The sequence below is a fragment of the Bacillus rossius genome, chromosome 1 (assembly GCF_032445375.1).
Source record: "Bacillus rossius redtenbacheri isolate Brsri chromosome 1, Brsri_v3, whole genome shotgun sequence".
Classification (NCBI taxonomy): Eukaryota; Metazoa; Arthropoda; class Insecta; order Phasmatodea; family Bacillidae; genus Bacillus; species Bacillus rossius.
The window spans coordinates 55,039,151-55,093,965 of record NC_086330.1 but is presented as its reverse complement, the minus strand read 5'-3'; the positions used below and the strand labels follow the sequence as shown (position 1 = coordinate 55,093,965).

The 54,815-nt window shown below is 35.5% G+C and overlaps 1 protein-coding gene across 1 annotated transcript; it reads right to left on the bottom strand.

The window, feature by feature from the left end:
- Positions 1-21,720: 21,720 nt before the first annotated feature.
- On the bottom strand, positions 21,721-48,855 carry LOC134536286 (protein obstructor-E-like). The gene is made up of 5 exons (XM_063376036.1): positions 48,506-48,855; positions 32,428-32,634; positions 30,961-31,167; positions 27,134-27,347; positions 21,721-22,131 (listed from the first exon to the last, which is right to left on the bottom strand). The coding sequence occupies exons 1-5, from the start codon at positions 48,567-48,569 to the stop codon at positions 22,092-22,094; spliced, it is 732 nt and encodes a 243-aa protein (XP_063232106.1). The 5' UTR covers positions 48,570-48,855; the 3' UTR covers positions 21,721-22,091.
- Positions 48,856-54,815: the final 5,960 nt, after the last annotated feature.

Here is a 54,815-nt window from a genome sequence, read left to right as displayed (position 1 = left end):
AATTTGAGTCCATCCTGATTTTAAATGCTAATGTGGTTAAACTTTGTTGCATGTCATCTTTCCGTCAAGACCAGGTCAACTATAGTCTTCATTCTGTCTCTGACAATTCCATAATGAACATGGCTGCTTTTGAGGAAATGCGCGATTGCATTGAATATGCGCTTCATGCTTGCATCGGCATGAATATAGATGCGATAGTACACCATCTAGAGGTCTCCGCGATCAATTTGTTCGCTGCATTTCCAGAGGAATACGAGTTTCTAACATACCTTTACAACGGTATTATAGCATGCTTTGAAGCTGTAATGGAGGCTCAAGAGCAAGTGGAGCCAGATGATGGAGTGGACAGCGGCTTGGGAGAGAGTGACGGTGAAGCATAATGCTTGCGCCCTTGTTAAACATGGAAAATAGGCCTCTCGGGGAAACTCGCCATGTATAAAAAAAAGGATTTAACGCATCTAATGCTGTACCTCCTGAGACATAGTCTCTAAGGTGATGTGGAAAGCAGCATACCACTATAAATTCAAACACAAGTTTTTATTTATTTATTTTTTTTTTCAGCTTACACTCCAGAGAATCTTCCGCCACGTCGAGATGAAGAGAATGAGACTACACATCATAGTTATAAATTCACTATCACTAAATAATAATAATGAGCTTACACTATTATTAAATGCATTACAGGAAAGCTAACACTAAAGTATGCCTACAAGAAAAAATTTCTTATGCCTGCTTCTTATGCATATAAAGGAACACATATCATGATCATTCAATATGGTGCACTCTGTGCATGTAAGGGAACAATCTTTTCGGTGCACTCTGTGCATGTATTGGAACGAGTCCTTGGGTGTATCATGTGCTTCCAAAATGGTGGGGCTGTTGAATCCAAGATGGCGGAGAATTGTTTAAAGGTTTTAAATTTTTTAAATTTAAATATCGCGCCCTCTGGTAGCAACACTTGTTACTAAATTTATCGATTAGCATTCGACCTATCGAATGGTGCTGCGCCCTGGCAGCTGAAATATGAAATAAAAGTAAATATATCGATTAGCATTCGATCTATCGAATGGTGCTGTGCCCTGGCAGATGAAATATGAAATAAAAGTAAATATATCGATTAGCATTCGACCTATCGAATGGTGCTGTGCCCTGGCAGCTGAAATATGAAATAAAGATGGCGATGGTGGCACACTCTGGTAGCCAACTTGAGAATCAAGATGGCGGCGCCTCTGGCAACTAATTTTTGAATTTGCCGCGCGATACTAGTGACATCTACCAGCCAACTTGAGAACCAAGATGGCGGCGCCTCTGACAACTAATTTTTGAATTTGGCGCGCGATACTAGCGACATCTACCAGCCAACTTGAGAACCAAGATGGCGGCGCCTCTGGCAACTAATTTTTGAATTTGGTGCCATCTGGTAGTCTGTGCTGGAATTAAAGATGGCGGCTGTATAATGATTTTTAATTTCAAATGTGGCGCCTTAGGTATGCATTAAGGAAGGCAAAAATACCCTCCCCCTTTTATCATAAACTTGACATCAGTACATAGCATATATAGATTATTTATTCCACCATATTCCAATTGGTCTCGTGGTCTAGTGGTCAAGGCGTCCGCCTCGTAACCATGACATCCTGGACGTTTTCACGTCCCATGGATCGAATCCCAGCCTCGGCACTGAAAATATTTTAGTTAAAATAAAATAATACCTGCTGCTACCTGGTAGCGACCAACAGAACTATATGACGTCACACAAGATGGCGGCCTCCAGCAGCCGAAACAAGATGGCGACCAGGAAAAATCAAGATGGCGGCCTCCAGCAGACGAAACAAGATGGCGGCCAGAAGAAATCAAGGTGGCAGCCTCCAGCAGACGAAACAAGATGGCGACCAGGAAAAATCAAGATGGCGGCCTCCAGCAGACGACACAAAATCATGACGTCACGATTCGAAGTTGGTGGAAATTTCTAGAAATATAAAATGGCGGATTTGCGGATTTGCGATTTGCGGATTTGCGGATTTGTGAATTTGCGGATTTGCGGATCTCCGGATTAGCAGATTTGCGAATTTACGGATTTGCGGATTTGCAGATTTGCGGATTTGCGAATTAGCCACTGGATTAGCGGATTAGCCACTGGATTAGCGCATAAAAAACTGGATTTGCACATAAAAAACCATAAAAAATGCGTAAAAAACCATAAAAAATGGGATAATCCCCGGATTACCCCGCTCCCCCCTCGCCTATGTTCCAGAGTCGGCACGCTCTCCCTACTACAGGATTTTGCATTGTTCATGCCTTCTGCGGCTCCATGGCAACGGGTATCGCGCGGCAGTGGCGTACCCACAAGGAGGGGCATGTATAATGAGCGGTGCAAGAGTGATCTGCCTGTAGACTGCCGTAGCGAAGTAAGGGTACATCAGTTGTACGTTGCGTGCACGAGTCGGGAAACCATCGGTGCTATTAATTTTCTCTCCGGTACATTATACAGCATTGTAATAAATTTTCACTGAATTTTTTTTTAATTTACCATTACTGTAAATGGGAGATGTGGCTTAATTTTTTTCCATTAGTATAGCCGTGTGAAGCCGGGTCGGGCAGCTAGTCTTTTCATACAATTGTAGCTATAACTTTTGTATTCTTATCTAAATGCCTTGTTTTCTTTTGGGTGTTTCAATATGATAAAGTCACAGGTGTGTAAAACAAAGTCTCTTTTAAGGTGATGCAGTTATTATTTCATTGACTTTAACATTAATATTTTAATTCTGTCATTTAAATTTATATATAGGCCTACCTATAAACGTGAAAATTTATTGCGTAACAATCTATGGGCATACGAATCCACAAATATTATTTTTAATTTTTCTTATATTTAATATAAATGCTGTTAAATAAAATTATAAATGAATATCTTGGAAAATAAATATACACTAAATAACTAATTATTTTATTTAAAAAAGAAATAATAATAATAAATCAATATTTTACTACCGGTGTTAAGTTTTGTAGAATTAATTATTATTCTTAATCTAAAGGGAACGTATTGTTATTATTGTATGTCTAACCAAGTATCTTCTGTGTCTACCATTACTAGTTTGGAGCTCTAATCATGTAGTAGATGAGACATGCGTTATTCTTTAACGCTGAAAATTGATCTATTACGCATAATTTTCATAATAATATAATACTTTATAGAAATGTAAACCTTACTGAAAAATGCTAAGCCAGAAACGAAATATATGCCTTATGAGTAGCTCAATGGGTTTCCCGTAACACCCATAGAAAATTTGTTTTTGAAATGTCAGCTTCATGCTGAACTTTAAGCTTGAGAACCTGCTCTCAACGAAATGTCAGTTGTTTTCTGCGCGTGCGGTGCTACATTTGAGTGGGGCCTGTTTGAGAGGTTAATTGGCATGGCGCGAATGAAACTGGTGGATTTAGTTCTTACTCCAGCGTTTATGTCTCTTTAGAGCAGCCGCGTTTTGCAACATATATCGATACCACCTTTGAAAAAATACATATTCTAGATAACTGACTGTTGTAAAATTTATTTTATACGTTTCTCAAATAAATTATCAAAAATGCTTCTCTGCCGATTTTCAGGGCATTAGTTTAGATAGGAATTAGTTGAAACGTTTAAGAAGATTTATTTTATATAAATTTCATGTTTTAAATGGTTTTGTTTAAAGCAGTGTTGGTACTATCATATACCTACTAATAACATTAAGCGTTAGGTACAAACTAAAAAAATTGATTTCAATTTGTTATTATTTATGATGTAATATATATTAATAGGTACAGAATTGTATATTGTTACTTTATTAAACGTATACTTTGTCACCCAACATCAACAGCTTTCATAAAATTTTGTTATATTGCGTTCAATTATTTGTCGCAGATTGCAAAGTGTTAAATGTGCGTTTAAAAATTAAAAGTTTATTTATTTCCTAAATGGTATAAATAGTTATTTCTAACTAAAAGAGAAAAATTAAAATAATTGTGATATAAAATAAGATGTTTTTAATTTTGTTACAGACTTACTTTAATAAATGATGTTTGTTTTAATTTGGCCATGGTAATTCAGTAATTAAAAAATAAAATTTACTTTATACATTTAAATGAAGATTTTGTTTTGCAATATAACTATTTTTTTCTAGTATGCTTAGGCTAAATGTTTGTATATTACAGCATAATTTTATGCTAATGTATAAAATAATGTGCTGCTTATAGTCGACGCTAAAATCATTATTCATGCCATGCCCGGGATTTTAAACGAGAATTCCTTTTACCGAATATCAGCTAAAACTTTGTTCCAGAACTGCTATTTTATTTTCTATGAAAAACTATATTTTATATCGTTTTCAACAACAGTTTTTTTTACACCGGTGTATGTATTTCACAGCTTTGTATGCACTCTAGAAAACCATTAGTAACCATAATCTTTTCATTTCAGAAAAAAAATTAAACTATTTGGGTAGTTGTCAATTTACCACTTATTATTATAAACCATTATTTAAGAACTTACTTGAAACCTACGAAAAGTTATTAAAATATTGATGGTAGTTTCTCCTTAACTCTAATATATAGCATGCACTATTCCAAAATATAATTAAAAATTATACTTATTAGCGTTCGTAAATAAAGCATAGACTATTAATAACGTTCTTAATTTTCAGTGCATGGATATTTTATGCGGGGCAATTTCAATAGTCACCTTTTATCAAAACATGGCTGATATCAGATTCATCGGGAAAACAAACGATAGTTCGCATAGGATTACAGTTTAGAAACCTATAAGCATACAAGTAAAAGAGAAACTGATCTACCATTTAAAAGAACGAAAGAAAATCCAACGAAGAAGGATAAGAAATCTTATGTAACTTCTGACAATACAGAAAAAACTTTCTAAGCTGTGTAAAGAAAAAAGTCTGGAAATATTTAGAAAGCCTCTGTTTAGTAGGCCTACAGTAGATATAAATAGTAAGTTCAGTAAAATGTTACGAACCTATCTTTTTTTTGCGTTTGAAAAAAAAAATCAATAAGTACTAAAAGATAACAGAAAAAAACCTTGAACCATTTAAAAAATAGTTTTTAATTTTCTTTTATTTACACTATCATAGTTTATGATAGTCATATTTATAAATAGCCTTTGTTGTAACTATTCGTTTACGATACGTACTTGAAACTGTTCACACAATAGGGGGCGTCCATTAATTACGTGAGGCAATTTTTCCTATTTTTTGAATCCCCCCTCCCCCCTTGGTGTGATGTCGAGAGATTTGGCTTGACTTCCTCCCCCCTTAATCAAACGTGATATTTTTTCAAAATTCGTATTTTTAGTGTAAATACATTTATCTATGCTTGTTTGCGTTGGATTTACTAAAAATAAAACATCATTTGCTTCATTTTTTTTGACTAACTAAGACTAGTATTTAAGACAGAACGTAGTCTTTAATCACAGTGAGAAAAGCGAACAATAAAATACTTAAATAGGTACAACAAAAATTCGCAAAAGAATATTCATTCTGATTCAGTCCACGAGGACTCATGTGTGGTCTAAAGAATGACTACTGGAACCAACATGTCCATGAGTTTTTCAGTAAAATCATCTGCTCCTTTAACCTCGCTCTTATTTAGCCACTCTAAACCGTTGTCGCTTGCACACACAAGCTCAGTAGCTCGACGTGTGACAATCCGTGAGGGTCGCACTTTGCGCGCTGCTGCAGCTGGTGCACTGTGGACCGCACGCCGGTGCAACTGGTGCACTGTGGACCGCACGCAGGTGCAACTGGTGCATTGTGGACCGCAAGCTGGCGCTCTGCATCTCTTGAGATGAATGAAAAGTAGATACCGTATGGTACATAACATCACTTTTACTAGTGCGGTATACAAAATCGGTCTAAAAAAAAATACGCTAATACGTTATAGCTGTGTTTTCACCATATCTCAATCAAGAATTTCACCGCTGCGTTTTATTTTTGCTTATGCCGATTGATTTAAAAAATTATATTTATAAAAAAAAGACACATCTAAATAACTGGCTTGAGTATTCCCCCTCCATGTTGCGATATCAAGATGTATTGTGTATAAAATAGAAAGAAAAGTGTTTAACCTATCTTATTAAGGAATGCCAGAGTAATCAGGGCCTTTCTCTCCGCCGCTTCTCTGAGGAGCTGTTCGACCTCATGCTGAACGAGTAGCACCAAGTATTCCTTTTTCCGGAAAACTCTGCTTCGCTGCTTTCCATAACTTTGTCACATCCTTTGCCACACGTTTAAAAAAAATTATGAATTGAAAAAAAAAACGGAAATATAAATAAATGTTTCATTTTTTTAGTTTCTTACTTGTACAAATATATTCGACAGTATGTACATTTCCTTTTTAAACCATACTTGCCGCTATAAACCCCATAGGGGCTTAAATGTTATGATTGTGGCTGACAGTTTTGGGATTTTTTTAACGTCCAATATATTTTCTTAAGCTTGATTAAATTTGGGCATATTATTAATTATCTTAAAACTATCTTTGCCTCTTTTTCACCCTCTTAGGAGTGTTTACGACCTTATTAATAAAATAAGTTTAATCAAAACCCATCCATTATTTATCTATTGATGCTGGAACAAATATATACATAAACAAAAATTTTTAAAACATTGTTTTGAGTTTTAAGTAATGTTACTAGTCATTTTCAATAGTTTTTTTTTTCCATAATTTCATACAATGTGAATACTTTTTACCTCAAACAGTTTAATCATTAGTAAACGTTATTTTTGATTATATAATTAAAACAACCAATAAGAATTCAGTGTTGTGTGTAAATCTTAGCTTCACATTCCATTTTATATTTAAAACTAGGCATTACTTTAAATGTGTCTGATTTCGTACGTCTCATTTCACGTACTTACAATTGATACATGATTGTAATTATGGAAGTCAAAGATACTGAAGGCACTGTTTAAAATAAATATATATATTTTTTAAATGCCTCACTTAGTTCACAATTCACTTTTTATGTTGTTATTACGGTTTTGTGAACAATAAAATATAACTTTTTTTCCGTCAGATATTGATAAATTTCTAAATCGTTTTAACTTATTTTCAGAATGGGAAAGAATAATTTGGCTGTTAGAAAAATTTAAATGTTAGATAATCATTTTCAATTTTATATGGTGTGTGATACATCTAAATTTGTTGGTAGTCCAATGAAACCCACTTAAATATAGGACGTCTTACTCTGTTGCTTTCAATATTGGGCCACTTAGCCATTGCAAGCAGAGAACCACTCCACAAGCACGAATGTGTCTGGGTTGCTTGGCGGGGAGAAGGGAGGCACTTTCCAGCCTCCAAGGTCGACAGGGTAACAACTGTATCAAGCTGGTTTCCTTATTTATACACCGGTTCTAACGGGATCGCAGGAAGTTCTGTGATTCTGGCAACTCTACAATATTCTTCGCGGTATTTTAGCAAAGAGATAGGTTCACGTTCATTTGTTCAATTTGAGTTTACTTAATGTAAAATTAAGTATAGGTATAGGTATAATAGGTATAATGAACTATTTTAGTATTTCAAAGTAATCTCTCGATCATATTTAAATTTGCTAGAAATCGCCAGATGACATTCTCTACTGCAATCGTGTGGTTCAAGCTTTCTAGGAAATTAACAAAATATTTAATTTGAGTTAATTTTTTTACACGTCTTACAACATAGGCTAAGGCAAAATAAACATTTACAAAAGTTATCACGGTATTATTCTCACATAATTACATGGCTGCACTCACGAGGCCTTGTTGCAACTTAAATAATGAATTTTACATGTTATCAACGCACAAGCTATAATTATTTCAATCTGAAGCTTTTTTAAGATTTTCCACACTTACGAATTACCAAACAAAAAGTTCTTATTAAGTTATATGTACCCTACAACTTAATATTTATTAATCTTAGTAACAACTATTTCCTTTGAGAATTAAGTATATGCCAACACTTCGTCTACCAAAACTTATTTGCGTATATAAAACAAAGGTATTATGAGAAACCAGTATCTTGATACTCTTAGCCATATAAGAAGGTAGCAATGTAAAAGGAAAATATTTGTAATTGTTACAAGAAAAACCCCTGGAAACTCAGTTGCCAAGGATGTCACTTGCAAAACTGCAAGGCAGAACTTTGTGAAATCGCAGACGGTATAAAGCTCTGAATTGCAATCATACAAGTGATGGTCGTTGGTAACTAGATTTTCAAGAACTATCCTTGTAAAAGTACTAAAAAAAAATTTAACAGTGAATATTTGATACACAATACTTGAATCTGAGATCAATTTAGCGAGCTTAAGGTGAAATATTCGTTGAACAATCCGTGAACTTACTGCAATACCTAACAGTGATTCGCCCTTCTTGACACGAGAGCATCTGGAAGAGCCCTGTGGGGCCGTGATCACTCGCACGCCGCGCTCGAATCATCAGGTTCATGGGCTCGAACCCAACCCCCTTCCCCCCCGCCTTCGAGCGACTCAAATTCACGATTACCGAGTTTGTTCGGAGCTCGCTATAATACTGGATGTCCTTTTGCCTTAAAAATTGGTCTCACACACTACACAGAAAAATAAATTATGTACTTTAAAAAATATATTCCTTTGGAAACCAGTTGCCAATAAATAGTTTTTTAATACGATAAGAAATATATGGTAACTTTGCACAACATATGGCTATGGTTATTTTTGAATATATGAAGTACCTGTTTAGAGTATTTCTTAATAAAATTATTTAATATTTAATTAATGGCTCATTTAAGCATATTTTTAAACTACGGAAAAATATAGTCAAATATTCAATCATTGAACATTATTTTGTTTTATCATGACTATTAATTTGCGCAGTTAATACTGGAAAGCTATTCAGGGCATGGTTTACTCATAAATTTATTTATTGGAGGTACTGGGATAAAACAAATCATAAATTCCCGGGTAAGAATCCAAACCCAGTGTTACTGCGAACACGTTTTTTTAGTGACACAATTATTTTCATGTAAGTATACAAATTTACATATATATGACATTTTTAATTAATATTTCTGTTCCATTTACAAAAAAATATATCAATGCATGTTGGCCATTTCTTGCGTTTGTTGTTGAGTTAAAAACATTGAAATTAGATATTTGCCTAAAATTTATTTTCAAGCTGTAACTGGTAAAGAAAATGTGCATTATTATGAACTAGCTACCCCACCCCGTCTGTGCAAGTATGCGGTCTATAAATGTGGCTCATTTAGATTTAATAAGTTAGGAAATGTAAGCATCAAGCGTCGTTTTTCGTCTTGATTACAAAATACCGACATTTCTCTACATTTTTTTTAATTGAGTATGAATGTATTATACACATAAACCTTCTGTAAGAAGTACTCAAAAGATTGTTAAAACAGCATCTAAATCCAATGTGCAGTTAAGAAGAAGTAAGCGAATAAACAGACAAATGGAAATAGCGACTTTGTTTGAAACTAGTTATACTTTATAGATGAAAATCGTAATGCATTGCAGAATTCAAATTATTTGTCCACAAATTAATGTCCGTCTGAGATCTATATCTATACATATCACGACTAAGACATACTTCGCGTTCAATGGAGGATTCTGTTGCTCTCTGTGACCTATGTCTATCTTGGTCAAAACTAAGACGTAACTCAGGTTCAACAGACGTTTCTCTATTTCTTCTCATATAATTACATTCTCTTCTATTAGGACAACCTGATTACCTTTTCTTCTTAGGTTTCATCATTAAAACGTAAACGTTTCCTGCTTGCACTTCTGGTAATACGACCTCGAAGCAGAGGGAAATGTTTCCCGATTGGCTGCAGCTGTCCAATCAGAGTCTTCCTTTCTCATGGTTGGCCTGTTGGCTTGGCCATTCGGAGATGGGCTTCTGTGATTGTCTGTGAGTGCCAGCCAATCGATGGCCTATTCTCTTCTGTTTGGCTGGGCTGTTTGGCCAACCAGAGGCGATCTGTCTGTTGTTGGATGCAGAGCTAGCTTGACGTGTCCCGGCAACAGCGTCGGGTGATGGAGTGACGTGAGGTGGGGCGAAAGGCCCTCTGGTAGGCTGGCAGCTGCTCCTTGACTCACAGATATTGGCACTATCCTGCCCTTTTGCTGGGCCAGGGGTAGAGAAGGAGTGTGGTCAGGTACAGTGCGAGGAAGGGGCGGTAGTTGGTGCCTTAGAGCGAGCACCCGAAGGCCGCTCCAGGGGAGGGGATCTAGAGCGAGCACCCAAGGGCCGCTCCAGAGGAAGGAAGAGGAGAGGTGAGCAGCAAGCAATAACTCAATTTCCAACTATCAGCTTTATTTCCCCCAGATTTCTCTGGGATAGGGATCTCTGGCTAGGCACCTTTCGACCTAGCTTAAATACAGCTCCTTCAGACATTGGTCACTGACAAAGCGACAATCTTTCCCCAATACAGAAAAAACAGGCCATCCTGTGCCCTCCCCAGTAATTCACACACTAGGATATTATTTACTTATAACATATATAGCACTGACACACATTTTATATTATACAGTCATTAATAAATCTATATGCACTGCTATAACCGTTCAAAAGATGCGTGCTGCCATCTATGATATGTTCGCGGCACCACTCGTAGCCTATATCCCACGGCTGGTGTAGAGAAGCCTGTTGGGATACGGCTTTCTTGGCGCAGCGGCCATGTTGGTTGCAGAGAGAGGCCGAGGACAAATATAGGACACAACAAGCTTTTGAGAATATCTGAAGAGTTGGTCCTATAATTAGCATAAATTTTTATCCATTCTCTCCATTTATGTTTGATGTTTGTTTTAATATTTAAACAGATTCTTGAATTTATCTTTTATTGTATTGTGTAATGTTGGCTATGGTGTGGAACTGGTCCAACTCAATGCTCTGCCTGGTTTCCAAATAGTGTTCTGCTATAGCTGATCGTAGGTTTACATGCTCATAGTCGCTGATATGTTCTTTAACCCTTGTGATTATTTGCCTGTCAGTTTGTCCTATATATATTCTTTCCTACGTGAACATGTAGTCTTGTACACTCCATGACAACATAGTGTTTGATATCGAGACACATAAGCCTCCGCGCATAGACGTGAGACGTGAAAACATTTCGAACAAACAAAACTAAAAATCCGCGCGTTTGGCAGCGATCTTGGGCGAAGGACATCCACGAAACCAGTTTCTCAGTTAAGGTGGCCTCCTGGCTGGGAAAACGTGCTCTAAAAGCCGCACGCGCCTTACAGCCTCTACGCACCAGGCACAGAACTGGCGCGCAGTCTTCTCATCGGGAACGCGCCTCTATGGGACTATAAGGGGTGACCCTATATTTTATGCTGGAATCTATCTATATAAACAACAATTTAAAAGCTCTTTCGTTCATTCAAAATCTTGAATCTCTGAAAGTTCTTCACCAATTGATTTGAAATTTTGACACAACGTTGCATTCGAATACGCGCGTGTTTTTTAATATACATATGTCACACCTGTGACAGGTAAAAGATAGACAAAGTACAAATAGTTAAAATATATATTATAATATTTTCTTTGGTGTAGAGTGACATACAGAGATATATATTTAGTTATAAAGACGAGAGATATAGAGGGAGATATAGATATAGAGACAGATACATGTAGAGAGATAGATAGAGGTATATATATATATATATATATATGTGTGTGTGTGTGTAAATATCGATATGGAGAGGTAGGGAATTATAAAGAGAGATAAAGAGATACTTCGTTAATGTGTTACTACTTCGAAAAAAATAAAAATAAAAATTTTTGAGTCATTGCAACCATGTCGGGCGTTAGCTAATATAAAATATAAAGTGTCCCTGCACTTCACTATAATTTTAACAATACTGTGTCTAGAATGTGTCTAGAATTGTTCATACCAAAAAAAAGGCCGTGAAAATCCACGTTTAAGCTGTTATCACTGTCCAAAATGGCCTCGTTATAGTCGAAACCACGAAACAAAACTTGCATAGCCGTTTGGCGACCCACGATATTATAAATCACAGAAAATGCTCGGAATTTTCGACGAAGAATTCCTCTGGAGTAAGCGAATAGTTATTCGTAATCTCAGATAACTGTAGAATAAACTATTCCCTGGTTCAAGTTCAGAGTTCTGCTTTTTTACGTTGCAAACAACATAAACGTGCACGCAGAAAGGAAAAAAATGAAAGTTTTTGTTGTAATTTAGAATTTTTTTTTTAAATGTTTTGTTAAAATAATGAGATTATTATTGTTGATTCGTGTTCAAAATAAGTGAACCAAACTCCCGGAAGATAGCGGTAAAGTTTTTTGGTATATCCCGCGATAGTTTTGTAACCAGCGTTCTTCTTGCATCGGAGGTTGAATGTTTCCAAGAGCGCAGCCAGAAACACGACCCGGGGAGGCGGCACAGCCGCGGGCCCGTCGCGGCCTGGATCTGGCGCGGCGGGCCCGGCCGAGCCAGGCGCGCGGGCGAAGCCCGGGGAGCGGACTGTGTGTGTGGCAACCTGAGGCGGCAACTTTCACTTTCCGGTCCTGTGTTCGAAACTGGAGCAGCGCCGCGCGGGACCTCGTTCGACTCGCGCAGCCACACTGCGTCCTTTTGAACGAACCCTTGCGATGAGGGAAGCTTGCCTCAACGTGACAAGTGGTGTTTCCATTGACTTTCTTTTGCTTTCTTTTTTAGATACACGCCGTTGCTAGTTTCACTGTATTTCGTGGATAAACATTGACATACAGTGTTACGAACAATTGCGTACGTCAAAAAAAATATATATTTTAATAAATCTTCTCCATTGCAAAAACAATTAAAATAACGTAGCAAAAGTGTAAACAGCTCAGAACTGGGGGAATGGGAGGAGTAAATTGTTCGGAATTCAACCACTTCCATGGAGAAGGATAATTCATAGTGCCTAAAGTTTTAGTTTTATGACATCTCACAGATGTTGCAGTGTCTCTATTTCGTAATTACTTTCTTACAAATTTCAGCAATTTGATTATATATATATGTAATTTGTTTTAATATTTCGGAAGGGGAGCTGACCTTTCCGTGCCCTCTCCTGAATACACCCATATAAATTTTTGTGTTTCGCATAAGCCACTACTGGATTACGCTGAATATCACCAAAAAAGACCAGGAATGGAGAACAAAGATGAATACATAAGCGCATGGAAAACCCAACAATGCTAGTTGTTTTAAGCTATGATTAAGGATTTTTTGGCTTAATCTGCTGCTGGTACTGAAATTTGACGTCTACTACTTTGTAATTTATAGTGAATGGGAAAATTCGTTCATTCAGTGATATCTAGGATTGACTCGATGATCCTTTAAATACTCAGGCATATGTCGACTGCTTATTTGCTGCTCACTTGAGAGGCGTATCAACTGCATTGGACGTGATGGCTGGGGAGATTTCTAATTGGCACAGAGTCTTCTTCATTAATTGTAGACTGAACGCACAATTCACAAAACGGTAAACAGATTTAGAATTTTGGAGTATCCCGAAATAATATCAAAAATATTTTTTGGTATCTACCTGGCACAGAACCAACATTTCCGGTTTCCTTACTCTGCTAATTAGCTCAGTGTTTTAGAGAAAAATTTTAAATCAAGAAACCTGCAAATTTTCCACCACACAGAATTCAATACAAAGGCTCGTCTATTACGGACGTCTATAAAGAACGAGGCACGTGCAACACATTAAACGCTTGTAATATGTGACTGATTTTTCTTCACAGACCTAAAAATACTCTGGCAAATGTCGTCAATAGTTTATTAGTTGCTAACTTGGGAGGCGTCTAAGCTTTGGTCTCTCGTTGACTAAGAGACGTCTTTATTAACTGTGGGTCAATAGCATTAGCAACAAAATGTTAGAAGGAAAGGTTTTTAACTTAAATCTGACGAAAATAATATTCCTTTCTTTTTTCTACCAGAATTAAATTTGTAAATTCGTATCTAATTTTTAAAAAAAAAATCCCTTTCGGCACAGCGTACAGGCGTAGGTAGATTTGGAAGAACCTATTTTTTGGAAATATTTTATACACTTCTATAAACTCCTGGGACATTTAAGGAACTTATTTTAGCCGTCATAAAATCCTATATGTTCTTTAATATTCATAAAAGATCCATATAACATTTTCTCATATTCCATGCAGAGAAAATATATTAAACTAGCTGCCCGACCCGGCTTCGCACGGCTATACTAATGGAAAAAAATTAAGCCACATTTCCCATTTACAGTAATGGTAAATAAAAAAAATTCAGTGAAAATTTATTACAATGCTGTATAATGTACCGGAGAGAAAATGAATAGCACCGATGGTTTCCCAACTCGTGCACGCAACGTACAACTGATGTACCCGTACTTCTCTACGGCAGTCTACAGGCAGATCACTCTTGCGCCGCTCATTATACATGCCCCTCCTTGTGGGTACGCCACTGCCGCGCGATGCCCGTTGCCATGGAGACGCAGAAGGCATGAACAATGCAAAATCCTGTTCTCATGCAGACAAAGTACCCACTGTTGCCTGGTTTTAACCACCCATGGGATATAATTTTCGGAAAATGTCATCCTGCGTAACATAAGGAACATTACTGTGAAGTTTCAAGTCTGTAAAATATATATACTTGAAAAAAGGGCAATAAAAACAAATTAAAACAGAGAGAGGAAAAAAACAATAGTTTAGGTTTGCGATTTAAAGTGATAAAAAGTATTTCAATACTAATTGAACTCTTATGAGGGTACTGATTGCTTCGTTGTTAATATCACACGGGTGTTTTTTACTTGTAAGGGAAAATTAAGAATGATAAGGCATCTAGTGCGTGGCAACAATGTTAATTGGCAATAGGAAATAAACTTCTAGCGCCTGCGGCATTGTCAACACACACTTCGTACGTGTACTGCATGTTGTATCTAACCCCCTCCAACGCATTTGATTCTAAATTGGACTTTTAGTAAGGATCCCTAATGTTATTGATAATATAATACAGCCTATAGCCTTCCTAGATAAAAGTACTATCCAACACTGAAAGAATTTTTCAAATCGGACCAGTGGTTCCTGAGATTAGCGCGTTCAAACAAACAAACAAACTCTTCAGCTTTATAATATTAGTATAGATAATATTTTTTTAACTTATTACATCCATTATTGAATGCCTTAAAGATTTTCATAATATGCCTAGTAAGGTAGTCATGCAATTATTTTTGATCTTCAAACACTATTTTTCATCCCTTGCACTAATTCGTAGTCGTATAATATTTTTTGGACAACGTTTTAAGGTAATGTTAAGGTAGTTATTAGTAAATTCCAACGAATTCGGTAATACAAATTTTAATTTTTAATTTCAACTCCTGTATTTGCGGTAATAGTTCGTTTCTTTAAAAATTGTTCTAGCCAAAGGTTTCAGATAAAGTTTAACGTTTTACAACAAATTATAATGGAATTGAAAGTAAAATTTATTTTTTAAAAAAGTAATGGCATTTTGTTTTTCTACCCTTGTTTTTTCCACCCCATGCAGTAAATGGTTTCTTTTATAAAATCTTGTTTCAGACAAAAGTTTTATGTCCAAATTATAAAATTTACAAACAATTTGAACGAGTTAGATAGTGTACATACAAAGGGAGCTATGCATTTTTTTAAATATTCCAACCCACATTTTTTAACACATTTGCAGCAATAGTTCGTCTAATCAAAAGATTTTTCAGACAAAATTTTTAGATAAAAATTATAAGATTAATAAACAATTTTTACTAGTCTATGTTGTACCTACAAAGGGGGTTATGATTTTTTTTGTTCACAAACCCTTGTTTTTTCAACCCTTTGCAGTTATGGTTGTTCGTATTAAAAACTTATTTAAAAAAATATTTTGGCATTACTCCTATGAGTTATAATACTTCCAAACGGATGTGATATTTTCCATATTATGGGAGTTATAACATTTTTTCTGTATTTTTAAAAATCCTTCCCCATTTCTACCAGTTTGGTCGGATATTGCCTATTAACGAACTCGACCGAGATTTTCTAATATTAGATTTTATGTAACAGTTTTAAAGTGATTAGAGAAAAATTGTGACAGTTAACGTGTCCACAAAATTTATATATATATATATATAAACTTTTGAGTTGAGGATGGTTTTGGGATCTATGGACCATAAAACGAGAAACTATATAAGATTTTCCCTAAGTCACTCTATGGTAACTGCTACAATAGGTAGTATTTCTTTGAAATCTACCTAAAAAGTATCGACTTGAGTGTGTGACTACGGAGTCCAACGAAGAGGTGACTGAACTTGCGATTTTTTCATGGCCAGATCTTCACGAGCACCTCGGCACATAGTTGGCTCGGTCTGGCTACACAGAAAAATTATTTCTGTACTTTTAAAATCTATTTCTTTGGAAACTAGTTACCATCAAATATTTTGCAATAACTGCTGCAAAAAAGACATTGTATTTTCGTACAAGAAATGGATATGGTTATTTTAGCATATATGAACTACATTTTTCGGGATAATACTGAGCATTTCTCACGAAAATTCGCGCATAATATTATATTTCAATTTGTTTTTTCGATCCTTTTTTTAATCATGGAAAATTTAATTTAATATATACATTTGATTTAATTTTGTTCTATCATGCTTGTTATGTGCTTATCTATTTACAAATAAATTTAACTATTAAAGGTACTGGAACAATACAAAGCATAAATGCCGGGTAATAATCTGAATCCATCATTACTGCGAACAATATTTTGTTGTGCTACAGTTGTTCTCACGTAACTATAAAAAGTTACAAATATCTGTAATTTTACATAAATATTTCTGTTCCACTAACAAAAAAAATACTGTTTAGTGCACTCGGAATTAAGGATTGAATCATGGCTTCAAAACTGGTATAGTAAACTTAAGATAAGTTCTTTCTCTATAATGGCACCCCAGCGGATAATAGATTCACAGCATAAACGCCATGTTTATTAATTTTTTAATAATTTCACCAGTTTATAAATAAATATATTTAATATGGCAAAATATATTCACTTGTTTGTATTATTATATTTAGAAAATATAGTAAAACGTATGTTAAGTCTAAACAAACTAATTTTATCATTCAAAATATTTTCACTCAGTACCTCCATGATGTTTGGCAAATAGCAGCACAACGTTTGATGTCAAAATTTGCAAAAAATTACTGTATATAAAAAATTTATGTTCCAGTTATAAATTTAAAAAATATCAACTGTAAGCATGGTAGAGTGTTGGTTCAAGGTCGCAATTGAAGAGTAACCCAAACGGTTTTAGAAAAAGCGCATGCGCTGCTGTGTTGTCTTATCGCTTGCCGCGTCTCCTAGAATATTAGAATAAATAAAGGGATCATTGTACATAATTTTTTATGATACTTCTGACATTTATGAAATTTTCTATATATTTCCAGGATGATCCACAGTAACAATTTGGCACGGTATTGATTTTAAACATTATTTAATAACAAGCTATATATATTTTATAAAATAATCTATAAAGTCGAGTAACTTGAGAAAATATATAATACCAAAGTAAAAATCAGGAATTCAAACTCAAGCCATTTATATTTGATATATTTTAATTATCGAATATGTTATGGAATATACACGTAAACATATTAGTAACAATAGGTTATATACAATTATGGTTCCGAGAAGTGAGTATCGAATGCGATGAGCTCTCTTGATTGGAAGTTATCGGGTGTGTAGGCAGCGGCCTTAGTTATAATCTGGACTCTCAAAGATCCATCGCGTCTGTCCGTCACTCGTCCGTCCACTAAACGTCCGTACGTCACAAGCCAAGTATGTCCATCATATTTTTTTTTTTTTACTTGGTTGCTGCCAACAACTATTGATGCTTATATTTTTGAGGAAATTTCTCTTCTATAGGTTTACCAGTTTGACTAAGCACTTAAAAACTATTAAAAAATATCTCAAATATTTAATTAAATATAGTTTCACGTTAAAGTTCATTATTAATTTATTTTGTGTCATAGACAAGGTTATTTCAAATATAAAACTCAAACGTATTCATAGGCAATTAAAAAAATAATACGTATGCAGCTTAGCAAATAAAAATCTAAATAAAAAACAACTTTTGATATAATGACAATGCCTTTCAGATATTTTTGAGGTTATAATTTCATCATCCTTAAGTTAGACCTTGGCAAGGTTTTGACGGACGGACGTTTGGAACTTATCGAGCAACCTTATTGGCTGTATGTCACATGCTCGACGGACGAACGGGTGACGTCCGGATGAGAAGGATCATGGTGAGTTCAACTATACTCTGAGCACTCACCTGTACTTCTTTTTTTTTACAACCAATGTATTCGCTAGAATATCGATTTCGATAATTTTGTATGTCATTCATTACATTCGACAATTTAAATTAAATAAGATATTCTGATGCACAACTAATTCTTAGTGGCGGTATGTACCATTTTGTATAGTGTGACACTCTGTAGTGATTATAACGTTCTAAGTGATGTTATTGCATGTGCTATGAAACGGTCTATGCTGTCGCTCTTGAACTAGACAATAGATCAGTCGTGACACTAAACGTCATGATACATTTTCAAGTATCCCCTTGGCGATACTTATCACATATTATTTTTTTATTTGCTAAAGAAAATGTTTGAATTTGAGTAATTTAAAGTTTTAAAAATCTGTAACTGCGAGTAAAATAATTGCAAGTCTAAAATATATGAACAGAAATGTGCAAATAGGTCACCAAAAGGGAAATTTGCCAATGCGTGCATTTTAAGGAATAAATCAGAAATCTCTGTGCACGATTTTAATTGAATCAGTGGATTAAAAGAGTGACGAAAATTATTTTGAAGTATTTTAAATTTTTATTTAAGGAACGGGTACAGAGGTCTTGAGATGCGTCCAATGGTAGTCATTTATTATTTTACAAGGTGTAAAAAATTACTTAATGAGAAACCATTTTTTCACGTGTGGTTTGATAAGTACATTTTAGCCAATTATTTTAAAGTTCAAAGTAATCCGTGGTTAATAAAATGATTCCAAAACAAATGTGAGGAAGTATTTTAGTACTCGCCAGTGATGTGCAAAAATCTAACCTCGGTAAAGAGCAAAGTCAGATTTTCTGATGTTGTTCCTGTTGCAAATATACTTATAATAAAAAAACTCTTGGAATTTTTATAATTAATGCCGAGAATTATAAATAAACTGATAAATTAAGTAGTCGCTTTTCAAATACCAACATTTCTGGATGCTTAACACACACATACTTTCTGATTTCCACTATCAAACGTAGATAGCAATTAACAGCACGAAACAACAGGAAATTTTAAACTATTAGAAACGACTCCGATAAAATCCCGGCTTTAGACCCGAGTTTCGACCAGGAATTTTATTGAAATACTTCCCACCTTTTTAAAATTCACTAAACTGTTAATAATACCTATAAAGTTTCCGCACGCGTTGGAAGTTATTTTCTATGGCACTACTGAAATACTTACCTGAAATTATTTTAAGATACATATTTTAACACTACGTGACTTTTTGTAAATTAATTTTTGTTTAAACGGCTGGAATGAGTCGGTAAATACTTCCTACAAACAAACCTTAACTTTATCGAGCTAAGTCGACATTATAATTTTATAATATTATAATATGGTGTTATTGAAAAAAAGGTAACAAAAGTATTTTCCAGTGACCAGTTTTGAAACCACACTCCTTGAGGTTAACAAACGCGTGCTCTTATGCTGTGCTACTTAGCCCAGTGGGAATATTAAAAAGAAGAATATGTATTATAAATAACTATGATGCAATTTTCTTAGGTATTTTAAAACCTGTGATAATATTTTACTATGTCTATTTTAGTTTACAAAATATATTCCTGAGTAGCTTCACTACCATAAAGTTACATGTGGCACACCAATAAGTTTTGTATGTCCCGTAATGTTTACGAAAGTAATTTTATACATGTTTATGTATAAACATGTCCGCCATCTCTGTTACACATTTCCGTTTATCGACTTACGTTTCATTTATACGAAATTACTCCTACCAATTCCCGGACACCGAGAGCTAAGACGTTTACATATCAAAATATTACAGTTGTTTAACTTCACTAAGTACAACAGCCAAAACTGGAATAAGTGTGTCTCCTCGTGCGGAGGTACAAGTGGACTCTTGTGGCCTAAGCACTGAAGAGGCAAAAATAAATCACCCATTTTAATTCATATTCCGGATCTAGGCCATAGCGCATGAACCATGTGTTTATAACACTGAAATAAAGGATGTAAAATCGTTTGGATAAAAAATCAACTTAGCAGAAGTACCAATTTATACTAAGTAGGGAACCCGACGTAAATGTGTATACATCATTAAGCTCTGCCATTCTTAGTGACAGTACAACCATGCAAGACTTTAACAATGTGTGCAGATAACGATATCAAGTGTCACTTTGTGTATTACCGTTATAGTATGCATACTATCGCACACAAATAAAAACTGATAATATTTTAAAAAATAATACATTTAAGGAAAATATTAAGTGAAATCTAGGGTATGTCTTAAATCTCCAATGAAATGTATTACAAATAACTTTTTGTTTTCTCATTAAGTACATTATTTTAGTATCGAAAAGTTCATGGGAAACAAAAAATAACTATGTTGGGAAAGGTAAATAAATATAAGTGACTGAAGAAACTAGGCCATGTTTGCACTTTTTAACTCTCCCCTGGTTTGAATATGATTTAAACTTATATGTAGTGTCTATCATACTTAACTTGTAGTTATATGTAAGGTTACGAGTTCGGGTCCTACGACGTTAATAATGTTTTTTTAAATTGAAGTTATCTGTTATCAGGCTATCTACGGCCACTTGCATAAGATATGAGAACTGATGTCGTCTGAGAACTGCATCTTTTACTTCGATTCACTATAAGTTAATGATTTCTACAGTCTTACTTATTCCATTGAACCTGAGTGCTACTCGCCCAAGAACAAAATAAAAATTTGTGAAGGTTATCTGAGAGGTGGAAAACCATTTTACTGCCATCCTGAGACAGGGCTAATTTTGATGGGAGAGAAGTGATGCTGTAAGGGCTTCTACCCTACCCGAATAACGTATCTACTGACCCTTGCTTTAAGGGGTAAAATAAAGTAGGAAGAAACTAATATCGTAATACGACAATATGGGCAACGCTCTTCAAATAGCATTGACTAAGCGCAAGACACTTTACTCTATTGATTTCTAGCTATTTTACACATTCCCTCCGCTATATGCCACTACTGTGGCTGGTTTGACCATTTAAAAACGTAGGTACACTCCACACTACTAGCTTCGTTGCAATCACTTGTCTCACGTATTTCTTACCAGTTTCTCATAGTGTCCCTATTTGGTAGAAGTCAAACATATGAACTCAGAATATCATCGTCATCTCAAAAGAGTAAACCACTTCACGGATATGACACTTAAAGACCAAATGATTCTTTCTGTTTTGGGATGTAGGCTTTAACTGAAACTTCTGTTATGTAACATTGATGAAAAACCACCCTACTAGCTGTTGGTCTAGAATTTTAAGTATAACAAATAAGCTAACACCTTGGTTAAGATTCCTTTAGAGCCTACATTTGACTATGATTTTTGGTGCTGGGATTGAAATGTCCTAATCGTATTTATTTGGAGCGACATTAGAAAGGTTGAAATAAAAGATTAAAAAGATTTGTACATTTTTATTGATATTATGTGTTGATGACATCATTTATGTTTGGATGGGTTCTGGAAAATTGGAATGACATATGGACTAGTGGGTCGGTAGCGTAAAGGTACAAATATTGACTGACATATTGCATGCAATTTTTGGGGAATGTCTCTCTTCGGGAACACGAACGCCACTGCACAAGTTAACGTCCATCACTGCGAAGGTGTTCACGTTTCTTGAGCCACGCTTGTACACCCCGCAAGCACCGCACAGTGTGTTGGAGTCCTGCCATGTAGAGTCGAGGAGGAGTGGGTCTGCACACACCGCGAGACGCCTGAGGAATGTCGTTGGCACAGGTACTTTTCGCCCGGCTGGCGGATGCCTCCTCTACTTCCTCTTGCCTTTGTCGCCCTCGTACCATTTCTCACTGCAAAACACACACAAACACACACTTTACTTTGTGTACAGTTTAGTTTTCATATTATTTTGTACTAGTTTATGCCCGGCATACATTGCAATGCCTCAATCAATTTATTTTTAGTAATTTTTTTGAAGTATGTTCACATATACAAAGAATCTCTCTCTAATTAACTATCTCTCTTTGTATATCCCTCTATCTTATTATATCTCTATATCTCTACTTATTTATCTACCTTACTCTTTATCTCTTTACATCTAAATATTTCTATATCTCCCTCTAATCTCTCTGTATTATCTCTACTCAATATAACAATATAGCAATATATCTCACTATACCTCTGTATATGTCTTTCTATGGCATTGAAAATATTTTTAAAAAATTGTGTTTATTTATCTATATTTATCTCTCTTTTTGCCTGTCACAGGTGTGACATAGGTATATAAAGACATGCGCGTATTTTAATGCAACGTTGGGTCAAAATTTCAAAGCAGTCAGTGAAGAACATTCTTTGATTTAAGATTTTGAACGAACAACAAACAAACATTTTAATTTTTTTATTGATCGTAGTTTTTCGTAGACAGAGTTTCCAAATACTTATTGGTTTATGGGTTGAGGCCACATTCGCGGAGATGACTAACGTAGTATCCGACCTTTCGGCATGCCTTTTTGCAACCATGTTCAAGGGCTTTTAGCGTCTGAAGGCATTGTTTAAGATGTTTATTTGCACATACGCCATTCAATTGAAGGTTAAAATATAAGCCATAAGTAAACTCAATAACTGAAAAAAGAAGCTTAATATGAAAACATACATAGGCCCTAAAACAAGCCAAAATCAGCCGTGACAATGGTTAAAAACACAGACAATGTAAACAGTTTAACCAGCAATGGTATATGTACAAAAAAAATCTTAAATCAATCTTATCCATTACAAGAACATTTCAAAGAACGTGAGAAGTCATGATGTTCTGATGCGAGTAATCATATGTGGCTATTCACCACGTGGGCTGCCGAAATTGGAATAGTGTCCGCCCAACCAGAATGAGTCGTCCTAGTCGGAGGAGATAGTGTTCGTTCAAGATGATGGCGAGAAAAAAAAAGATGTGTGGTAGTCTTTCAGTACTCGCCAGAGATGTATAACACCTAAACTCGGTGACAAGAAAATTCATGAGTTCTCATGTTGCAAATACACTTATAAAACGAAACTCCGACATGAAATTTAACGTCCAATATTTTAAAATAATGCCGATCGTGATAAATATATTCGCTTGAAAAAATACTAAACCAAGGCTTTGATCTGATTTTCGACAATGAATATTTATTAAAATACCGCCCCTTTTTTTAAAAAAATCACTAGACAATTAATATTATAACGTTTACATTCGGCTTTTGCCACATATTACAGCACCGTGGTTGTTACAGATTTTCGTTCCATGTGACTTCAGTTCCATTCACGAAATTACTCCTACCAAATGCCGTATACCGAGTGCTATGATGTTACACATCAAAAATTTCGAATCTTTGGACATGCCATAATTGTTGTGGTAGCGACTTAAATTCAGAAGTCAAGAAGAAGTCAGGAATATACACACAGGCCTCTATAATGATGAGGAAGAATTCGGCCATGCTCATTGTGTAAGGAACTATCAGAGTCACCTAAAGTGATTTCTGGAAAACAGTGGTACGGATTTCGGGATCCGGTCATTTTCAACACGAATCCGATTTTTCCTTTACCATTGTTCCTTCTTTTACGGTATGTTGGCCATGTTAAATGCGATCTATAGCTTCAAGGGATGTTTACACAAGAACCATCTGGTTAGCAACGCACTTTATGCGACATATATTCTCTGTATTAAGTGTTAACTCGAAAATGTTGAACACACCCGAATATTCAACAAAAGAACGCACATAAGTGACTTTTTTTTACTTGTATGCACCTTACAGGACTCCAGTAAAGATTGCCAATGACATGCAATGCGTATTTTCCAAACAAAAAAACTGGGTTCTGTTACCATTTGACGAATAATGGCACCCTCAGTATATTATTCCATTTAAAAAATATGTGTTTTTTTACAAGGTAACGAATAGTAGTTTTTTAATTACTGAATCAATTTAATTACACACCTTAACCATTTTTAGGACATTGTTAACACTAAAGATTAAAAAATTAACTAAGTTCATATAACGGTAGTTTTATACATTAAGTTGATGCCAAAACCTGGCCAAATCATTTATGATGAGCAAGAGATAAACCAGGGAGAAAAACAAATAGCGTCAAAAAAACTGACGAGGAGTTGGAGCAAACGCTACATATTGCACCATAAATTTCGCTAGGTTGTTGAAACTATTATTTTAACTCGTTCCAAAATATTTAAAAATAACCCTATATGGATTTTTAAAATAAAAGAAATTAAATTTTCTGGCAATATTAATAATTATTAAGAGACCAAAAAAGGTTAAAATTGTTTACACATGATATAATAATTTCGTTCTCAAAACGCATCTAAGCTAGTTTTGAAACTTTGTACTTGGTTAGTTACGCATTGCTGTTTGGCTACTTATTTTTTTACACCACACATGAATAAATCAATAAATATTATGATTATAAAAAAGTATGCATTGTTGGTTCAATAGACTAGATAAATCCCAGAACGAATGAATGAACGGATGGATGAATGTATTATTGGCTTAGCGTCTCGTTGATATCGTGATATAAGAATCATCGAAATACATAAGAATGAAGCATTGGCGAAATGCGTTGGTGGGGGAAATGTTAGTGCTCAGATAAAACCTACCAACTTAAGGCTTCTAAAATTACGTTTTCCAACTGCTTAGATCTGGTCTGTGATCTCATTGCAATTCGAAACCGGATAGCATCGGTGGGAAGCGATTGACCTGCCCACCCAGCCATTCTGGTCACTGTCGGGGAAAAAAAGTGATGATAAAACAATACGCTTCGATAGTTAAGTAGCTTCAGAATAGCCCCTGTAAATATATATATGTATATAAAGGACCATAAAGCCCACCATAGACTATCAGTCCGGACTGTCATTTTGACTTATCACAATAGGAACTAAACAGTCGGAACTGCCGGGTGTGAGCAAGGATGATGGACTGATCAGTCGGAACTGATGGACTGGCGAACTTATGGATTCCCTTCACTGTGGTTTCGAGAACCCTCAGTCCGGACTGTCGTGTGTGGGAACAGCGTCTCACCAATCCAAACTATCCGTCCAAATAATCCGTCCATCAGCTGAGTGCCGTGACATACATATTTGTTTATAATATTTGGTTACTTTGGTTTTCTTTTCCTTTTTTTAACTAAAAATTTAACTGAAATTTCAAAATTCAAAATTTCTTACATATTCTACAATGAAAAGATTCATTCAACAGCATCAACAGCCAAAGACTGATCGTATGTGGGGGAGGCTTCAGTTCAGTCCAAACTGTCAGTTCGGACTGTTCGGTTCGAACTGAGCTTCTGGACTGATCGTGTGTGCAGAGAGCCTCAATTCAGTCCAAACTGGCAGCTGGACTGATCGTATGTGGGGGCCTCAACATATAATTTCGTATTGAAACCGAATAGTTTTTAAGCTTTGTTGAGACTTTAAGTCTAGATCGTGAACGGTAACAATTACAAGAACTAGCCACAGTCAAGGAATGTTGCTGCACATAGAAAGTAGTCTCGTCCCAATTGGTCGGACCGTCAGCCAATCATCAATAACCTACGGGGACCAATCACAACTGGTCCGTGAATGACCCCAAAATAAATACTGTGCCAGAACACCAGGAGTTCAGTTGTTAACGCCGCACTTGCAGGTGATTGAGACAAGAAGAAGTAATTTGTTGAGATTACAAAATTATTTATTTTATTTTCATTAAGGGTGTATGTCCCATTCAATATCATTATATTGTTTTTACGTTCAACACAGTTAAACTGGTAGACTTTCTGAGTGGCTGTATTTCAACACAATGTCATTTATATATATTGCATACTTTTTGCTTAATTAGCTGCCAAAGTTGTATTTTTAAATTTTTTGCGCAGTATGAAAAAGAAGAACTAAATTGGATAAAAATATTTTTAAAAAATGGGGTTTTAATGCAATGCTAGTGGCTGATGCGGGGTATGGTTAAAATTCTTTCAGAAAAATTTATTTACTTTAATTCAGCCTCTTAGAAACATAAAAATCCTTATAATATTAAAATTCAGGTAAAATTAAATATATTTTTTTCTAAAGGAAATTTTTTAATATATCATATAGCAGCCAGTAAATTGACTTTAAACCTAAAAACAATACCAGTTTTATATTCTATTCCATTCAATTTTCCTTGTCCATACTGCACCATAATGCTAAAAATTAATGCAATTTTGGCAGCTAATAATGGAAAAGTATTATATATATTTCCTTTTTTTTTTAAGTTAAGCCACTCAAAAAGTCTGTCAGTTGAACCGCGGGGAAAGTAAATCCTATAAATAGTTACGCTCATCACTGACTCGCTGACTATGTAACGCCAAAGAGATATGTACACCTTGGAGACAAGCGTACACGAAGCACAAATATTAGCCTACTCCATAGAGATGTGTATGAAATAAAAAAAATGTAAGTGTAACATCAGAGTGACATTTGAAACACAGTTATAAATATTTGGAACACGCCGTAATATTTAAATGAAAAGTGTTTTTTTATATCCATAATTTATGATTGGGCGCCTTAGGCGTTTTACGAATAACTATGCTTATAATTATTTTAAAAAGGCTTATAGATCAGAAAGTTTAACTCTAAACGAAAAACTGTTAATTTCTTTTTTCCCTTTATGGAAAACTTTTGATGAAATTTTGAATTTTGTGTCTTATGCCCTTTCTAAAATCTTTGTTGAAGTGAAACATCTTTGCTGAGAGAGGTCATTTTCGAACAGGTGCCCTAGGCGCCGTACGACCTCCCGGTGTAAGACAATGACCTAGTGTGCCAAGGGGTCGGTGGCCACCCACGCAGAGTCGAGGCTCGCTCACCATCCGGGCACGTTCTCCGGCTCGTCGCACTTGAAGGACTCCTCGTTGTAGACGAGGCCGTCCGGGCAGCTGCCCTTCTGCGGCATCACGCCGTTGCGGCAGATGTAGAACTTCTGGCAGTCGTCCGGGTGCGGGAAGGTGGGGTGCGGCAGCGCGCGGCCGTTGGGCCCGATCACCTCGCCGTCGGGGCACGAGAAGCCGTCCTCCAGCGAGTCTGCGGACAAACCCCCAGACGGGCCGTCAACCAGCCGCCCGGTGGTCCGGAACACTGGCAACTGTACCCGCGCCCAGTCACCGACTAAACTACCATCCGTGAATACACAAATGAAGTAAACTTGATCTAAAGTGCGTGACGACAGAATTCATCGAACAAACCGATTGTTACCAGGGTTTTTTATTAAGCTCGAAAAATATATCACCACATGATCGCTTCTAAAATAGTTGAGGAAAATTAAATTGGCGGATATAATATGGCCCATAATTTAAAAAAGAACTGTTTCTATAACGAACAAAATACTCTTTCAGCGTTCTGAAATTGTATCGAACATCCTGGCAATAATCAAGTCTATAGGTTTTTTTAATTATTATTATTATTATTATTATTATTATTAACACTCGACTACTCGAGAAAGAGAGTTATTTAGTGCCTCCGATTGTTAACCGGTTTTTATTAAGTTCGAACGGAGGCACTAAATAACTCTCTGACTCGAGTTGTCGAGTGTTAATAATAAGAATAAACGCCTAAAGACTTAATTATTGCCAGGATGATCGATACAATTTCAGAACGCTGAAGAGTTTTTGGTTCGTTATAGAAACAGTCCTTTTTTAAATTATGGGCTATATTATATCCGCTAATTTAATTTTCCTCAGCTATTTTAGAAGCGATCACGTGGTGGTATATTACCGTAAGATACCCACATTTAACAAAATTATTAAATAAAAATTTATTTTTACTAATATACCTTTATTTTCGCCATAAACATTTTAATTTTCATTTAATTATAAATATTTACTCTCTACGAATTGACAAAATAACTAGCCAGCTATAGTAGCGCTAGCTATGGTGTCGATTTTAAGGACTGTCTACCTGAGGTTTTAAAATATATTCCCCCAACCTACTAAATGAAACTTTTTTAATCTGCGCAAAGTCTGGACGATGCAGGTACTTTAAATAATAAATTACAAACTAGTCGTTTGTTAGAACTTAACCAAATAAAAGAACGCGACAAATGTAAGAGAACGCAGCTTCGTAAACATTTTTTCTCTCTCTGTCTCTCTCACTCTCTCAATTATTATTGTAAATAAATAAATGGAAATGGAAATCGGTGGAATGGACTTATGTAGTTAGATTTTGGTTAAGTTAAAAGTCATTATATATATAATTTATATATCATTTATATCTGATTAATTGACACGATACATTCCCAAAAATGTCTCATATGACTAAAAAATATCAATTAAAATTATAGAGTTAAATTTTATCGATATCGAAAGAAAACTATTCGATACAAAATATTTAGATGCTTTACACCATGTCCTTACGCGAGGGCCCCGGTATTGACTTACGGTGTGCCAACAGAGTTCTTTGGAACTAATACCAATTCGGAAAAGAAGGGAATGAATGATAGCTGAGGACTCTAAAATACCTATTATGGCACAAAGCAACTAAATTAACAGTGCATCAGCATTTTAAAATGATATGTTTCTGACACTTGTGCAATTACTCCACATTGATTATACAACACTTATTTTAAAGTTATGTTATTAAAATCAAATGCGAATAAAAAAAATTACATGAACACAACTTTTTGTACCATATAATACATTATAAAACACTTCTGAAACAATATGTATTATTGAAACGTGAGCCCAGATTTAATTGACTTTCTCTTTACGTCCTAACCAACAAAAAACATTATGTTTGTTTCGTTTTTTAAATGATTCATGCAATTGGGAATTGTGATTTAATGTAGTTTTTTTCGACATACGCCATTGCAGTTTTGTACTGTTTGTCATGGAAAAATTCCGAAGATAAAAAATAAATAACAATTCAAAGATAAAAAATTTACACAAAATAAGACTGAATCAACTGATATCGGACAGTACTGTCGTCGTTGTTTTGTCCATAATACTTGTTTAATTTCATCCTTGGTTCCGTTTGTTCGACATCAGCTGATTCATTCTTGTTTTCTGTGATTTTTTATGTTTGTATTTTTATTTATTTTCGATTTTCGGAATCTTTCCATGACAAACAATAGAAAACTGCAATGTCGTATGTCCAAAAACCTACATTAAATAATTTTTTTTAAAATTTATCTGAATACCTGGAGTGAGGCACTGAGAAATGGTTTAAAAATTTTAAATAATTTTTTACGTGCGTTTTAACTACACTTTAATAATTTGTGCACGTCAATTTTCTACAAATTTTCCAAAATAAAATTGTAATGTGGTCGCTTCAAGTGCATAGGTGCATAGCCAAAATACATGTTTTTATTATGCAAAATTATTTACGTGAAAGCCCACAATTTGATTTTGCGTAATGACTTTGTGGCTGCTGATAACGTCAGTTAAAACTACACAGACTCTATTTGGAAGCCTCTTAATAGCACTTGAGAAACCGAATTTACAATTAAATATAAATTCAAAAGGATGTGTACTCTACTAGAATTATCATTCAAGCCCCTAGAATAATAGATTTGCTGTGTCGTATTGTAGATAAGGTAACGTGGGAATAAACAGTCAAAAGAGGCGCCAAAAAGTGCGAGTGAACGGATGCGAGGGTACAGGGCGCGGGAAAGGAGTCTTGTTCAATAGTAGATCTGTATCCACGCCTAGCACATAGGCGTGCCTACAGGGGGGGCCAGGTGGGCCATGGACCCCCCTAATGTAATCACTCAGATCGGCATTTTCTCTAATGCGTTCGTTAATATTCGTATATTCCTGGCACTGTGACACTCAAACTGTTTTTCAGTGTTGCAGCGTGCTAATTAACAATATTTTTAAACATTTTATCGTTCTGGAAATACAGCTGCCTTAGTTTATTTAAAACACGAGGTCCCTTAAAATGGCCAAGCAAAAATAAATATTTTAAGAGATTTTTTAAAGTTCTGTTGTCTGAATTGCTGTGTTTGCATTCACTAAAAATAAGTTCATTTCAAGGTAGATCTGGACCAAGCTATTGGAAAATTCGAAGGGGAAAAATGTGTAAGTACCCTTTAAACATTGTCTATGGAAAAAAAAAACATATTTTCAATATTGTTAAAATCATACGGATATAAATATTAACTAGTAAACATATCTCGTTGATACTGCACAAAAATATAAACACGGCGATGAGTGAATGTATTTAGGCTATTTAACATTCTAAATTCAGCTTCTGATTTAAAAGTTTAGCAGCCCCCCCCCCCCTCCCTAATGGAAATGTCTGGGCACGCCAATGGCCTAGCAACATCTGCCCCGTGCACCGAGATCCACCGGGCCCGGGCCTAGGGGCTTGTTGCTGCGGGCACGCCAATGGCCTAGCAACATCTGCCCCGTGCACCGAGATCCACCGGGCCCGGGCCTAGGGGCTTGTTGCTGCGGGCACGCCAATGGCCTAGCAACATCTGCCCGGTGCACCGAGATCCACCGGGCCCGGGCCTAGGGGCTTGTTGCTGCGGGCACGCCAATGGCCTAGCAACATCTGCCCCGTGCACCGAGATCCACCGGGCCCGGGCCTAGGGGCTTGTTGCTGCGGGAACGCCAATGGCCTAGCAACATCTGCCCCGTGCACCGAGATCCACCGGGCCCGGGCCTAGGGGCTTGTTGCTGCGGGCTCGACGACTCACCCTTCTTGCCCTGCACGCAGTCCTTGCGGTGGCTCTCGGCCGGCCAGGCGCACGTGCTGCGCGAGTCGTCGTACACGAGGCTGGGCGGGCACGGGTGCTCCTGCGGCACGCCGTCCACGCAGTTCACGAACTTGTCGCACGACTGCGGGTCCGGGTGCCGGAAGTAGCCGTTGGCGCGCGGGCAGCCCTCGCTCGGCTTCGGGTCCTCTGCAGACACACGCAGAGACACACGTCCGTCAACACGCCGTTGCTGAGCTCTCTCTGCGGCATGCAGTGCAACCAGTTTAACTTTGCTGTTTAATCAGCTTTGACCGTTCCTTAAGTCACGACTGTGCGAGCCAGTTAGGGAAAACAAATCGCCCTTGGGCCCTGCCCGCAAAAATTCCTGCTTCAATTATTACTGTGAGCGAAATCCCAAAACAGACTGAGGAAGGACTTTGTGGTTGCGGTAGTTGAAAACCGCTGGATGGCGGACCAATAGAAGAAACGATAAAAATAATGGAGCTTTTGCAGGTTTTTTTTTTTAATTCTCTGCAGTTTCTGGGAAAAATTCGCGTGTTCAATGACATTTGGGAAGAACTTCGTGGTCTGCTAGACACCCGAGCAAGTCTCAGCGGTCTCGTCGGATGGTTACTTGTGAAAACTCTGCACCCGTTAGTCTCTGATTCGGCATTTCTATGTTTGAGTGCTTGTCACTGGCCAAGATTGTTCCACACGAACTTTGAGAAAATAGCATACTCTGCACAATGGTATAAGTATTTAAGTTTTAGCCCATAGCAAAATTAATTCGCGTTTTTTTGTATTAAGCAATTACATCTCGACGGGTTATTGAAAAAAAAAACTATTTCCGTTCCTCAGAGGCATAAGACCAATATGTCCACTTTTGGGTTAACTGCTCTTATAACTATAAACTTGACCACCGTGTCACGTTCTTCCTAGTGGCATACATTACAAAGATCAAGGATATGTCAAAAATTAAAGTATTTTTGGGTAGAAAATAGTTGAGTAAATTAATGAGGTACTATTTAAAATTCTGCAAACTGCTATCATGAAAAGAATGGTTTATGTGGCATAGTGTCTTAGGCCTCCATGGTACAGATATACAGAATGGGTGTGAATTATTTAACATTGAATCCTGAGCATCCAGATTATGTTTAATTGAATGAAGTTCTACAACCACCGCAAATTTTGTCACTGTCGCAGAATTATATCATTGAAATATTTAGGGATAACAGCTTTATTTTCCTCATACTTTTGTGACGTCTCACTAAGTGGGCCTGACTCCTGAGGGAGAAGGTGACTGTCGTCTGAGGTGTCGGGGCTGTTGCCAGTTACAGTTATCCGAGACACGTTCCAACGGGCTTGTGAATGCATAGCCTCTTGGCATTCACGGCAACCCTCTGCCTCCTCGGTGACGCCAAGGAGGACTCTGTGCACAGAGAAGGGGGGAGGGGTAAGGTGACTCACGTAGCTCCGTGCGGTCGTCGCAGTCGATGTTGGCGGGGATGTCGCAGCGGCCCACGTTGGGGTTGGTGTCGTCGAACACCAGCCCGTCGGGACACAGCTTCTCCTCGGGCACGCCCTGCGAGCACTTGTAGTACAGGTCGCACTGCACCGGGTCCGGGAAGTAGCCCGTCTTCTCGGGGCACTTGTACTGCGCCCTGGCGGCCGACACTGCAACACAGACCGTCCGCGCGTGGCCGCTCTTTGTCTTCCTTGTCCACAGGCACCATCACGTCTGTCACATCACTACACTTATGAGCTAGCCTAAACTTCTACTCGAAATTAACACACCAACACTTATTACACTCTAAACTTACTACTGTTCTTAACCCTAAGTTTATTCTGAAATACCTTAAATTTTATTTATTGTTTTGTTTATTTTAATTTTAAAACAGTCCTAAATCTAGTTGTTAGGGCCATCCCTACTTCTGACCCCAAAGTTTACGGCACACCCGGTGAAGGTTTATAAGATTTAATTAGAATTTTTGTCGTTAACAACGTCCCGACCAAAAAGCAGTGTGGTTTAAGCTATTTCCTCAATGCGAACGAAACATTTGACCTAGTATGGCACAGACTATTTGCTTCACGCCCGACGATACCATGATTTAAATGGTGGGACTGACTTGAACCGAATTAAATTGGTGTTTCACCTAATAGGAATGTGATTCTCGGCCTTTTTATCCTGTTAGTTTTACTATGTACAATTACTTTCTTCAAATTAATATTTTTTTCTCATTATGTTCTTTGCTGTTTTTAAACCGTCTAATAACTAGGGGCCCGCAAAATTCGTATAGTTGTTTGGCAAGAGGCTAAAATGTACACCATTATGCGTCTTAATTGTATTTCATTTTCATACTCATAGTCACGTGTGGCACGCCCTGGAGGACAAAATAAAACATTAAGAAAATACCTGAATTTTTTTAATAAATAAAGACTGGAAAAATTCGCGTTTTCAGTGGTCTTCCATATAGACTACAGGATTCTCTGCACACCCGGGAAAACGTCTCCTTTCCATTGGCTGCTGGCTTGTGAGGCATCTCAACTGGGTAGCTTGTGATTTGATACCTCCTGGATTTATGGTATCTAATTGGCGCACAGTCCTCAATATTAACGGTGAACCAACGGCAGGAGCAGCACAAAGATATAATGATTTGAATTTTAGCGTGACACGAATATTTTCGGTCTCTAGTAATAAACCATTTGCAACCCGGAAGGAAGGTAAAATAGGTCATCAGCCAATTAAATAAAATAAAAAAGAATTTTTGACTAGTTCTTTACAACTGTGTCCTGTCTAGCCGGATACAATAAAATCACTCGATTGTTTGTGGGTCCTTACTGGTTATATTTTCAGGGAAGAGTTTGAAAATAATGACTTGTTTGCATATCGCTCCACATCGCTTCACGTTGAGCTGGAAAGAGCTGTGCATGACTCTCGTTCCACTCTGCTCCACTTTCAGCGACAGTCAGCAGGCGACAGCGCTGCCATCTGGCGGCCGGGGACACGCGGTTTACTAATCCAGATCACGATAGCGGGTACGGACCGAAGGCTCCAAGAGTTTTCTCTCCTGGCTCGCACTGGTGAAAGCTCTCTCTATCTCGTTTTTACGTATTTTCGTGTGGAACAAGAAACGCCTTTCTTTTTCCACACTTTCTAGTGTCCCTGAGCGACGCTTTAGACTACAAACTTAAAAACAAGTGTGGACTTATACAAGACGTAAGAACTGCACTGACGATATTGGTTCTTTAACGAGAATCTGTATTATTTACGGCGAAGAGTCCAAAATAAACCTAATTGTTCATCACCAATAAATATTAAAAATAATATTGATGCTTCTGCCTGTGATTTTTGAATTAATATAAATAAAAAATAATTTCTTGATAGAAAATTTAACGATGTTAAAAATATAATGCTGAGAAGTTAATTTTTGGCTTTTTCTGTACGAAACTCTTTAATTCATATTTGCTGATGCCTTTACATTTAATTTAAAAAAAAAATTAATTTAGGATTAATTAAGTCTTAATTTTATTATAATATATCAAAGTATACAGAAGATATGATAACAATTATTAACCAAATTTTTTGTTCCATAAAGATATCATCCTGAACGTAAAACCAAAAAATGTATTTTACAATATAATTGTCCGTATTTTATATTTAAATAACGAAGACATGAAAAAACTAGCTGCAATTTTAGGTCTTTAAATCATACATGTCGTCACATTAAGTTACTAAATTTTAGCAAATATAAGGTTATCATATTGAATGATCGTGTTGGAATGTGTTTCTGTAGCGCATGAGTGTTTCACTTAGCGTCATTTGAAGGACGAAAAAAAAAAATATAGAACGACTTTGAAGAATGTGACTTGATAACCTTGCTGCAAAGACGACCTTCTAATAAAAATAACGTTACGAGTGACTAGGCAGTTATGGTAGCAGTAACTATATGCTCTGGCATTGTAACATGAGACTGGAAAATTCGAGAAATTATTTTTAGTATTTAAGATGTCATACTCAAATTGAACTATTCAAAAATCACCTGGAATATGAAATGAGCACAACTATTGTTTTTTATAAATAATGGTTAAAATATTTTATGCGTTATAAACTAGTAGGGTCTTACATTTTAAATATAATAAAAAATTTAATCTATATAAACTTAGTTTACTAAAGTATTTAAAATATTTTCGGTAGTACTTTCGTAATTTAGCAGAGAGGGCTTTTGAAACTAATTTTCATGATTCAGAAACAGTACGTCATAGACGTGTCACAGGAAAACTACTTAACATTTTTACGTTTTTTTTTTATGAAGCTGGTTGCCTAAGACAACGTGAAATAAGTTGCTCGGCGCCGTGTGACGTGACGAAGAGGTGGGGGTTTCTTATTTCCCCCCCCCCCCCCCCTTCGTTGGTCGCGCAAACGTGCATGGACCGGAGGGATAACGGGACTCGTTGCGTAACAGGGAGGTGTCCCGCCGGTCGGTCGATGCCCCCCACCCCTTGCCCCCCCCCCCCCCCGCAGGTGACCTTTGAATCTGGGTCGGCCGGGGCGAGAGTGGACCCCTCCTCCCCCCCTTCACAAACATCCACACGGCAGCCGTGACGTCACCGGGCACTCGCCTGGACCGCCGCCCCACGACTGCAATGCTTCTTGTTAGCATTGGCTTTCGCTGCGAAGGGTTCCGGGTTCCAGTCCCGGGGTGTGCATTCTAGGCCGCTAGGGAACATAAGTATAAGGGGCAGTCCTCAAAAATTATTTTGCTTGTAATATTTCCGATTTTCACATGTGACTTTAAGTAAATTCATAGTATAAAAATATATTATTGTTTCTGAAGAAGTTCTTATTTAAATGGATTTCATGAACTTGGAGTCATATTTGTTTGTCAGACGTAACCATTTACTGAAAGCATGAAATCGTGTGGTACACAGTTTTGGAATCAACATTAAGTATACAGCCTTAATCTTGAGACTCGTTAATTTTAGCAGGCCTATACCATATAATGTTTTAACATAACCCTGAAAAACTCAGGTCACGTTGGTTTTGGGAAAACCTAAATTTTATTGATTTATGAATAATATAAGTACAAAAAATAAAACTGTTTTAAGACGAAGGCTACAAACGATTAATTCGAAATCGTATACCTCATGATTTCATACTTTCAGTAATATAAGGTTTGTTAGATAGGGGAAAAATCTAATGAATAATTAAATTCGGTTATATTATGAATTTGTTTAAAATCATGTGAAAAAGAAAAAAATAATAAATTCAAAATAATTTATAATAATTTCTTTCAAGTTAACATTCTGCATAGAGGAAGAGCTTGTTCATGTGGTCTTAGTAAAGTAGGAAGAAAACAATTAGTACGGCATAACCTTGGGTTTTAGTGGAATGAGTCATAGTGTTCTTATCCCAATAGCAAAACATTTTACACGACAAAACTTGACTTAGACCATTTTTTGCCTGGATTAGTAGAATTTGCAACGTTTACAATTTGTCCCAAAAATGTATTAAAAATTAAACATGTAAAAATTCTAACTAATAAATGTCAGTAAAAAGTTACATTCAGGGTATACCCATGGCTCGGTGGTCGTTTACATACGTACGATGGAATGTAGGGCCCGGTAGAGTACCCAGAACCCAGGGGGCGATAAAGGCGATATCGACAACAGTATGATATGTTTTATCACCCCTACAAACACAGTAACGAAATGAACTGGTTATTATGATTTTTTTTCGCATTACCTGTGCAGTTGCTGAACCTTAAGAGGTTACCCTATATATGTATTTCACGTGACAATGGACATATATTTTATATACTATATACTGTACATAGTGCTTTGGTGGTCCACTATCTAAAGTTTCTCATCCAAAAATTAAATAAACACGCTAATTTTCCCTTAACAGATTTTAGGTATACTACAAATAAGTTAACACTTTAAGTTGAGCGCAGTTCTTGGGTTTTCGTAGGTCCTCAGCATATGCGTGTGTAACAATTCGTTTCGATTACCATGGTATGTGGGAAAGAAGAAATTAGGTCCAGCAAAGCACAGGTACCGATTCGGTGCCCCAGTGATATGGCCTGGGAAACATCAGCACTTCCTACCAAGCAAGGTGTCATAACGTAAAAGCACTGGACTATCTTCCAGAAGAAATATAATTTTAATCAAGGTCCCGTCATCATGATTTCAGTTTTGTAATGGTGTATTAAATTACTTATTTTTTATGATCAGAGATAGTGTCTCCCAGAACCCGTAATTATTTCATTTCACAGACTATTTTAACTGTGTCGTTTATATCCGTCTTTGTTGTCAAAAATACGCCAAATCAAAACTTTAAATAATATATATATTCATATTCACTTTATATACACAGTCGTGGAAATAAAAGCTTGTGGCTCAGTCTCACACGACTTGTTGATTTCTTTCTTATCGTTTTTCACTTATTACTTTCAAGAGCTTTTTCTACAATTTTAACTCGATAACTTTCTTGCTTTTGCTGTTCTGTCACAGATATTCTCAACATAAAAGTTATGGCAAAAAAGGGAAAAATAAACTTTGCGTGTGGAACCGTACACTCAGGATAAAGTTTCAATTATTCATCTCCCCCAAGAATAATTTGAATTAATTTTGAAGTATTAGATACTGGGTTCCAACATCTTCTTGTTTATAGTCGGTATGCACGCATTTCCGGACATAAAATACCACATACAGACTTAGTAAGATTGTATAAAAATGCTGCACCAGCTTTATATAAAGTATTTTACTGTTTAGAAGACAAGAAATATTTTCTGTATATTCCCAGCAAAGACAGACCTTTGTCTTATTTGTCGATACTCTTACGCGGTTCGGTACAGCGATGGTAGAGTGGTAAGATGCCTTGCCTCCAGTAAAAGGCGATATCTAGGTTTTATCCCGACAGGATCGAACAAGGAATTTCCATGAGTGACATAAAGGGTGTACATTGTCACTTATATCGAGGTCATTAGAGACGATGGGTTTTCCTGTGGCACACTGTTAAAACTTTTCACCTTTAATATAAGAAGAAAGCTGGTTACAAATTATCCAGGGATGATCGTAAATTTACGACTTTCTTCGTAAATATACTGATACCGAGTTCATTTTTAACGTGAATCCTAAAGAATATTCTTGGTATATATATTATAAAAAAAAATTAAAAAACTGGTTGGGTGTGTAAAGAACATTCTTATTTTGTTAATGCGTGGTTTTACCTTTGTTTACATGAAGTATACAGCTAGGAAGTCGAAATACGGCATAATTCCTAGGAAGATACAATTAAGTATTTGAAATTCTGAAGAACCCTTAATTTATTTGAGTTAAAGTCTTCTGTGAAAAATCCGTAAATTTGATGTAATTTCCATTAGTGTACCCAGTCTTAACAACTCCCCCCCCCCCCCCCCCCCCCCAAATTTTTATAATAATCCCGTCAAAATTCCATTCTCGTCTCATCAACACCCATCGTCTCTAATCTCCTTGATATCAAAGACACATCAAGTCCTTATTTATTTATTAATTCTATCAATATTTCCTTCCCGGGTCGCTACATTGGCAGCGTGGTTGTGGATACAAATTTGGATTTCATCACTACGAGTTTCTCAATTTGAATTTACTAATAAAGATCAACATATAATCAAGGTGTTGCAGATAATCTGAGCTAATTCATTTAATACTTTTTCCTTGGTATAATTCACCTTAGCTTTGAATTGCTGGTTCATAAATTATTACTTAGTATATTAATGTAATTTTAGCCAAGCTTAGAGATACACTTGATTTAATTTAAAAAAAAATAACTTTGTAAGATTCAGGTCAGAATTTATTTTATTCATAAAATTGTCTTAAATAACAGAAAACGTTAGATTCAAGGTGAGTAGTACAAATCACGGTGTCGTAAGAAATAATTTATTACTAAAACAATGTTTGGAGAATACACAAATAACGGTGGTTTTGGGAACAAAGTAATGTCATGCTGTTAAGGAAATAACTGTAGTAACACGGATTTCATAAGACGCCTTGTTACAAAGCAATGCTTCTTTATTTAAAACCAAAAAAAAAAAAAAACTGAATTTTACTCCAGATGAGTAGACAGCTTTCAATGTACCAATGAGTTGTTATTGCCTACATTTCAGTAAAATGTATGAGATATACTTTTAGTAATATTTAAGTTATTGTACTTGGATTCTATGTATGTTTAAATTACATTTAAAATATTTGTGTTATGTAATCTTACAGGTGATGTTTAAACTGATTGTCCACCTTTTGGTTGCCATCATTGCAAAGTCGATTTAGTAACTGGTTAACACTTTCACAACTTTAGGAGCATTCTCAAATTGGCCAATTTCTTCCTGTTCTATTCCGACTAAAAATTCATCTTTGTACACTGTGCCCGTTCGATTTCGTTTCTGTGAAGACAAAAATCGAGTGTATTTAACTGAAATGACCTGAGAGTTGTGCAACACAACAGTTTCTGCCCGTATCGCCGAATATCTACCTGGCAGACGTGAGAACCCATTTTACAACTTTGCCTTACATCACAATGAGTCGTCTCTGGAATAGACGTTTCCTGTAAATTGGCATTTGTCTCCCTTCAGTGCGTTCATAAATGAATCTAAAAATATTGATGTATTGCGTATAGCCTATATGAAATATTTTTGAAGTGAAAATTCTTTACAGTAGGCACGATAGGTCTAACTATGAATCATCAGAGCGTAAATAAGAGTTTAACTTTTAGTAATGGCGAGGATGATGGTGAAGAGGGGGAGGGATAAAATTGAACGCACGCCCCACTCCTCACTATTCGTTAAACGTTAGTGAAGCGACGCTACAGAGCTGCAATTTCAGTTACGACGGAAACGACCCTTCATTAAGCCAGAAGTAAGATCACTGATTTACTTATTAAATACAAAGTGGTGAATTTGAAAATGAACTATAATATAACAGTAAAGACTTAAAGATCCGGAACAACCATCGACGTAGCATTTGATAAATAATTAGTTAAGCTCGAATCTCGAATTTATGTATTAAATTTTAGCACTATTTTGTTCTTAGATTCCACTGAAGATATGGACACCAGTTAATAGAGATCTATTTTCAAGACATATGTATTATGTCAAATATTTATATATCTTACAAATTTACTATTCCTCTATTTGTGTAGTTTCATTTCTAACGTGCGTGGTGGTCACGCACTCATTTTTAAAATGTGATTTTAACTTTGTATGCAACAGAAATATAATTTCATTAATTCTAAAATCAAATGCAATTGATCTATGAGTAATTTTAAAGAATATAAAAAGTGAATTTGGCATTGATTTTTAGAAACCAAAAATAACTAGCAAACGGAAACTTTGTATGAGTAACAAAGTGAAATACGACTTTTTCAGGTGTAGTATACAATTTATGAAAAAAAAAGTACTAAATTTCTATTATATAGTGTTTTTGTAGCCAAACTATACTAACAGCGGTTTCGTTTGTTAAAATTGACTTAACATATGTCCCACTCAATCGTTATTACAGCATGAAATTTACTGAAAGATTTAATAAAAAAACTCTGTGGTAAGTAACATGTACTTATGGCCAAGCGAATATTTTACAATCTGTTTCTCATTTCTCCCACATGTGTCGTTTCCAGCACTTAAAGCTTTGCGTGTAAAGTCCAGAAACGATAAATCATCTACGGGATAGTATTTTAAACCCTCTCCAACACATTATGTACTTATCATGGTTTACCCAAGATGACATTTCTTTGTTGGTTTCTTTCAGATGTCTTTAAAATTGTCTTTGCCTTTATGTATTAACAATTTTAGAATTAAATCTAGACGCTGCGATTGCAGAAGTTTTTCATTGATTAGATTAATCACCCCATTTTAAAAGGGTGCGATTCAACAAACGACCTTTGAAACTTTAGATGCTAAGGACGTTTGAATATAATTTCCATGTAATAATGAGTTAAAAACTCTGAATAGCTGCATTAAATAAGGGCCAATTTGATTAGGTACCATTCAACCCTCAGGTTTACAGTAAACTTTCTACCAGTGAATTTATTTAAACTTTATTCCTTTCGTATGTTTAATTGAAGTCAGAGAAACATTTGGAACAAGTGAAAATATTTCCATATTAATAGGTACAATTTGTGTGTCCAGACAAATGAAAATTGATTTATTAAAACTAATAAAATCTTAAAGAAGTTTTTCAATGATGGATTCGCCTTCATTGATTTAAATATTTTATTCAACAAAAGATATCCAACAAACACTTCAACCTTATTTACCTACTTTGGACTTTACTCAACGGATACCATAGTTCCATTTATATCTAAATTCCTTTTTTAGGAAGACTAAAGCTAGTTATAGTCGAACCTTATGGTGATTAGTTCGCTGGATATAAAATTGGGAAGGTGACAGTTAAGAAAGCTTAAAAGGTCCTTCTTGGCTCTATTAGAATTTTTAAACCTCAATAGACAACCTGTTGGCGTGATTAATATTTTTGTTGGCATTACTTATCTTATGATCAAATAAAATATTGGATTTATCAATGTAAAAATATTTTCCCCATTACGTAAGATGTTCGGTGATGAAAATTGATCAGAAAATACCTCAAAAAATTGTGTACTTATCCTTATGCAGCAATCATACAACGAAAGTTTTTTTTTTCGTAACTGAACAGATGTGAGAATGGCATGTCACCTTCCACACAACTATTTCTGCAAGGCAAACGAATAACAAGGTGAAAATAAATAAGAGGAAAAGAGAGAAATTGACTTGGAGTTAGAACTTCGATCACTTGTACGCACGAAAGAAAGGGTTTTACAGAAACGTTTATATGTCAACACGGACATTGACAATTCCTACCCTGAAATCTAGGTTTATAAACAGTGAGATCATTCTTCCGTAAAATATGCTACAAATATGTAAAAATATGTTATTTAAATGTACTACGTTGCATAAACTTAAAGCTTTGTGTTTTTAACAAACTATTTCAATCACCTAGGATTTTTTTGTAGACAGACGGCAATCTTACTCTTTTTTACTCAGCCACAGCTAATTGTAACAAGTATGTAAATGAAATGTTGAATACAAAAAAAAACTAATATATTGACATAACTAATATAATATATTTAACAAAAAATTTCAATTATATCCCAAAAATTAACAAATATATAACTACTAAATATGTTATGTGCTATATTCACCAAACCGTTTTCTCTCCGAGAGCATCTGCTATAAATAAAAATGGTCCTTCAAATGAAAAATAGACTATCAACGACTAATTTTAATCTATGTTGCAACAAATATAAATTTAAAGCTCAAAATTTTACATCAATTCATAAATATGTTTTGAAGCAAAAAACATGTGGCAATACCTCAAAATATACTTTAAATAAAATATAGGTTTGTTTATGAAGATTTATTTTACTTTTAAACCAATAATAAATCATAAGAGTAAAATATTGTTGATAATTTAAAGTTCGATCATTTTCTCCATCTGTCAAGTTGATATACTTGTGGGTTTAGGTAAGATTCAGTGAGTTAGTGAATTCATTTTTGCCCCGTCTTGTTTCTTTCGGTTTTATATTTTTTTATTAACTAGATCATTTCTAATGTCCAGAATCGTCAAATGCTCGGGATAAAGCCTTAACAAGTGTTTATTGATTTCAATAAATCCACGTGAATATTTCAGTGCATTTTCTGGCCCCTCGAGTGTAGAGTTCAGAGTGTTACCAGTTCGGTATGAATGGGTATTTAAAACAATTTAAAATATATGTTGGTTTAAACTCACAAAGTAAGCCTACGTGATCAATTTTAGCGTCATTTATTGGCAGAAATGAATGGATAAATATTTATTGAAATGAGGTTTTGTGCATTCAAAATATAAAATGTTATGTGTATGTTTTTTGGTAAAGCACAGACGGATAATTGAAAGTACGTATTTGGAAGAACCATTATAATCGCACATTTCCTATTGTTTAAATTCGAACTAATATATTCACTAAGCAAGGCAATGACCTGCTACTGTTTAGTAAATAAATGTTAGAGATTTAATGAACACTGATTTTTTTTAAAATAACGTAAAGATTGATGGCTTTTAAACTCATAGCTTCCCTAACTTATTTCATCAAGATAATTTTTTGTATGAAGTCATATATGTACTAACACTTAATTTTAAATTTTAGAATTTCAAGTATTTGATGCACGACATAATTTTTTTTTCGAATTGTGTTTTAAAATGTAACGTCACTAAGTAAAATATATCATATATTGATACAATTCTATCAGTTCTTAAATATTACAATTTGGCAGCTCAATAATTTTTTTAAATTAATATCCTATACATCACTATTTTCTTTAAAAAGCTCCGGTTCACGGGTGCCATTTTCCACAAAAAATAAAATATAAAGCATAGATTTTATACCTTAAACTAATAATGAATATTGTTATTATATTAATTATTGTTAAAAAGTAAAAAATATATAATAAATGATGAAATATTGTTAAGCCAACATTATCCGACTCATTAACCACACTTCCCTATATCAACACATCCGACTATGAATGCCTGCCTTTCATAGAGAGCTGAAACGACACGATCAGCAGTTTTGTGAAATTTTTGCGTTTATCTAATTCCCTGCTGCAATCAAAGTATTTTGTCTATCACAGGCTATAATTAAGAAATAACTTTCCACAAAAAAATTAACGCTAAGTTGAAGATACATAAACCGAAAGATGATGTACTGTTTTCAATTATTTTATATAAAAATAATTTTTAACGTTGCATGGAAAATTTGCCTTTTAGTGACAGTATTATTTCCCCTTTGTGTGTTTACGTAAAAAGGGACTTTAAATTAAATATATATTTCTTTGCTTTTTGATTTAAAAGTCTGAGTTAATTCATTATATTTAATGTGCTCTTATTTTCATTGAATTCAGATCCTGCTTCAAGGCTCGGGCAAGAACAGTGGCAAATGGCGAACTGTTGCAAACCGCGCTACTATTCGCTACGCAATGTACCGGCTTTGCTTTTTTTCCTGACGCAACAGCCAGTGGAACGTGGTTCTGCATTTGATTTCACGCTGCTTGCTCGTGAATAGGCGTTATTACCCACCCCCTCCCAAACTCTGCGGTGGTAACTGGTTTCCGGCGCGTGCTGCGAGTGTGCACAATCGCGGGTAAGGCCAGGTAAAGGGACTTAGATCCCATTAACCAGCCGGATACCTCCTTAAAGAACCTTTGAGCCTAAAGCATCCTTGAAAACTTCCTCTTAAAGGACGGCATCCCTTTTTGCTGTCCTTCCGGAACAGTCGTAAGTATTCTTGTAGCAGCACCGACGCAGCCTTTCGTGAAAGAGCGAGTCCTTTCATTAATTCATGTGGTTTTTAAGAAGTTTGTGTTGACATATTTAATCTTTTATTTAGCCAGTCAGGTGTCTGAACATTTAATGTTCATTTATTACCTTAAAATGATTAAGTTAAACATGAAAATAGAGTGTGTAAAATCGTAAAGGAAAATAAATTCACTGCTGAAAAAAAGTATTTATTTGATAATACAGAAAGTTTTGATAGCGTCGAAAGAATTCGGTTACCCTTTGACGTCTAGTTTCTCCCCTAAGGTACCCTTAGAGTTAAAGCATATTTTGGTTAAAGTTACATCGGTAAACGATACCTCGTTTACTATATTCGGAAACAGCAGGAGCGTGAAGGCAACAGAACAAAGTTGTTCCTCTGTCTGGGATTCCTTTCCTATCTAGATCCAACTCGCCCAACGCTGCGCTGGTGTCCTTGGGACTCGTTCATGCACGTAAATAACATTCCTGGTCACTTGCAGGGCCCGACAAACACGTTCCAACAATCCTGCCAACTGTCGCATTTTCATTTGCTCCAACTTCCAAGCAAGTTGCCTTGACCACGTTGGAAACAAAGGGAATTCTGACATCTTGATAGAATGCTAGTATTTCTCACGAAAATGAAAAGAAAAAAAAATAATGACACATGGCCTTCGTATCTTTCGCAGAAATCTGAAACCACAATTTTCTAGCCACCGCAAACAGTTACTTTCTTCCAGTTAGACATTTAAAAATACAATCACGGAAACTTTCGGTTACCCACAGGTTTCCATAAAGAAAGTCACGATTTTGTAAAAAAAAAAAAAAAAAAAAAAAAAAAAGAGAGAGAGAGAGAGAAAAAAAGAAAAAAAAGCCAGTATAATTTCACCGTTAGCCTTACATCAGTGAAAAATAGATTCACAAAGATAATTTTGATTAAAAATAATAAATTAAATCCTATGACGTAGAAATTAGGATGTATTTCGTTTGATACTTATATTGAATTAATTTTGTCTGTAAATACTTTCATTTATAATATATTTCAAAAATTTGTTCGAAAATTGTACGTTTTTTTACGTGAAAATGAATTATTAACTCTATGATAAATATGTACGAGTACGACACACTTTAAGTTTTTATGGTTTGTGCTGCATTTCTTGCAGCGACTTTAAGTTAAGGGGCCCACCTACTCAAGGATGCCTGTGTGTTAGTGAGGTGGAATGATAAGTGCGATGCTCACTGGTGCTTTTAGAGCGGCATCGCCTCTAAGCACAAGGCCCTGAACTGGCGCGCAGTCGCCTCATCGTGCATAGGACAACTATGAAATTTGAGCGGCGATTGTAACATTATATGGTGGAGAAATGAAGTTAAAGGTTTAATACAAGTCACTTTAGTGCCTCCAACAATCTGTATCGGTGGTTCTATGCCTAAAAATTACTCTGAAAACACGCCTTTTAGCCATTTTCACATTTCTAAAAACACAGTTTAAAAACTTAATCCGAAAATAAAACTACTGTTTTGCCCTCAGCTAAATCTTAATTGCTTTTCGTAAAAAGACCCCTCGCGGATATATTGAGTACTTTTCAAATCGCGTTCGTTGTTTTTCCTGAAGCTCTGCACACCCACCGTATGTATCTCATGGTAGGCGGGCTTCGTTAAGAAAATGTATCATTACTGTTCCTCTAGGTTTAAAAATAAAAATGAACTCTATTGTTTATGGTGAAAATACATGTCCAGAAGAACTGGGCTGATACCTAGGGGTTTTAAACCAGAGATTTTTTTTTGCATGAGTGAAACCTAACCGGCGTTGCCGTAAGCCAGTAACTCCCCCCCCCCCCCTTTTTTTTTACAATCCCAACCTTTTCCCAAACATACAAAAATGGATTCCACAGCTTTGTCATGTCTTGCTTAATCCAGTTTCTGACTATCTGACTGTAATGAATTCTAAGTCAACGAGACGTCCAAATTTAATTCATTCATTAATTTTTTGTTACGGAAGTGGAACATAAGATTTCGCAATCTTACAGCAAGGAGTCGTGAAGGAGCGAATCTACAAGTCACCCGCGTGAATGAATGATTGAATTAACCTCGCACTCTATCACGCACTAAAAATTGCCTCCGAGCAGGGCTTAGCATAAGTGTCGAATTCTGAGGAAGCTGGGTTTGGATACCGGAACAGCCGTTCTTCCTGTTTTCGGTTTCCACGATCACACGAAATAAACCAAGGACAATGATATTGGTGGATATCTTCGATAACTTACTTAAACACTAATAGTGTCACGTGGATGACTTTTGTTACTACGATGTAAACTTAGAGAGTAATTAAATGTTAAAAATAAATTAATCATAGCTATTTGAAAAACAAATGATGGACTCAGAGTTGATGTTGGTGGAGTACGTCACGTTTACAGAGCGACGTTGTGGCCTCGTTGCCGTATCGTTTATTTTATCTTGCACACATCCTGAAGACTCAATATGCATTGTGTATTTAAAAAAATTATAATGCTTAGTAATTTTCAGAGGTCTATAAAGATTGTTTAACTGTTGGTGCCGTTAAAAATCCCTAGTTTAAATTCTTGAGTAATACTGATTACAATTTATCCTAAATTCTTTGTACATTTTACGCATATATTCGTTAATCTATGAGCGCTGTGTTAACTAACTTCAATGGTATCGATGGTTGCCAAACGTCCGTTAGAATTCTGTGGAACCGGTTTCTACCCTCGCGCAGGGCACCGTTCATTGAAACAGATGACTTTCTGTTTCCTTACTGGAATTAGTTGCGGACACGTTCTGGAATGCGACCTTCGAGTTAGGTTACGGTTGTGTCCCAACAAGGCAGTGCTTATTCGCTACCTTACCACAACGTCTTTAAATACCGCCCTAAGACTTACTTGGACTATTAAAAAAAAACTCTCGAAAATGTGTTAAAGCCCACGCGGGAAACGCTCTTCTCGTTGCTTCGACATGAATGTTACCAACTAAACGCGGAACTAGGAAGTCAGGTCCGGCGTAGTTTTTATGGGGAGCTAGTTATCTGGAATCACGAAGAACACTTTTTTATTGTATAGGTATGGTTTCTTTGTTTAAATGCCTTAAATTGTCTGTTATTTCCCAACGCGTGGATATCATTCTGCCACACACAATCAAACTGGCATATTGAGAGGTGGTGGCTCTAAGCTGTACGTGGATCACAATAAAATTTAAGTTAAATAATAACATCAGTTTTCAGTAGCATGAATTTTATTTAAGGCCATTTTTCGTTTTTCTATTTCTTATAGAATTTAACTTTAATTTATTTTATTTTAAAACTTAGGAGAAAAGCGATTATCAACTGTCACGAGGGAGTTTTAAAATATTATTCTCTTGACTTGTTGTGAGCTTTTACAATTTAGTATGTTGCAAGGAGAATATAGGTAAAGAATAATTATCTTAGTAATGATATGTTGTAGGTCTTACATTCTTTGATTTTTATTAATAATCAGTAATGCTTAACACCGGCATTTCTCGATTACGATATTGTAAAATAACACGGAAAAAAATATTTTTTTAAGTTTCAGTTTCTTTTAACCACAGTTTTAGTGAGAAAGGTCAAATTAATGATAAAAACCGTTTTATAAAAATTATTTGTTAACATCGCCCTAGTTACCTTACCCCCGGAAATCATTAACAGCATCACACGATTTATCAAATCTGGTCGAATTCAGAATGATTGCAGTTCAGTTTCATTTACAACACAGAATTCTTTATTAATTTATATATATGTTTTGCCTGTCACCAGCGACAATGCTGTGACATTGTTTGTTTAGCCCTCCAATAAATATTTTTGACAAACAAAAATAAACTATAGGTACATTTGTTAAACATAGGTATAAATATAAGTTTTAATATTATTTTTAAATTAAAAATATGATGGGTAAAATGTATCTTTAAAACTAAAATTTAACTATGGTTATTTTTCTTGTGCATTATTTTATTTACGACTCTTGGGGATGTAGATTCAGATTCACGGGAATTCTTTAAAGAACCGAGTCCAAGATTCGGAGTCATTAAAAAGGATACGACCTATCCCAAGAAACCACGAATGATCATTTAACGAGCGTCTGTGTTCCAGTCGGAGCACGACGAGACGGTCGAGCAAGGTCGCAAGGGGGGAGGGAACCGGAGCACCCGGAGGAAACCCCCGGAGGCCCGAGGCGGCAGGGAGGCTCACCCAGAAGCAGCATCAGCAGCAGCTGCTGCAGGCGGCGGCAGGCGGCGCGCGTCGTGGAAGCCATGGCGGTGTTTCGGCGCGCGGAGAGCGGCGAGTGGAGGAAGGCCGTCGGCAGCCTCGTGGTCTCTCTTGAGCGGCGCTGCGCGGACCTCTTCTCCTCTCTTTCCCCTCTCCTCTCTCCCGCAGCTATATATACACGTAGCGACACAGGTTTCTCTGTCCCTCCCCTGGACCAGCTTTATCCCCTCGCCGCTCTTCAACCGCGGTGCCTTCGCGGGGAACAACCGGCCATCTCCTCGGCTTTGCTCACGTTTCATCCATCAGTTAAATTTTTAATTTTAATATTTACTAAGGTAATAACAATCATGGTGATCAAGGAATAACAGACATGGTGATAGTTGATTTTGAAGTTATACTTAAATAGGCGCATTATGAAAAATTTATGAGAATGAATGTTTACGATGCGCGCGCACCATGCAGCAAAAATTGACAGGATGATAAAATGCTGCATACAAAGAAAAATTATATATGTGCTTTTAAATCATATGCATTGGTGATTGAAACGGAATACTGGTCCATATAATAAAATAAAACATTTATTTATTGTGAATATTAGTGATATAAATTTTGTTTACAAACTTTTTCAAGTGTATTTATGTAAGTGAGGTTATGTTATCATATGGATAACGATGTCAAGTTGCTTGTAAGTTTGCCTTGTCGATGGGAAGGAGTGTCTATGGAAGGTTTAGTAGTCTCCTGGCTGTTTTCATAGGAGTGTTTGTGAGGTTATGTTCCCGTATGTAGAATTATTTTGCATTGTAAATTAAATTTTTGTAATTATTGTTTGATAAATAATGGATTTAATAAATTTGAATAAATATTCATATTTTTTATTTAATTTTATTATTATTTAAGGTTCATCTATATAATTTTAATAAATTCAATGAATTATTTCTAAAGGGTTAAGAATAATATAGAAGGCGAGTACATATTTAAATGTTTTAATTTGTTTGAATTTATTCATTATCAAACGTATTTATATTACCACTCCCATTCATTTATTATTTTATTTCTATTATCTTTTCAAAAATAAAGTTAGTTTTTTATCACGCCAAGTAAGTATAAGTTCTCTCTAATGCGCGTACATAAGTACATGCATCTATTTTTTTTATACTATTGAACGAGGAAAGAATTGTATTTTCTGCATAGAAGCTATGAAACTTTAAACTTATTAAAAATAAATAATCGTAAATTGACATGTTAAACCTTGCCCATAATAGAAAGTGGTCTATAATGTTTGCTAAACTTCCTCGATATATTTTATTCATTGGCCATCATGTTTTACCAAAACCAATAAAACTACTTGGGAAGTACAGTTGTAAAAAAAATTACCTAATCATAGTTGTATTCCGTAATTCATAAAAATCGTGAACAAAAAAAAACGAACACGAATTTATAGAAGCATAACAACTGAGGACAGAAAACCCTTAACGTCTATTTTACAACAAGAAACTTTAGAGACTGAGAGTGATGATTGGAAATAATGAAGTATTGACGGAAAAATTGGTGGAGGAAACGGGAAAACCCCGCGAAAACTCACAAATTCTAGGAATGTTTTATACTTCCCAAAAATTTGGGTTTGACCCCTACGGGAAATGAACTTTAATTTGTTTGCGAAAGCAATTATTTTCTTTTTGAGTAGCAAATATGATCTTGCCGACCTAAAAATTATTTCTGTTTGATCACCTTGCTATGAAGATAACATACCTAGGGTATTTCCGCTAGGTTTAAATGAGAAGTATGTCCGGGAAGCATTGGATTAAACCTCGGCAGTGGCATTAGGTTTGTATTTTTTATACCTATATAATTGAAAAAATAATTAATTAATTTTTAAAATTATGAATCATGCTTTTATTTTAAAATTTTTTTAATAATATTATTTAATTTTAATTGTTAACATAAAAAATTACACGCATAAGTATTTTACATACATAGGCCTACACCTTTACACGTCCAGCCAGTGTTCGTTTATTTACCTCTATATATATCTTAAATGGATGGTTTGTACGTATGTAATCTCAAATCTGTACAGATTTTGACATGGTATACCATTTTAAACTCACTCACCAATTAATAATCACAGTCATAATCATTTTTTTTTGTTATTGAGGAATAAATACAGTAAAAATCACAATCTACCAATTTTCATGGCGATCAGTTGGACGCAATAGAAGTTGCTGCTCTGCAGCGCTATCTAGTGGCGAGTTGTAGTAAAATAGGCTATATATATATATAGTGTGAAAATATTCGCCGTGTTCAAATACCTATATATATATATATATATATATATATATATATAGGTATTTGAACACGACGAATATATATATATATATATATATATATACATACACTAGCTGCCCGACCCGGCTTCGCACGGTTGTATTAATGGGGGGGAAAATGAGACCAAATCTCTTATTTACAATTATAATAAATGAAATTTAATGAAAAATAATTAATTTTGACAAAAATTTAATACAATGCTTTGTAATGTACCGAAGAAAAAACGAATAGCACCGATGATTTCCCGACTCTCGAGCACGCAACGTTGTCATGGAGACGAAGTACCCACTGTTTACCGGGCTTAAACAACAATCAACATTGATAATCAGTTAATTATTAATTATAAATTATTAAGACCATTAATCGAAATAAAAACTACCCTATCTCTCAAGTTGGAAACAATTACACATAAATGCCAATTTTCATCGAAATCGGTTGACTTGGTAAAGAGTTCACTGGACCTTTTTAGAAATCAGATGTAGTTAGTAATTGTCTTTTTAATTTGAATAATTTATATCACTTTCAAATCCCGACCGACTTTGTTCTACCAGTGTATAGTTATTTACCTGTATATATCTAAAAATTGGTGGTCTGTATTTAATGAGTGATGAGGACTACACTAACAATGAAATAGTCGTTGCCATGGAGACGAATGAAGCATCAACAATGCTACAGCCGTTGCCGTGGTGATTTTCTGCCAACTCATACATACATCACATTAGAAAACTCTAAAATTATCAGATTAAGACCATTAATCGAAATAAAAACTATCCTATCTCTCAAGTTGGAAAAAATTACACATAAATGCCAATTTTCATCGAAATCGGTTAAGTGGTTTAGGAGTCCATTGAGGACAAACATTGTGACACGAGATTTATATATATTATAAGATGTATACCAATGTTCTTGGCGATCGTTTGAACGGTATAGAAGTTGATACACTGCAGCACCATCTAGTGGTGAGTTGTAGCAAAATGGATAGTCTAAAAACCTTCTCCATGAAAAAACACAAAAATCTGCCAATTTTCATGTTGATCGGTCAAACGGTATCGGAGTTTATCAAAGTTATATATATATATATATATATATATATATATATATATATATATATAGTGATACGTAATTCTAGTTAATATAATTCATGTTTAGTTAAAATGACAAATATTATTTAGTGACCCATAAAAATATTCTGAATTAATTTTAAAAGAAAATCTGTTTAGTTAGTTTTAAGTATAAAAATATTAATTATCCTTTAAATTTAAACGAAAAATATTTATAAACTTATTTTAGCAAATAGATATTTAAAAAACCCACATTGTAAAACTATATTAGACGCTACATGATAAATGGTTTTCTATTTTCAAGTGTCCTAGAATAATGGCACTAAAATATTTTTAGAAAGCCTGGGGAAAGAAAACAAAGTAATTTCCCCAATTCTCTAACTATGGTGGTTTTATTTCTGTTACTATGTTTATAATTTCAATTGATTATGCTTATTATAAAGACATACACACACTTCATCACGTACTTGAAACACTTAACTACAATACTTCTGAAAACAATCCTAAGTCAGATCATTACTCTGTCACTTAGAAATAGTATTTTTTCTTTGAGTAATAATGTTTTGTCTTACAACTTTTAAATGTCATTAAATTGGGCATAAATAAGATTTTTTCAAAGAATATTTGGTAGATAAACATTTTACAATCACATTCAAAACGAGGACTTGTCTACTTGTAGCCCTGGTCAAGAAATCCTAGTTAAAAATAATTATTTCAATGGTTTTGTTTATCTTGTTATATCATTTGCCTATTTATGTCAAAGTGTGCCTTAAAAAAACCTCCCATTTACTAGATACGTTAACTGCAATATACACTAAATTTACCATGCCCAACAGAGATCCTTTACTTTTCTTTTGTGTTATCGAGCACTAACCATATTAATAAACAGCAACGTTAAAGTATTAACGCCCCCCGCCCCCTGGTCAAACACACGGTGTGCAAAGCTTCAAAAGAAACAACGCGATTTGGAAACTGCTCAAAATATCCGATTGTTATCTTTTCGCTAAAAATATTTAATTATAGCCGAGGCCGGATGAGTAGTTCTGTTTCCGTATTTCCTTTTAAACTGTATTTTTTAGAAAAAAAATTAAAATGGCCAATACGCGTGTTACTAGAGTAATATTTGGACGTGAAACACCGAGTAAAGATTCTTGAAATCACTCGCGGAACATGCACTACATCTTTATTTTCATTTCCCATCATACAATGTCATTGTTGCCGCTCGAATTGCGTTGTTAACCTATGCACGACGAGAAGACTGCACGCCGGTTTAGAGCCTTGCGCTTAGAGGCGATACCGCATTAGATGCACCATCGAGTGTTGCACTTATCATCCCACCTCACCAGCACAAATACACCCCTGACTAAAGCGGACGCCTCGAAGTATAATATCATAGCGTTTTTTTTCACATGGTTTATTTATTTTCTTTCGAAATCATGTAACCGGTAAGCGTTTGCCCCCCATCAAGTTTCTAAATGTAAATACATATGTTGTTGTATTATAATTTATACGTATGAATGACATAAAACTAATGTTAGTACCACACGTATTTTACAGATATTTTGGTCTTCAATACATACTTACATATACTATAAAAATAAGTTATTCCAGTTGATTAATTTATTACGAGACTTTTCAAATGATCCACAGAGTCTAGGTAGACTTGTTATCGCGTTATAATGGAAAATGTATGTCGGTTTGTTTAGTAATATCCAAGTCAATTTAAGACTCACTTGGACATGTCGAGTAAGTGTCCAGAGATCTTGTATCTGTGAAAATATGGTAACATATTTTTCAGGTAATTTTGTGGCTTCGATCCATATTTAATTAAAAGGAAATTCGTACAGCCTGCTATGTTTTCACAGGTGTAAGTTCTTTGTTGTAATACACATGACTCGTCAATTTGTTCTTTAGGTGAAAAAATTTCCTATATTTATCGAAGCAAAAGTTCTTTTGGAATTCTATATTTAATGGCGTAGATCTCCCTCAGTAATCCCTTTACGGGAAAAGTTGTAAAAACGTATTCATCTTATTTTTCGCTACTGACATACGTTTTTGGTATCGTTTTGGATCATGTGATATAACTCAGTTTATATTTTACGATAATGCATACACTCTTGCTGCTTGGCTGAAATTCAACAACGGGACCTTTGTGAAAACGCTACGGCCATATAAGCCAAATTACTTACAACACGCGCACATACCTCACTTTCCTAACTCTATTAACAATTTTTTTTAAGCAAAACATGGATATTTTTTTTCGGTGTTGTTTCCAAGCTTCGTCTACTATAGCAACGCTTTCTGCCCGTGAAAGTGGCGAGGGATAATTAAGAAGTTACAGCGGCGTCAAGGCGTAAGGGAGAGTGCGTAAATAGAGCAGACTGATGATTAAAAATCTTCAGAACTAAGAGTGGACCGAGGTTTCTTGGTTGTCGTGCTCGCATCGCGTAACGACGGAACCGGCTGTTATTCGCGCCACTTTGATGCTTGACGCCTGAATCATCGAGACGTGACGGTGGTCTGCAGCACACTGTGACCTTGGAGATCCCGGCACATTACGCCCCCGTGAATTACGGCTGTGCTACGTAATACCTGCATTCACCTTCTTCAAACCCTGCGTTATTTTGCTTACACGATTTCACGCATTGTTATGTGAATCTACAACATAGTACTTACTGCTTTTTCTCCGTAAACAGCTTTATCAAATTCGTGTTTATTTGGTGGTTTTAAGAAACTCATAGAAAAATTGTAATATTACTGTTATTTTCACGGTTTTTAACTAACAGTTTGTATGTTAACTTTGAAGTTTTACTCTTTAGTTTGAGAATATAATCCATGATTATCAATACAATTTTTTGTTTTTCCTAGACACTGAAATATGTTCCTAGGATTTTGGGAGATTTTTTTAT

What these genes read in the sequence shown, in the direction of transcription:
- LOC134536286 (XM_063376036.1), bottom strand. Translation starts at nt 48,569, where the DNA reads ATGGCTTCCACGACGCGCGCCGCCTGCCGCCGCCTGCAGCAGCTGCTG. An exon ending in CGACGACCGCACGGAGCTAC is followed by an intron (nt 31,168 to 32,427) that starts GTGAGTCACCTT and finishes GTGTGTCTGCAG; the next exon opens with AGGACCCGAAGCCGAGCGAG. An exon ending in CCGGAGAACGTGCCCGGATG is followed by an intron (nt 22,132 to 27,133) that starts GTGAGCGAGCCT and finishes TGTGTTTTGCAG; the next exon opens with TGAGAAATGGTACGAGGGCG.